At 36.6% G+C, this 72,089-nt stretch overlaps 1 protein-coding gene across 1 annotated transcript; it reads right to left on the reverse strand.

Moving 5' to 3' along the window:
• Positions 1-3,022: 3,022 nt before the first annotated feature.
• LOC111917894 (protein DETOXIFICATION 14) lies at positions 3,023-31,637 on the reverse strand. The gene is made up of 7 exons (XM_023913527.3): positions 31,297-31,637; positions 4,305-4,849; positions 4,136-4,222; positions 3,980-4,036; positions 3,661-3,899; positions 3,380-3,585; positions 3,023-3,286 (listed from the first exon to the last, which is right to left on the reverse strand). The coding sequence occupies exons 1-7, from the start codon at positions 31,528-31,530 to the stop codon at positions 3,233-3,235; spliced, it is 1,422 nt and encodes a 473-aa protein (XP_023769295.1). The 5' UTR covers positions 31,531-31,637; the 3' UTR covers positions 3,023-3,232.
• Between the last annotated feature and the right edge of the window lie 40,452 nt (positions 31,638-72,089).

Below are 72,089 nucleotides of genomic sequence, written 5' to 3' on the forward strand. Positions count from 1 at the left end.
GTGCATGGAAGATGGCCATGCACATTTATAACGCCCGCAAGATGGGTTAGATGATTAAAAAATAATGGGATAATTATTCATCGTGGCAATAAGTCGATGTTTATAACATAAGGTTATTTAGAAAAAATAGTCTAAATGAAAGTCATAGTAGTCGTTAAACCCAGAGCATACATATAGATATCTTCCAAATCTAACTTCATGAGAGGAAGTTATGATTTTTTAAAGTCTCAGCGCAACAGTGCACAACAAACAAACTAAAATAAAATTCGGTCAATTGTTAAGAAAAGCAATCTAAGCGAGAGTTGAAGATCTCTTCAATACCTATTCGTCGATAAGAAGGCAGTCGAGAATATACATAGTATAATAGAGTAATGATTTTTATACAGACTTTAATAGTTTAAGCCCATCAAAAACATAGCTTTAAAAATAAAGTAACAATTAGCCGACTGAGCCTAAATGAATGTCGTAGATCTCATCGATAGCTACACGTGGATATAAAGAACATCAAAAACGGAGTTCATATGAAGAAGATATGAATTTTTTTAGGTTTCCCGAGTGCACCTCGCGCAATAGAGGCGCAACACACATCTTCTGGAAGTTGTGTGGCAGGACCAGCCAAAATTCGCCATGTGTCATGTTTTAAGAGGAAGGAGTGTCGAGAATGGTTGGGCGCGGCACAAGCTTGGTTGGGCACAGCGCGTACTTGTCATATAAATACTTCAGACCTCTCATTTGATTTCCACACCAACCCAAACATCCTCTCTCGAGTTTTTCTCAATCTATAGCCCAGATTCCCTTAGTTTTATGTATTTGGCGAAGCCCTAAGGTCCTTGAGAGCCTGACATCTAGTAAGTAGCAGGCCAGGGTTCTACTAGTATAATTTTCAGACTTTTGTCTAGGAAATCTTTGTAAGTTAAACTACACTCAACTTTATTTTAGTGTAACTTATATTTATATTCATAGTCTTTGCTAAGAATCTATAAATAGGATTTATTAGTGATTCTGAGTCATTATATTAATTGATCTACATACAGGGATGATTTCTAGGCTAGATTTATTGAGGTGTCTAAAGTGGTATGCCCAAATAGTATACTCTATATACCAAACGGATGGTACCTCCGATATGATCTTACCTGGTTGTTCTTACTTGATAGATCCTGATGTAGACATTAGGATTAGTGAGGAATGTAGACTATCATTAGTCGCCAGGAATATAAGACTAAGACTTTGTAATATTCGAACGTAGGTCACGTCAGAGGAAAAACTAAAGTACCAAGGCAAAGTTATGCCCAAATTCAGAGGTATCTACATTGATCAAGTGAATGCATAGTTACTTTAATCGTACACATAGATATGAATTATTTAGATAATTAAATGTTATGTGCACTTATTATCTGCATTATATGTTGGGTGAGTATGATATAATTTTAGTCGATTTTATTATATAAGTATTTTCATATACAGTATATATATATATATATATATATATATATATATATAGAGAGAGAGAGAGAGAGAGAGAGAGAGAGAGAAAGAGAGAGAGAGAGAGAGAGAGAGAGAGAGGTATAAATGTTCCTCACATCTATTGTGTGCTAGAATGCACCAATAGGAATTTAGTATTAATTATATGTCTATTAAATGCTCTCCATACTTATAACTCATTTTTATGGAAACTAATTAAATTTGTCATTAATGCCAACAATAATATTCTTTCAGAATAAATCATATGTCGAAGAATGAGAGTATATTCTAGCAAAACCAAAGTGTATTCTAGTAGAATAAACTCTCGTTCTTCATATTCCATACAACTTTATTTTATTTTAAGTGAGTGAGTCCTGAAACAAAATACGAACTCATATAAAAAAACCTAGATGCGAATTCATTCTGAAATAATGTTATTGCTGACATTAATGATGAATTTAATTAGTTTTCATAAAAGGAGAATTATAATTATGGATATCATTTAATATACATATAATTATGGAAATCATTCAATATCTATATTTATTTAATTAAATAATTATTTAATTTACTAAATTCTTAGTGGTGCATTCTGGCACACAATAAATGTAAGAAACAAAATAACCTAGTCATATATATATATATATATATATATATATATATATATATATATATATATATATATATATATATATATCGGATAGTGATGGGTGATGAGAGATGGGAGATGAAAGATGGGATATGAGAGATGAAAAAAATTATTAGGTGATGCCTAGACCCCCTTACTGGTGATGATTGTGATGATTGTGATGTAGTCATCTACCAGAGTATAGATGTAAACCATAGACTAATCTAAATAGTTCGGTGGAATACCAGCAGGAATGCAACGTGGTAGGTGATTAATTATGAGTTCAAGCGATGTACGAATTGTGTGTTCATGTGATGTACTCTACTGACATATATTGCGGAGGAATCCATTAAGCATTACTGTCAGTGCGATGATAGACAATGAACATTAGGAGAAGCCCTTAGCGATGAAAATATCAAATGCGATGATTAGACGACGAACCTTAGGAAAAGTCCTTAGCGATGAAATCCGATGTAGGTGATGATCCTTAAGAGATGTTCTAAGAAATTAATATAGAAGAAAACGAGGATGGATAATTGGGTTAATTGTTTGTTTGATAATTAGACATATTAACTATATTGTTGTGGGTTGAAATCTCTATGTACTCACCAGGTTTCCCAACCTGATCCACTCAACTTCTTTGTATCATAGGTATCGTTACCAAGGTACATGCACGATGAGAGATTCTAGGAGATTTATAGTGTTAGTCTAAAATATTGTAAAGTCTGTTTATACTTATGTTTTGTATCAGTTACGACATCCTAAATTTTTATAAATCAATGAAAAACATGACAAGCAATGCAAATAAGTTGTTTGTAATGGTAGATTATAAGGCTTTTATGACTAGTGCTACCATGTTAAACGAGATAGAGAGCATGTGCAAATTTCTTTAGCTTTTATTAGCACTACTATGACTTTTAATTGGAACATGACTTAATCATTTAAACTATATATAGTGTTTTCTTTTAACATAATACAAAATAAAGAACAATTTTATACATAACAATTAAGTTCTAACTTTTCAGAAATTTATCCTCATTTTATGTTTCCCTTTTCATTTCTTCAAGAATATTTTTAAACATCATAAACAAATATAGAATTTGATAGGTCAAGTGTATGTTGAGTACCCATTTTCTTGAAGTATCATTCCTCATCATTACTGGCCTCATCCAAAATCCGTTCTCTCGCCTTTGTCGCCTGATATATACACACAAAGATCATTCAAATTTATCACTTCATACCTTAGTAAACTTCTAAAATCGAAAGAACTTTATGGGTTGAATCAATAACCTGTTTTTCCCAACTCGTAAAAGATGTCACAAGAGTAAGTAGAACACATTGCACCATTGATCCAACAATTAATCCACTCCACAATCCTTCCCCTTTTAGATTCAACACAAAACCAAGAACCAAAGCCATTGGGATTCCAGCAAGATAATACGATCCAAGATTAATGTAAGCCCCAATATGTTGCCAACCACTCCCTCTAGCAACTCCTGTTTACAAGAAGCAACTTTCATTATCATTTTGAAGACCAAATCTCAGTAGCTTTTGTTAGGGTTTAAGCTTACCCGAAAGAATTGCTTGTATTGTGTCTGTAAATATGGTGAAACAAAGAAGAAAGGTGATGTCTTTCACATAGTCGACTAGTTGTTTCTCTGTACCAAATGCATAACCCAGAATAGAACGTGAGCATAGGAGAGTGGTTATGGCGATGATTGCTTCCACTGCTCCAAGACCTGATGCAGCCATGAGAGCGGTTTTTGCAGCATCTGGGTTCCCAGCTCCTAGTTCATTGGATACTCGTGTGCTGAAAACGATTAGAATTTTAGTCTGGGAATTGGATGTATGTTCACTTTGGCAAAACGTTCGAACAGGTTAAGTGCAAACCTTACAGCAGCTCCGAATGAGTAAGGTATGAAGTAGTGTATGGTGCTAATCGTTAGGCTGTTACAAAAAAGATGATACGAGAGATGTTAAATTTGTATGAAATGTTCAAAAATCGTAAGTTTTATAAGTTTGTGCAGAAGATTGAAAGAAGATTACCAAATTGAAAGCACTGAAGTCTCTAATTGAGGATTTGGCAACAACCCAGATAACAAAATCACAATCTCATATGACCACCATTCAAGACTACAAAAAAAAAATATCCATGAATTACATCTTTCAAATGGTGTAAATGTTAGAGTTTTTTGAAGGTTCTTCGAGCTTTTACCAAATCATGACAGCAGATGGAATGGCAAAGCGAAAGAACTCCTTGATGCTTGAAAAAACATCTCCTGAGCACGTTACACGAGTCTTTTGGCATGATTTGGAGTAACACAAGTAAAGCCCAAGAAGAATCGCATTCAAAGTATATGAAGTTCCAATGGCTAACGCGGCTCCAGCTGTCCCAAGTCCGAGCTTAAACACTAGAACCCAACATATGGGTACGTGAAGAACAAGTACTACAACTGAGGTCCATAGCATCGGAAAGATGAGACTTTGTGACTGGAGGTAGCGAGTGATAGATTGGAGTATGGCATAGGGGAAAAGCGAAGGGATTAGCCAGACTGAGAATTTACGTGCTTCGATTGAAATTGAAGGGTCTTGGCCCAAAAGGATTAGGAGTTTGTCGATGTAAATCCACAAAATGGAAATGGGGAAACAGATGAAAATGAGTGAAATTATGGCGCCATATGTGTAGGTACCAACCCTCTCGTATTGCTTTGCTCCGTATGCTTGTCCGCATAAAGTTTCAAGGGCACTTGACATTCCAAACTATAAAATTTTGAGGTTTTAAAATTGATATAATATTATATAAAAAAAATATTTTTCTACCTATTTAAAACCGGTAACAAATTATCTTAGAATTATTTTTTAAATTGTTATAAAATATTGAAATTTTCTTGAAAAAACTTATTATTTTATTGATATCGTTGTTGTTGTTGTTATAGTTATAGTAAAAACGTAAATAGACATTATTTTTAATAATTTTATTATATATATATATATATATATATATATATATATATATATATATATATATATATATATATATATATATATATATATATCAAAAGTACATGTAAATATAATAAACACATGTATAAAAACATTTAACTAAAAAAAATTATTTTTAATTTTTTTAAGGTATTTTTTAAATTGTTATAAAATATTGAAATTTTCTTGAAAAAGCTTATTATTTTATTGATATCGTTGTTGTTGTTGTTGTTGTTGTTATAGTTATAGTAAAAACGTAAATAGACATTGCGATTTTGAATGTTTATAAAGTAAAAAAAAAATATATCTCAAAGTATTTTTTATGTATTTCTATTGGTTTTCTAGGATTTCTACGTTTCTAGGGTTTATGTGTTGTAACATCCATTATGCAAGTAACCTTCCATTTATGCCCTTATTATGAAAATTACTCCTTTGGTCCTTAAAGAGAAAACATGTTGGGCAGCCTAGTACATTGGGCATACGTGGTTGATGCCAAAACCCTAATTTGTTTGGACCTTATATAAGCATCATTAATTCCCAAAGATTCATTCCCTCATCACCCTCCAGCTCCATTTCATACCTTGCAAACCCTAATCCACCTTTGTAAGCATTTTAATCCTTAGAGTGTATTGTTGGTGTTCTTGAAAGGAGAAGAAGGAAGTTGATTCCCCTTAGAAGCTCAAGACCATCTAGATCCAGAAGTATCTTGCCCTCAGACATCTTTTGGAGATATAAACTTCAGACTTTGATGTTTATTTGCTTTGGATCATGTTAGCTCTTAAGATTTATGCTTTTCGTCCTTTGTGCTTGGTGTTCATGAGTATGAATTACTCCAACCCATAAAGGTTGTCCTTCCTTGTGTTTTTAGGTGTTTAGAACCACAAAAATATGATCTTGGTTCCTTTCCTTTCTTCATGCATGAGATATGAGTTGATGGTTTATGCAATAACTTAGGGTTTAGTTATTGGACCCTTTCTAGCCTTGGAAAATCATAAAGTTGGAAACTTTATGACTTAGGACATTATTTTGAACTAGATATGGGTTTTGGACGAAGTGTCCTAACGGATTAAGCACTTACTAGAAATGAAAGTTGGCAGATGCGTACATTGGGCCCACCTGACGGTACATTGTGCAAACGTGGTCAAGACCCTACAATCTGGTCAAGAAGCGTAGTACGTCAGGCGTAGTAGCAGAGTAGACCGAGTGTACTTAGTCTGAGTTGATTCAGTTGACTTTTTGACCTTTGACATTGACCATGATTTTAACCAAGTTGGCCTAGGGTATTTTAGGTATTTTCAGCTGTGAATTTAGTCTAGGTCACTGTTTTCTATATAGGTGACACGTAGAGTTGACAATTTGAGGAGCATTCTTTTCTGCTATCTTTTCAGACTGGGGTGAGGTTTCCTCACTATACTTGTGGGTCGATGGTACCAATGTCGGCATAGTAAATTGTGTATTCTAGTTTGAAATACTGCTCTGCTATATTGATATGTTAAGATCTACATGATTATCTAGTTGTTATTATGTGTTTTATCTATTATATATGTCGACATAGTGTGGTGGGGTTGAGATTGTATTGCTTTGTGTGTTAAGTCAACAAACCCGGGCAATCAAACTGACAAATTATGGAACTAGGGTAATCCAACTGGGAGGTTGTGGACCTAATATGTATTAGGCAATCTAACCGAAAGGCTATGGGCTAGGGAAATCCAACCGGAAGGTTCTCGGCCAGGGTTAATCTAACCAGGAGGATGTGGACCCAGTATATGTTTTATATATGTTATGTTGTGTGGTATATCAGGGATACACACTAAACTTTAGCTTACAGTTTAAGTTTTATGTTTCGATTACTTCAGATGATCGGGGACAAGCAAAGGCGAGATCGTGTACATCCTTCTGATTTTATGACATTTGATTTTGGGACACTCTGATATGTGATAATTATCTTCGGAAACAATTTTTTGTAAACAATTAACGTTGCGATTGGCTATTTAAAATGAAATTTTTTCCTTGATATTTAGGATGCTACAATTTGGTATCACAGTCCTGGTATGAAAGAATTAGATGAGCATCCGTGTGAATCCAAACTCAAACTAAGGATCTACAAAAGTTTTCAATTTATTTTCAAAATTGTGTTCAGCTTGTTTTCAAAGTAACCAAGGAAGGATGGTATGTGTACGATCCGTCGGAGCAAGAAAGTACCCCAATTTATCCACATTGTTATTTATTATTAATGATTATGTTAGAACTGCATGCTAGTAGTAGGCTAGGGATCTTCAAGAATTACATGATAGGGTTTCCTGAAAATGTTTCATATTTCTTGTCTGGTTGTGGGCTTGGGGTAGAATCAAATATTCAACTATCTATAGAATGCAACATTATGTATGATTAGCATGCACGAGCGGTTGCAGGGTTGGTGAAAGTTTCATGAGTGAGAATGTGGGTATAGAAGGCCACTTGAGGAATGATTATCCACTCTCGAGAGAGTGGTGATAGGATGTATGTGTATCCTAGTTGTGGGTTGTTTTTGAGCAGTTTGTGATGATCCATTGAGACAAATATGGGTAGTTGTGGAATGTAGTATTGGTCGGTACTATTGGAAGCACAGGACCCATATGTGTAGCAAAGAAGTCACAAACTCTAAGGGTTTAGTCTATCTATGATTGTTTGAATTGTGGAATTTTTGATATATTTTGGTTCATTTTCAGTATGGTATTCACGAGAGGATCTGGAGCGGGTGGCCAGGATAGGACAAGGTTAACTAACGACCAGATACCAAAGATTATTGTCGTTGAGGTGGCTACTGTTGTTCGGGGTTCAATTCAGAGCTGTGTGGATCGATAAAGACCATTATGATCAAACTATTTGATAATCAATATGCTGCCCTCACTAAGGTTGTTGCTGCTGCAGCTACCACGTTTGTTACTGCTACGGGGATTCAGGGGGAGAGATCATTCTAGTATCGGGACTTCAACAACATAAATCCCCCAGAGTTTGATGGGGTCAAATAGCCTATTCTGGCGATTAGTTGGTTGTCTGATGCGGAGGTTTTCTTCTTCATATGTTCATGTCTAGATAACCAAAAGGTCAAGTACGCCATGAACCTTCTTCGGCTAGGGGTGAAGGATTGGTGGAGATCGGTGTCTGGTTCTTATACTCCTGAGTAGAGGGTTATTGTTACTTGGTAGCAGTTCTCGAAGATGTTTCGTATGAGATATGTTCCCCTTATAGAGAGGGAGATATTGTCTCAGGAGTACCTGGATTTGAGAAAGACTATTGAGACGGTGACAGAGATCACCAAAATGTTCACGGAGAGGGCTCTTTTTGTTGGATTAGGTGTCTAATCCAATAAGTAAAATGATATATACTTGAATTGTTAACAAAGTCCTTGTGGGTTTCTCTCAAACCTACTAATTGAATAGGATAATTTTTAGAGAGAGAGACTGATTAATTGATTTATTATATGATTATTAAATATAAATAAATGAATTTATTAGTATGTTATGAGAATAATATATTAATTAGAAATAGTGTTATTTAATTAAGAATTAACTAGAATTAATTTTGGGATTAGTTGGATTAATTAAAAGTGTGAAGACCTAAGTTATATTGTTCAATAGTTGGACACGAGAGGATGCTAGAATAGTCCTATGATGGCCGAAAATTAGAGGCTTCCTTAGGGTTCTAGAATATCCCTTGGAGATAATTAGGAAACTAGATAATTACCTGATTTAAGATAATATTATTTTAATCAATTAAGGGTTATCAAGGGTTCTCCTATCAGCTATAAATAAGGATCATTAGCCTCTAAATTTTGCCCATCGCTCCTATTCCTAAGACCCAACCAAAATTTCCCCTCTCCTCTTCTCTCTTCAAGTTTCCTAGTTACTAGGGTTTGGATGTGAACCATGAGAGGCATGAGGTTTCTGGTGCTAGCATCCAAGAGTTTTTCAAGAAGGATTGCTTGATTCTTTACTACAATAATAAAAAAGGTATGTAATCCCTAACTTGTTTAGGAATTTTGAAATTAGCTAGGGTATAGGGTTTGTGTTGTTCAATAGAATGTTACTTCAATAGTGTTATGACTAGATCTATTAGGTTGCATGTACCCTTAAGTGTATAAGGATTTATCTACGTTATTACATCTAAAATCCATCAGTGGTATCAGAGAGTATGGTTATCTAACAATTGATAGTGCATTGCTTGAACTTGATCAAAACCCAACTAGGAGATTTTGCAGAATCGTCATTACGCAGTGGCCCCACGTCATGGTCCTCTTCTGCCACGAAGTGTGGATCTTCATATCTGCATTTTTCGTCATTCTACCATAACGTGGTAGTTGATTGCCACAATGTGGTGAACCTTATGAATAGCGAAATTGTTCTTTGCTTAATTCAAAATTGATTAGGATAATTACTTTAGATAATATTATTTTAATTGTTTAACACCGAAATATTTATCTTGGTAACCTGATATCCCATATCATGAATTTGTGAATTATCCTTATGGTTTGATTAATTTAATTAATTGTTAATTAAAAGATAAAGACTAAAATCATAATTGGTTTACTTTAAATTATATTAATTTTTATATTAACTTCGAAAATTTAAATTTAAAGCTAGTATTTTAAAAAAGTATTTAAAATACACCTTATATGTATAATTAAAAGTTTAATATATAATATGTATAACACAAGTCAGTAAAATTGCTACTACGCCTCATTTATGAAGGCAGACTATAAGGGGAGTTTAAGGAAACGACCTAAAAAATGACCGTCATTGGGTATCTACTCTTACCTACTGCTCTCTTGCATGGTGGAGAGTCGTTAGCCGAACAGGTTTGATAGGACATAATCTCATTAATAAGTATAATATATAACTATTTTTAAAAAATCTCGCTCTTAGTTACTTTAGGAAAAATGTGAAAAGTACGTTAATCCATAAAATTGCACATTATACTTTATAAGTAGTTAGTGCAGCATTTGTGGTTAACGGGCACACTAATAGTGACTATAAAGAGTAATAATGAGCATCTTGAAAATTATCATTGTTAATTGAGCGCGTGTGGTTAACTGACACATTAATTAGAGATGATAAATTACTTTAAGAGTAGCAAGCATATTTGTATGGTTATTCACATCTTATTTGTGATCCTCGGCATCCCAGTCGCAAATAGACGAGAATAATCAGATATTAAACATGTCATTGATAAGAATCAATGAATCTCAAAAGATCTAAGGATTTCATATTTGAATTTGGTAAATTGCCTTTACCTACTGATAACATCTATTTTATATGTATGTTCATGACGTATTCTGATTATTTTATACTATGTTTTTATGCTATTTATAGCTAAAAGGTACTTAAAATGCTTAAATTTATATTTTACAAGTATAATTGTTGCTAGAACGGAAACGAAGTGAAAAAGACTGGAATTGGGTTGAATTTCAAAAGGAGAATAAGTCACTGAAGAGGCTCATTAGGCCCAGCGTAATGGGGGAACGCCAGCATTCGTGGCTGGGTCGCAAAGTCAGAAAACGTGTTGATTTACAATGTACGCCCGTCGTAATTCATGAATTCCCAAAGTTCGTAAGGCGGTTCCAAAACCTATATATTGTGATTTAGGATGTCTAGAAGGGAGATTACAAAGTTTATACTTCCTTAGTCAATAAAGAACACATATTCTGCTGTTTTGAGGGTGTAGAAGGCGGCCGAAAGGTCATTAAGCTGACAGGATGGAAGATCTAAAGGATTAGGGAGCGGATTCATGCCAAAGATCATGTGGTTTGTTGTTCTAACCATGATTAGCATTCCACTATGATTCCATTTTGTTTTTACTTTCTGATTTAAGTGTTAAAACCTTTTACTTCGTTTTAATGATTTGATGAATCATATGAGTTTTTGGTTTAATTGCAATTTGGATTGTTTATTCTTATTTAATTTATTTTGTCAAGTTTGATTGCAAGATCCATATGTGTTAAAGATTGTTACTTTTTTCCCTATTTCTGAATTAATAGAGTCCATATGGCCATTCTGATTGTGTTAATTTGAATCATAGTTGTCCATGACCATTGGTAATTATGAGTAGTGTTGGACCAAAACCTAAGGTTAGGAAACAAAGTGATGAACTTTAATGTGTGTGCGTAAGTAGATGACCATTATATGTATGATTTAACTTTTATGACTATTAGGTTTAATAAACATAAAATATTGCTTAATACGAATTAAATAAAGATTCGCATGATTGTTTGTTCACTTGATCAATGAATTAACAGTTGTGTTAAAATTAAAGGACTAGTAGTCTGAAAATGATGCTAGTCATATTAGGAATCGGTGAAAATGAATAAATATACATTGTATTAGTAGTTAGCCATTGTTTTGAGATGTAATTTTCCTAAACCAAAATACCTAAAGAGATTTGTCTTCCAGTCAGTTTATCGATATGTGATGTTAGGTTGTTATTTTAGTTTTAATTAAACAAAACCCCTTCTTTATAGTTTCTTTTTGTCTTTTGTGTAACCTATAATCATAAATTCCAAATTAGTTCACCATTGTTCCCCTTGTGTTCGACAACCTTGCTTATCAAAATTATACTATGATCGATCAGGTTCACTGCCTGTAAGGTGTGACTATATGTGATAGACTAGGATTTATAAAAAAATAAAAAATAAAAGAAAAAAACAAACTAGTGCATTAAAATATACACAACAAGTTTTTTGAGCCATTGTCGGGGAAGGGTTTTCAGTTAATTTATTTTATTTGATTATTTGTTATTTGTTTTTGCATTTTTAGTTTTATTTTATTTGATAACATGTCACTTATCGGGAATCTTTTTTTGTTATTTTGTAGGAATTCGTGATCATATGCATTGCTTGGTTTTACTTTTAGCATAGGTTTCGAGATTGCAAGCGATTAGAGAATTCTTGAGTTGATTAGTCTACTAATTTGGTGATTTGTCTAACTCAATCCATGAGGCGTAGTATAGCAAGGCATGTACAGGTGGTTAAGTGGAAGAACGAACTCTTGCCACTATTGACTAGTTGATTCAACTCTTGTTCTACTTATTAGTTAATGGTGCAAGCAAAAGAAAGGAAATAGTATGATAGGTCTCAAAAGATTTTTTTTCACAAACCACAACTTGCATGCAAGAGATTTAATCAACAATTGTAGCTTCATTTCGATGAACACGAGTGATCGTGATATCCGTTTTTTATTTTGGTTTGCTAATTTTTAGTTATTTTAGTGAATTTTTTTTTATTTTGTTTTCCATGTTCATGCTCTTGATGTTTTAGATCTTTGCATAATTTTTGCCCTTTAGATGCCTTCAATAAGTTCAGCCGCTAGGTCCGACTACTATTTTATCACAAGAGAAAAATTCGTGTGAGAGTTTGAAGTTGACAATCGTGAGCCATGACTTTCAATAAGTGTGGGGTGCACGGCGATTCCGTTAGGGATTATTTTTCTAAGAATGGTGTTCCTGACCTAATCGAGTCCTATGGTATAGAAGAGTTGTTCCCATGCCATGGAGTTTTATTCCAACACGACTAGGTCTGACTGCCATGACATGGTTGACACTTTTCTATGTCATGGGGGAGTTTTTCATCGCGATAGGAAGTTGCCATTCTAGAGACCACGACGTGGTCAACACTTACTACGTCCTGGCCAAGCTTTTTTTCGCGATTCTGATTTTTCCTCATTCGAAGACACGATGTGGTTGAAACTTCCCAAATTGTGTTCACTGTACATTGCATTAATTTTCAATTCTTTGCACCACAATCCAGAAATCGGTGTTATTGGTCTTATTTTCCAACACGCTCAGAAGCAGTATTCCAGTTTCTAGTCTTCCAGCCAATTTTGGAGCAACTTTTCGAAGCCCCCATTTGTTTCGATCAAGTCACTACAACCCCAGGGGAGCCTGTTCCTTTTTCTCCCTCTTTATTTTTATGTTCTTTAATTGTTTAACTATATAATAGGGACATTGCATCAAATAAGTGTGGGGTAGGGGGCCGAATATAAGAATACAAGCTTATTGATTAAAAATTTGAAAAATGGATAGAATTTATAAAATTTTAGAAAGACTTGTAAAAATAGTCTAATTTTGAAATTCAAGTACATTTAAAAAAATGTATTTTTATATTGACATCTAGATTGTTAGTGTTGTATGCAACGATCCGATGCAAGTCTTGATATTTAATCGAGCCAAAATATGTTATAGTATATTTGTGGCTTACCTGTCCTAGTGAAATCGCGAGACAAAAACACGACCTTGCCCAGTTTGAGGGATGTAAAAGTTTTGGCTTTGGGAAACCCTATATCTAATAAAAAGCTTACTGGTGACTAATTTATCTCCGGGGTCCTTTCTGTCAAAATAAAGTGAGTCAGTTTATCAAGTTTATCTGTTTACTTTTCTATATTGTTGAGTCTAGTTATTATATAAATAAAGTAATAGTTCATGAGTGGAGCCAATTTGTGACCTTTGGGACTTGGCCAGTATTCCCCACGAGATATTTTTATATATTTGTCTACCTGCAGTACGTTAACGCAGATCGAAACAGGAAGAGTATCGTTACACCGGTTGCATTGAAAGTCATGGGCTCCATTAATGACCTAAGGTATTCCGAGTACTCCAATGAATCTTTTAGAAACTCACGAACTATAGTATTAGTAAAAGTTGCAACTAAGTTTAAGTTTAAGTTACTTGTTTGCTAATATGTTATTACAGGAAGCTGAAATATTGAGAAAATATAAAAAAAAATGAAAAATGAAAAAAAGAAAGTGAGAAAAAAGTGAAAAAAGAGAAAAAGTTCCAAAAGAAAATGTTGCAACAAATAAAAGTATAGTTATATTTTTAGGATAATTATATTATATATTATTTTCCTTTTTGTTGAGTCACTTGGCATTTGACAATAACTTTTGAGATGAAAAGGGGGTAAATAAAAGGGCATAGGAGGTAAGAATGCCAAAAATGAATGTTGTTCAAATTGACATGGAAGTGTTTATGAGGATCGTTAGTATTTAGGATTGGGGAAGTTCTCACAAAAATTAGATAAAAATATATGGGGTCTTGATGCAATGGATGGGCTCAAAATGGATTGTTATGTGCGATGTTGGTGACTAGGATTTTGATGTAATAATATAATAAAATTAGTTTTGCTTGAGGGCAAGCAAAAGACTAGTGTGAGGTAATTTGATAATGGTCTATTTTATACATATATTCATGATGTTTTCATATTATTTTATATTATGTTATTATGCTATTTAGAACCAAAAGGTACTTATAATGCTTAAATTTATATTTTACAGGTTTAATTGTTGCTAGAGGGGAAATGAAGCAAAAAGGACTAGAATTGGAGCTGAATTGAAAGAAGAGAAGAAGTGGTTGAAGAGGCCCATTAAACCCAACGTAATGGGGGAATACCCAACATTCACGGTCGAGTCGCAAATTTAGAAAATGTGATGATTTACAACGTATGCCCAGCGTAATTCATGAACGACCAACATTCATAAGTCAGTTTCAAAACCTATATATTGCGATCTAGGGTGGACCAGAAAGGAGATTACGAATTTTATACTTCCTTGGTCGATAAGAAACACACCATATGCTGTTTTGAGGGTCTAGAAGGCGTCCAGAAAGCCGTTAAGCAGATAGGAGTGAAGATCTGAAGGATTTGGGAGCGAATCCATGCCAAAGATGATGTGTTTGTTGTTCTGACCATGATTAGCATTCCACTGTGATTCCTTTATGTGTTTACTTTCTGATTTAGGTGTTAAAACCTTTTACTTTGTGCTTATGATTTGATAAATCTTTGAGTTTATGGTTTAATTGCTATTTGGATTGCTTATTCTTATTTACTTTATTTTTTCAAGTTTGATTGCAAGATCCATATGTGTTAACGATTGTTACTTTGTTCCCTATTGCTTAATTAATAGAGTCTAGATGACCATTATGACTGTGTTAATTTGAATCGTAGTTGTCCATGACCATTGGTAATTTTGACTAGTGTTGGACCAAAACCTAGGACTAGGAAATAAAGTTATAAACTTTAATGTATATGCATGAGTAGATAACCATTCTATGCATGATTTTACTTTTATGATCATTACTATTAATAAAGATCAAATCTTGCTTAATACAAATTAAATACAAATTTGCATGATGGTTTGTTCACTTGATCAATGAATTAATACTTGTGTTAAAACCAAAGGATTAATAGTCTGACCATGATGCTAGTCATATTAGGAATCGGTGAAAAATGAATAAATATCCATTGTATTAGTAGTTAGCCATTAAATTGAGATGTAATTTGTCAAAACCAAAATACTTAAATAGATTTGTTTTCCAATCAGTTTATCAATATTTGATGTTAAGTTTTTATTTGAGTTTTAATTTAATAACACCCTTTCTTTATTGTTTTTGTGTGTTTTGTGTAATCTATAATCAAGAATTCCAAATTAATTGACCACCATCCCCTTGTGTTCGACACCCTTGTTTATAAAAACTTTACTATGCTAGATCAGGTTCACTACCTGTACAGTGTGTTTAGATGTGATAGACTAGGATTTATAAATAAAAAACTAGCACATTAAAATATACACATCACATACCTTCATAAATTCGTGATAAGAATACGAAATCCCTGTTCTTAGTTGTGAATTGTTATTTTGGATCCTAGCCTTAAATATTAATTATTGGTTAAAATATTAAGGATTATTATCATCAAACTAAAACTACTTTCTTTTCTCTATAGATTTCTACTTCAAGTCATGCTTATGTTCCTTAAAATTCTTACCACAACTTTCCGCTTATTTGGATCATGTCCAAGGTGACATTGGATGGAACCAACTACAATGATTGGATATGCAACGTCAAGATGGCTCTTCAATACGAAGGCAAAGAGTAGGTCCTTGAGAAACAACTCATTGGCATCAATGAGGCCAATGCTACTCCTAAAGAAATAGCCTCCTACAATAAACATGATGACGACGCGACTAAGGTTGCTTGCATCATGGTTGCCACCATGATTCCTGAGTTTCAAAAGTTTTATGACTATTGGCCATACGAGACGAACTTGGATCTTGTGGAAAAGTTTCACAAGAGATATCATCAAGAAAAGTATGAGATCATCAAAGCATTAATGGCTTGCAAATTGAACGAGGGAGAGTCTGTCTACAACCATGTGCAAGGAATACAAAGATATGTGGAGCACCTTGACATGCTAAATTTGAATTTCGATGAGGAGAAAGCCATAGACATGGTCCTTAACTCTTTACCACCTTTTTATGATCAGTTCATTTTGGCTTATCATTTGAGCAACACAGAAACCATAATGGCTCAACTCCATGACTTATTGCAAACAGCTGAGTAAGGATTAAAGAAGAATCAAACTCCTACCTCTAAAAATGCTTATGTCCTTGCCATTGGGAAAAACAAAGGAAAGAAAAGGAAAGGTGCTTCTAAGTAGAACTGGAAGGGCAAGACCCATGTTGGTTCATCTAGCAATGACCCTAAAGCGAAGCCCAATTATGATATTCCTTCTGTTAGTGATCCCAAAGAGGCTATTTGCTTCTATTGTAATGATAAGGGCCATTGGAAACGAAGCTGCCCCAAGTACTTGCAGGACATTAAGGATGGAAAAGTAAAGCCATCGTTGGCAGTTATTTACACTATTCACACTAATAACTCACAACCTAATCAGTATTGGCTCCTTACAGGATGTGGTTTTCACATTTGTGGTGATTTACAAGGACTAAGAGAAAGTGAAGAGGTGGAGCATGGAAGGATGAATCTGATCATGGGTAATAGGAAATCTCCTATTACCAAGATTGTAATTTATAGTCTTATTTTTAGTAGTGATGTTAGATTGAATTTAGTTAATTGTTGCTATTCATTAGAGATTTCACGAAACATTATTTCTTTTCCTGCACTTTTTAGACAAGGTTTTCAATATTTGTTTAGTGATATGAATGGATCGATGTTGTTTTATAAGAATGGCATTTTTACGTTTTAAGCTTTACCTTGTGATAATGTGTATTAAACTATGATTTGTGTTGATAGCTTAGGTAATAGTGTATTTCATATTTATTCGTCTAACGGTTTAGACAAGGCATGCTTGTGGCATTCTCGTCTTGGCACATTAACACGAAACGCATTGCCAACTCCAAAAGGATGGAGTGTTGGAATCATTTGACTTAAGGCCAAATGATGAATTTGAATCTTGTCTTTTAGGGAAGATGCCAAAATTGCGTTTCACTAGATCTTTTGAAATGGTTGAGGGTTTGTTGGATCTCATACACACAGATGTATGTGGACCCTTCAGATCCACCACAAGGGATGCTAATCAATTTTTTTTTACATTTACAAATGACTATAGTAGATATGGTTATATCTACTTAATCAAGCATAAATTAGAAACCTTTGAAAAGTTCAAAGAGTTCAAACATGAAGTCGAGAATCAATTAGGCAGGAAGATAAAGATGCTCCGATCTGATAGGGGCGGATAGTATCTTAGTAACGAATTCTACGACTATCTCAAGGAATGTGGAATAGTTTCACAATTGACTCCTCTTAGGATACCACAACTTAATGATGTGGCTGAGAGGCGTAATCGGAACTTGTTATACATGGTTCGTTCCATGATGAGTCAAGCTTTTCTTCCTATTTCTTTCTAGGGGTATGCTTAGAGACAGTCGCACATATCCTCAATCTTGTCCCTACCAAGAAGATTGCCAAAAATCCTCACGAGATGTGGACAAGGAAAGTTACATCATTAGCACATATCAAGGTGTGGGGTTGTGAAACTTTTGTTACACATGAGAATCATGAAAAACTAGAACCTAGAGGTGAGAGATGTATTTTCATTGGTTACCCACAAAAGTCTTTTGGATATTTGTTCTACAGAGCTAGTGAGAACGTGATCTTTGTAGCATGAAGAGGAGTCTTTCGCGAGAGAGGGATCATATGAAAAGAGGATAGTGGAAGTACAATCAACCTTGAAGAGATTCAAGAGCTAAAAAATGAAGGAACCTTAAAAGATACTAGCACTCAACCAGAGGATGAGACTCCAGTTGAACCCATTGACCAATCATTACTTCTTCACTGATCTAGTAGAGTTAGTGTGCCACCTGAGTTCTACGGTTTCCATATAACTGCAGACAGTGACATGTTTGCCAGTGATTGTACACTAGCAAATTTGGATGAGCCAGCTAACTACAAGGAAGCAATGGCAGAACCTGAAGCTGCCAAGTGGAAAGAAGCAAGAGAAAGGAAGATTAAATCCATGTATGATAACTGTGTTTGGAATTTGGTTGATCAAGAACCTGGTCGAAATAAAGTTGGTTGCAAATGGATTTTCCAGAAGAAGACCGACCTTGATGGAAAGGTACACACTTTCAAGGCACGACTGCTTGCAAAGGGCTTTACTCAAAACCCAAGGAGTGACTATGATGAGACTTTCACACCAGTGGCCTAGATAAAGTGTATTAGGATAATGCTCACCATTTTTGCCTTTCATGATTATGAAATATGGCAGATAGATGTCAAACCTGCTTTTACTTAACAGGAAGTTGGTTGAAGATGTTTACATGAGTCAGCCAGAGGGTTTTGTAGATGCAAATTTTCCTAATAGTGTGTGTAAGCTTCATAAATCCATTTATGGATTGAAACAAGTGTCTAATAGATGGAATCTTTGCTTCCACGATAATTTCAAATAATTTGGTTTCTATATGAGTGAATATGAGTCATGTGTGTATGTCAAGGCTAGTAGGAGTATAGTAACCTTTCTAGTATTGTATGTTGATGACATACTCCTTATAGGAAAGGACATTCCAACTTTGCAAGAAGTAAAGTCTTGGCATGGAAAGTGTTTTCCTATGAAGGATCTAAGAGACAAAGCCTATATTCTTGGGATAAGAATCTTAAGGGATAGAAAGAAAAGACTGGTTGGTCCTAGTGAATGTACATACTTGGATAAGGTACTAAAACGGTTCAGTATGGAATATTCCAAGAAAGGAGAGTTACCTATTTAGAGTAATGTCAAGTTGAATAAGAATCAAATCCCTAGTACAGATGAAGAGATAGCAGAAATGAGTTGACTCCCATATGCTTTGGTTGTAGGTTCGATCATGAACATCATTACATGTACTCGCTCTAATGTGTTATTTTCTTTAAGCATTGTCAATCGCTTTTAGGGAAATCTTGGCAGATCTTATTGGACAACATTGAAGAATATTATCAAGTATCTGTGAATGAAAAAGGATCTGATTCTAGTCGTTGGTGGCAGTGATACATTGAGAGTAAGTGGGTATAGTGACGTCAGCTTTCAAACAGATAGAGACAATCTTGGTTCTCAATATGTGTAGATGTTTCTGTTAAATGGAGGAGTAGTTACTTGGAAAAGTTCCAAGAAGGCCATCATGGCTAATTCTACTTGTGAATCAGAGTACATATCAGTGAGTGAAGCATCAAAAGAAGTGGCTTGGATGAAGAACTTTATCAGTGATCTCAAAGTAATTCAGACCATTCAGGAGCTAATGAAACTTAAGGAGAGTTACCTATTCAGAGTAATGTCAAGTTGAGTAAGACTCAAATCCCTAGTACAGATGAAGAGATAGCAGAAAGGATTTGATTTGAGTCCCATATGCTTTGGTTGTAGGATCGATCATGAACGTCATGACATATACTAGCTCTGATGTGTCATTTTCTTTAAGCATTGTCAGTCACTTTCAGGGAGATCATGGCAGAGGTTATTGGATAGTATTGAAGAATATTCTCAAGTATCTGCAAATGACAAAGGATATGATTCTAGTCGTTGGTGGCAGTGATACATTGAGAGTAAGTGGGTATAGTGACGTCAACTTTCAAATAGATAGAGACAATCTTGGTTCTCAACCTGTCTAGGTGTTTCTGTTAAATGTACAAGCAGTCACTTGGAAAAGTTCCAAGAAGGACATGGTGGCTGATTCTACTTGTGAATCATTGTACATATCAGTGAGTGAGGCATCAAAAGAAGTGGCTTGGCTAAATAACTTTATTAGTGATCTCAGAGTAGTTCAGACCATTCAAGAGCCAAGAGAACTTTTATGTGATAATGAAGGGGCAGTTGCTTTGACCAAAGAACTGATAGATCATGGTAAATCAAGATATACTGACAGAAAGTGTCATTATATCATACATAGAGTTGAAGAAGTTCATCTCATATTAAAGAGAGTGTCTTTAGAAGACAATCCTGCAGATCCTCTCACAAAGGCTCTCAATAGGGTTAAACATAGTCAACATGCTAGGAGCATTGGTTTGAGATATGATATTAGTTTTAGTAGTTAGATGATCAGTTTGAAACTTGTAATAAAATAAATGTTATTGATTTTGGTGATTGAGTAATAAAGACTATTTATGATTTTGTTAACTGCCTTTGTCAATTATTTACTCTTCTGTTTCATTTTGCATGTTTTACTTCCTGAACAATTTGATTATTCTAAACTCCATAGTCGCTCATACTTTAGGAAGTAAGTAGTGATTGAAGATTGTCCTGAATTGGAATGTAAATTATATAAGGACTTTAGACATAGCAATTGTGTTGTTACAACATTCATGAGTACTTAGAAAATGGAGATTTGAGTATTGGATAAGCCCATGCTCAGAGAATTACTTCATGGATTCTATCACGAGTAATTTTGAGGCGATAATATCTTATATTGTTAAAATGGAGATATATGAGTTGTAATTTACAAGTCGTTTGTACATTCGTATTGCGAAAACGCATCAGTAACTTGGTGTTATAAAACATAGTGTCATGTACGATTTGGTGAGTAAAGGATGCAAGCATATGAGTCAAAGTTTATTTGTTCCGTTTCCCCTAATAGGAAAAGCGATATCTTTGGGCCCCTCGGTGTTTTGGTGTTGACTCATAGTGTTGGGCCCAACTAGTACTAAATTGATGAGTTCAATTAGAAGTCTTATGAGGTTATTACAAATCAGAAAATCGGGTAACAAAATTTTGGAAAATGAGATTGATTCTAATATATGTCTCGTGTCCATATGATATCTTGTAGAATGAAGAAATATTTGATCACTTATCTTAGGACTAATGATTAATCAGATCAAAGGTTGGAGTTACTTTTGAAAGCACCGTTTGCTAATCATTTAGAAGTTATATACTACAAAATTGTAGTTATAGAGATATCCAAGTGGGAGACTGTTGGATTAGGTGTCTAAGCCAATAACTAAATTGGTATGTAATTGAATTATTAAATCAAATTCTTCTGGGTTGCCCTAAAACTTGGTAGTTAAATAGGATAATTTTTAGAGAGAGAGAGAATGCTTCATTTATTTATTATATGATTAAGAAATAGAAATTAATGAATTTATTAATATGTTATGAGAATAATATATTAATTACAAATAGTATTATAATTAAGAATTAATAACAAATTAATTGGATTAATTAAAAGTGCAAGGACCTAAGATGTAATTATTCAATAGTTACACAAGAGGGGGATTGTAGAATAGTCCTAAGATGGCCAAAAATTAGAGGCTTCCTTAGGTTCCTAGAATATCCCTTGGAGATAACCAGATAATTACTTGATTTAAGATATTATTATTTTAATCAGGTAAGGGTTATCTAAGGTTTTCCTATCAGCTATACAGAGGAACCATTAGCCTCTAAATTTCTATCAAAACTCTTATTGCTAAGAGCCAGCCAAAATTTCCCATATCCTCTTCTCTCTTCAAGTTACCTAGTTGCTAGGATTTGGGTGTGAACCATCAGAGGCACGGGATTTCTAGTGCTAGCTTTGAAGAGGTTTTCAAGAAGGATTTTTTGATTGTTTACTACAACAATAAAAAAAGGTATGCAATCCCTAACTTGTTTATGAATTTCGAAATTAGCTAGGGTTATAGGGTTTGTGTTTTTCAATAGAATGTTACTTCAATAGTGTTATGACTAGATCTAATAGGTTTCATGTACCCGAAAGTGTATTAGGATTTATCCGTGTTATTGCCTGTAAAGCCCATCACTTTTCTGCCCTAAGTTTGCTGCTACGGAGCAGGCCCAGATGACTAGGTACTTGAGCATGCTCAAGATAGCTATCCGACAGTTTGTGTCCACCTAACAATACGGTATCGTCGATGAGCTTCAGGACGTCGTGAAGAGACGAGAGATTGAGATAGAGACCCAGACGAGGAAGTAGCATCATGCTCCAGTTCAGTCCCAACCGACAACGAAACAATTCAAGCCCACTATTTATGTTCTGGAGGACAGAGGGGTTGTACTTATGGAAAGTATTGCAAGGTTCATGAGGGTGTTTTCTGATCTTCTTCTAGGTGCCACAAATATGGCAAGGAGAGACATTATGCAAAGGACTATCGCCAACAGGCTCGGCCACTGATTTCCAAGATTTGTTACCATTATGAGCAGGTAGGCCATGTCAAGGCCCAGTTTCCATTTCTTGCTGCCATACCCGTACGGGCATCAGCTACTTCTACCTTGAGGATGAAGGATGGATGCCAGGGTAAGGCGGAGCCCCCGAGGGCTCGAGGTCGGGCGTTCCAGCTCACAACAGAGGAGGCCATGGCAGCACTGGATATCGTTACTAGTATCTTTTCATTTATTATTATGTCAGATTTTTTTATGGGATGCTTATATTTATGATTCTGATAGGTAGCTTCTTAGTGAACTTCTTGCATGCTCTTGTGCTTTTTGACTCGGGTGCTAGTCGGTCTTTTATATCTCAATCTCTCAGTAGGAGTTTTGATATGACTCTTGGAGAGTTGGAGTGTCCATTACAGGGTTCTATCGTCATCAAACATGGGGTTTCTGCATAGAGCTCAAGGTTGTGTTTTGGAGATTTTTGGGGTGTCTTACCCGATTGACCTGATCCCTATCCCCATGAGCGATGTGTGCATGATAGTAGGGATGGACTGGTTGAGCAGGTTTGGAGTTCAGGATCGATTTGTCCACTCGGCTTCAGGTGGAGTTCAGGATCGATTTGGTCCCCGAGGCAGCCCTGGTTGCTAAGGCGTCGTATCGATTGGCAGCACCAGAGATGTAGGAGTTGTCCACTCGGCTTCAGGAACTTTTGGGCAAGCAGTTTATCAGGCCGAGCAGTTATCCATGGGGAGCACCAATCATGTTTGTGACTAAGAATGATGGGTCTCACCGCATGTGTATTAACTATCAGGAGTTAAACAAGTTGACAGTGAATAACCTTCCCACTTCCATGGATTGATGATCACTTCGATCAGCTGCAGGGTGCATCTTGGTTCTCCGAGATCGATTTCAGGTCAGGGTATCACCAGATGAGGGTCAGAGAGGAGGAATTAAAAAAGACGACGTTTTGGACTCCTTATGGTCATTACGAGGTTGTGGTGATGCTGTTTGGGCTCACCAATGCTCCTGCGACATTTATTGATTTGATGAATCGAGTGTGCAGGCTAATGCTTGATGGATTAGTTATTGTTTTCATCGATAATATCTTGGTTTATTCCAAGATCAGTGAACAGCAGGAGGAGCACCTTCGAGATTTTTTGGGGAGTTTTTAGGCAGAAACGGTTGTATGTCAAGTTCTCGAAGTGTATGTGTTGGTTACGGGAGGTCTAGTTTTAGGACACCTTGTTAACCAGAAAACAATTTTGGTTGAGCCAGCCAAGATTCAGGTTGTTATGCAGTGGGAGGTTCCGAAGCCTCCCTCGGAGATTAGAAATTTTTTGGAATTAGTAGGGTATTATCGGAGATTCATTCAGGATTTCTCCAAGGTTGTTGTACCCCTCACTCGTCTCACGAGGAAGGACGTGGATTTTCGCTAGGGGCGTGAGTAGCAGGGTACATTCGAGACATTGAGATAGAAGTTATGTGACGCCCTTGTATTGACTCTCCCTAAGGGTGTTGAGGATTTTTTTCGTGTATTGTGATGCTTCCATCACTAGTCTGGGGGTAGTTCTTATGTAGTGATGGAGTATTATTGCTTATGCTTCTTGACAGCTGATGTTGCATGAGGTTTGGTATCCGACGAATGATTTGGAGTTTAGAGAAGTGGTGTTTGCTCTCAAGATATGGTGGCATTATCTGTATGGGGTCCGATGTACCATCTACACGAACCACAAGCGTTTGAGATAGCTCATGAATCAGCCGAATATGAATATGAGATAGTGTAGGTGGCTTGAAATGGCCAAGGATTATGCTTGTGAGATTTTGTACCACCCGTGGAAAAAAAATGTGATTGTGGATGCTTTAAGCCACAAGTCGGCTAATTCTAAGCTTGCGTATGAAGATTTTGACTGATTCGCCACTTCTGGATTTTATTATGGAGGCTCAGGCCGAGGGAGTGAAGAAGGAAAATTGGAAACCGGAGAGAATTACGGGCGAGATTGACATGTTTTCTATGAATAGTCATGTATTGTTGACCTGGTGCGGACAGGTTTTGGTGCTAGATTTCGGTGGGATTAGACAGACTATATTGGAGGAGGCACATAATTCTAGATTTCCGATACACCCTTGAGCCACAAAGATGTATCGGGATTTGAGACTTAGTTATTGGTGGCCATGCATGAAGAGAGAGATAGTCTGGTATGCTGAGAGGTACTTGACATGTCGGATGGTGAAGAACGAGCACTAGAGGCCACATGGCAAGCTTCAGCCTTTGGAGGTTTCCATGTGGAAATAGGAACAGATCACCATGGATTTCATCACCAAGTTAACTCGGACGACTAAGGGGTTTGATGCGATTTGGGTTATAGTGGACCATCTGACTGAGCGTGCCCACTTCTTAGCTATTCAAGAGAGCTCCTCGACAAAGAAATTAGACGATGTGTATGTGCGCATGATGATCGCCAAACATGGTGTTTCGGTTTTTATTCTATTAGTTCGGAATGTTCGATTCACTTCACAATTTTGGCATTGGTTCCATGAGGAACTGGGCACGAGGTTACATTTTAGCACTGATTATCATCCGCAGACTGATGGCCAAAGCAAGAGGAACATTAAAAAATTAAGGATATGTTGAGATCTTGTCTCATAGATTTCGGTATGAGTTGGGACTTCTACCTTCCCCTAGCTAAGTTTTCTTACAACAACAATTATCACTCCAGTATCGGTGCGCCACCATTTGTGCTTCTTTATGGGAGGAAATGTCGTACCCGTGTCTGTTGGGGAGAGGTCGATCACAGGGTCACGGGGAAGACCGAGGTAATTCTTCAGACAACAGATCTTATTCAGCAGATCAGGTAGAGACTACAAACAACACAGAGTCGGCAGAAGAGTTATGCCAACAGGCATCGATCCGAGTTGGATTTCAGGTTGGTGACATGGTTTTACTGAAGGTATCACCCTAGAAGGATGTAATACTCAATGGGAAGAGGGGAAAGTTAGGACCCCCAATATATTGGGTTGTTTCGAGTGATTACCATGGTAACCTATCGATTGGATCTGCCCGAGGAGCTCAGACAAATTCACAACACCTTCGATGTTTGCAGCTTCAGAAGTGTGTGGCTGATGATTAAAAGATTATTCTTCTGGATGATATTCAGGTTGATGATACCCTGAATTATGTTGAGAGACCAGTGGTTATTCGGGATAGGAAGACAAAGCCTTGCGCAACAAAGACGTATCATTGGCCAACGTTTGGTGGCAGCATCAGAAGTGTTCCGAATGGACTTGGGAACCAAATGCGAAGATGTGGGAGCACTACCCTGAGTTGTTCATAGCACTGGACTTCGAGGACAAAGTCTTATTCAAGTGGGGGAGAATCGTAACATCCATTATGCAGGTAACTTTCCATTTATGCCCTTATTATGAAAATGGTTTGCAAAAGTAGTCCCTTGGTCCTTAAAGAGAAAATGCGTTGGGCAACCTAGTACGCTAGGTGTACTCAATGTACGTTGGGCATATGTGGCTGATGCCTAAACCTTAATATTTAGGGTTTGGACCTTATATAAGCATCATTAGCTCCCCAAGACTCCTTCCCTCATCAGCCTTCAGCCCTATTTCATACCTTGCAAACCCTAATCCACCTTTGTGAGCATTTTAAGGCTTAGAGTGCGTTGATGGTGTTCTTGAAGGAGGAAGAAGGAAGTGGATTCACCTTATATATTCAGCCTTTGGAGGTATAAAGTTCAAACCTTTATGTTTATTTGCCTTGGATCTTGTTAGCTCTTAAGCTTTATGCTTTTTGGTACCCTTTTCTTGGTGTTCATGCGTATAGATTACTCCAAGCATAAGGGGTGTCCTTCCTTGCGTTTTTAGGTGTCTAGAATCATAAAAATATGATCTTGGTTCCTTTCCTTTCTTCATGCATGAGATATGAGGTGATTGTGTTTGCAATAAGTTAGGGTTTAGTTATTAGACACTTTATAGCCTTGGAAAGTAATAAAATTGGAAACTTTATGACTTAGGAAATTATAAGGAACTAGATATGGGTTTTGGACGAAGTCTCTTAATGGATGAAGCACTTATTAGAAAGGAAAGTTGCCAGACGCGTACGTTGGACATACATGATGGTACGTTGTGCCTACGAGGTTAAGACCCCACAATGTAACACTTGTTTCCTAGTATGTATTTAATTCAATTAATGCTTATATTTTCTCTGGGACTCGACGAGTTGGGGGCCCAACTCGTCGAGTAGACTCGTGATCTGCAGGAAGTTTAAGTGACTTACTCGACGAGTTGGGAGACCGACTTGGCGAGTAGATGCTCTTCGAGTGAAACCCTAAATTTGAGGGTTTGCACCCTATTTAAACAACTTATCTCAGCCTCCATCGTCCCTTATACTTCCAGAAGACATTAGCCTGAAACTGTAGCCTTGTTTGAGTGTTCTAAGGCCATTCTTGTGCATTTTTGGTGGATTGTGAAGCTTGAGAAGAGGCAAGGAGCTTGGAGGTTCAAGTTAAAACTAGAAGATCCAAAGATTGTTGCCTATTTCCAACCCATTTAAGGTAAAAAGCTTTTATCTTGACTTTCCAGGTGTTTAATCATCTTTAGGGCTTGGTTTTTGGTATATTTAGGGCATTCTAAGCTATTTTTGGGTTGTGGGGTGTAATATGGAGTTCTCATGGCATAAAGGTGCCAACTTTATGCCCATGAGAGCCCTATGCATCTTGTAGACCACTTTTTAAGGCTTTTTGAGCCAAAGGCCCCATGCATGTACACCAAGTTTGAAGCTTTACGTATAAAATGGACCCTAGGAGACTAGATCTATGGTTTTGACGCGTTAAGAGCCTTTATAATCGATTGTATAGTTTTGTACATAGAGGGACTCGGCGTGTCGTTCTTGGGACTCGGCGATTCGGGGTGTATTTTCCACAAAATCCTTTCTGTTTTGAACCAGTTGTTAAGATCGAAGGTTCCCCCAGTTGTTTAGGTTCACTAGGGACCTGGAAATCATAGGACTCGACAAGTGGATGAACAGGCTCGACGAGTTCAAGGCAATGTCCTAGCCACATGAAGACGGAGTTGGCGAGTTCAAAGGTAACTCGGCGAGTCATAGCCTGAACGTCTTCTTATGGATGAAGATGAACTCGGCGAGTTCAAGGACGAACTCGGCGAGTCAGTTGAAGATTGTCCGATGTGTTGCTGAAGGCGAACTCGTCGAGCTCTTACTAGAATCGACGAGTAGGGACGAGATTATGACATTTTGTGGATATTGGGACTCGACGAGTTGACGGGCTCACTCGGCGAGTCGAGTCAACCAGGTGTTGAATTTGACCATAGATTTGACTTTAACTTTGACTTGGACTGAGTGAACCTTGTAAGGGTTACGAGTCTGAGTTGATAACTTAGAAGAGTTGTCGTGTAGGGATTGAGAAGTCGGGGAGGGTCGATTTCCACACTGAGATCAGTGCAGACACCACATGACTTCAGGGTGAGTTTTCTTCTAGTAGGGGTGGGTCTATGGCCACAATGCCGGCCCACAAGTGAGAGTGTTGGATAGATGATTGTCATTGTGATAATTATCTAGGACTCATATGTGATATGCTTATTGTGCTTGATATGATTAATGTGCTTGATATGATTATTGTGTTTAATGTGTCTTAGCAGTAGTAGGGATGAGATAGTCCCTGGTTACCGGTTGAAGGATGTCGAAGGGGAGGTTAGCTCCCTGTTACTGGTTGAATGATACCGAAGGGTAGGTTAGTTCCCAGTTACCGGTTGCAAGATACCGAGGGGGAGTCCAGCTCCTGGCTATGCCTGACGGTTACCGGTTGAAAGATACCGAGGATTATGCACTATTTGGTATGGGTATGATGGGGGAACTCACTAAGCTTTGTGCTTACAGTTTTTAATTTTGGTTTCAGGTATCTCTTCATCTAAGGGGAAGGAGCTGGCGGTGTAGCAACGCATCACACATTTGCACATGATTTCCGCATTTGAGAAGCATGGGGTTTGTACTCTGATATTATACTATTCGTCAGAATGTTTTTGAAACTTATGACTTATGATTTTGTGGTAAAAGGAATTGTAATGTTGTTTTTGATGAATATTTTTATAAGTAATATATTTTCAAACAAAAAATTTTGGGTCTCGATTTTGGAATGTTACACACAATCTAGTCAAGAAGCGTAATACGCCGGATGTAGTAGCTGTGTACGCTGAGCATACTAAACGTGAGTTGACTCGGTTGACTTATTAACCTTTAACTTTGGCCAAGTTGACCTTGGGGTATTTTAGATATTTTGAGTTGTGAATTGATTCTAGGTCACTATTTCTATGTAGGTGACACTTAGAGTTGACAGTTAGAGCAGCGTTCTTTTCTGCTATCGTTTTAGATTGGTTAGTTTTCCTCACTAAACTTGTGGGTTGAAGGCACCAATGTCGGCCCAGTAGATTGTGTATTCCAGTTTGGAATACTGCTATGCTATAGTGATCTGCTAAGATCTACATGATTATCTGGTTGCTGCTATGTGTTTTATATGTTATATATTTCAACATAGTGTGGTGGGGTTGAGATTGTACTACTTTGTGTTGTCAGTAAATAAACCCGGACAATTCCAGCCGAGAGGTTATGAGATATGGGCAACCTAACCGGGAGGTTGTAGACACAGTATGTGTTAGGCAATGCAACCGAAATGTTGTGGACTAGGGCAATCCAACCGCAAGGTTATGGGCCAGGGGTAATCCAAGCAGGAGGTTGTAGAACCAGTATATGTTTTGTTATGTGGTATTTGGGGGAAACTCACGAAGCTTTGGCTTACGGTTTAAGTTTTTTATGTTTCAAGTACTTCAGATGACCGGGGAAAAGCAAAGGTGTGATCGTGCACATCCTTCTGATTTTATGACATTTAATTTTGGGACACTCTGATATGTGATTATTATCTTTGGAAACAATGTTTTGTAAACAGTTATGGTTGTGATTAGAGGTTTAAGATGAAAATTTTTTCCATGACTTTTGGGATCTTACATGTGTTTTCTATTGAACCCACCCCTATGTATCAGTTTTATCCCTGACTTTTGTCTTAATCCTTATATGTCATTGTATTTTGGAAAACTGTTTATGTTTGGTCCCTTGGTCCGTCACTAATAGTTCATAATGACGTGTCAGTTTGGATGACATGAAATATCTTTTCATCATTTACCCTAACATTTATGTATAAGTTTACATTTAGACCAAACATTTTCCCATTTTCTACTATTTTTAGAAAAAAAAATCATTTTATCCCCTAGACAATCATGAATTGGTATTACTGGTGTTTGAAGACAAAAGTCAAAACTGTCGTTTCTCCTTGAAGGACATGGCATGTTAGCTTGTAAGTCAATGACTCTCTAATTTGTATTACTGGTGTTTGAAAAAAAAAATCTAACTCATCTAATAAACAATGTGACATGCTACACCTTGAGTCAATCAAAACAATCAAAATTGTTAAAATTTATAATTCATCTAAGAAACAATTGGTTATCTCTAATGATATATTTGTTGGGAAACCAAGTAAATGAGATGCCAGTAGAGTTTTAAGGGTTAAATGCTAGAAATAACATTGAATGTTCTTTTTTTGTTATTATAGTTTTGTATTTTCATAGTTTCTTATTAAAACACATACCTTCAAATTAATTTCTATTAGGATATTGTACTTTGATAAAATATACTTATTATAGGAATAAGTAGCTTGTTGATTCGAATTACGTTGGTTTGGCACAATTTAATAGGTTTTTATGCAATAACAAAGAGATCTCTTTGCTCACCAGCTAACACGCCCCGCCCCTAAGAAGTCACCACTTCGACTCTTTCCTTTTTCATCTTTTCCATTTTAAGCTATTTCGTTTTAAAGTAGTTATTGGTGACAGACCAAAGGATAAAACTAAAAATAATCATAATAATAATAATAACAAATGGGGATAAAAATGTTGGGGGCTAACAAATGTATAATATAGATTTGGAAATGGAGATGGGGAGTGATGCGATTCTAAAGTAGTGGAATATGGAATACGGAGTATAAGTATAACAAGTAACCTTATAGATCAACAAACATACCAACAAATGTATCAAATATGGCTTATTGCCGTAACCAAACCCGTTTTGGACCGATCAAAACTATTTCAGTGTGATTCTTTTTTCTACAGTTTTCCAATAGTTATTTATTTGTTCGGTGAAAACGAACTAAAGTTTTACGTTCTTAAAAAATAGCTGTCGTTTTATGATTCAATACCATTAGTAGTTGAGAACTTGAGATATAAATTTTATATTGAATGAATATGATTCAAAATCTTACATCTTACATGTTTAATATATTGTTCGCACGTTCAAGATTTATTATCAAAGAGGCGATCCTAAGCAAGTTCAAAACATTTATAGTATGTCGTCAATAATATACATGTTAATATTGTTTTTTTTTTCTAATTTTTTCTTTTATATATTTTGGTATAGTGAAGTCAGCTCTAATAAATGCTAGTAATAATTAATTAATGATTATATATCAATACCATCAATTATTTGTAGGATATTTATTAGTTTTCCACATCTACTAAATGCATTTGGACCCGGAAAGATTCAACCTATCTTTTTTTAGTTTCCTTACTTTATTTTAATAAAAGATTGTGGATTTGAACATTAAACTGAAGAGTTGTCTAAATTGCTGAAACTTAATCTTAATTCTTAGCAACTTAAAGCTTATAAATTAAGATCGCATTTCATATATTTTTCAAACGCGCCAACGAACAAGAGTAGGAAAGAAAAAAAAAAAAAAAAATCATCGTTTTGAGTATAGTTTTTTAGATTCTTTTAAGGAAGTGAGACATTAGGACTTACAAGGAGGCTGAAGCCAGTGACGTTTGTGAGGGAAGTAGCAACGGCGGTGCCGGCGAGTTCAAGTTCACCAAGATGACCAACCATTGACATGGAGGCCACCCGCAGAAGGTTTTGCGACACAGTCACCACCACCATTGGCAAGGCGATGTAAGACGTTTTCTTCACCTCCTCGGCCAATATAACCTTCCATCTCCGACGTGGTTGCTTTGCAGTCGGCAACAGCCCTTCCTCCATGATCACTCTCTTTCCTTTTTGTGTCAGAAAGATATGAAGGGTCGAGATTTATGCTGTTTATATTTGTAATTAAGTCAACTGAGTTCAAGCCCAAATCACACGTAGTCAGACTATAAGTAGAGTTCGAGGCCAGGTCAAATGGATTTTGGATTCATGCCAAATAAAATGCTTATAAATACAGTATTTGAGTAAATTAGAAGCGATGGTTTTTAGTCTATAATTTTTTTTATTAATTCCGACAATTTTAATAGTATATTTTTTACGTTAGTCCCTACCAAATATAAAACGATTATTTTGTGTTAGTTATTTTTTTATGTTATTTATTTATTATTTTTAATGTAATTAGAAAATAAAATAATATAAAACCCATTGGCCCACCCTCCCACCCTTTTACCTTCTAAAGAGATTTCCAATCATCTTCTCCCTTTTACCCTAAACAATCGAACATCTGTCGTTCTTCTCCTCTCAACCGGTAACCATCTTACTCGAAATCGACGACCTTTGCCCAACCATAGTCTCCGGCGATAACCACAACCCACCTCAAGTTCATTGCAACAAAGCGAACAAACAACTAGGGATGAGCATATGGACCGGGGAACCGGTACCGGAACCGGAACCGGCACCGGAACTGGAACCCGATGGAACCGGTCGGGCCGGGACCAGGACGTTATTTTTGTGGATTTTTGGAATCGGAAATCGGCAGGAACCGGAACCAATATAACCGGAACCGGTAGAACCGGCAAAAACCGGAACCGTATGATGCTATTTTTCAAGGACCGGTTCCAACATTTGAAGACACGACAAGAACCGGTAGGAACCGGGAACCGGTAGAACTGCCGGGCCGGTTCGGTTCTTGATTTTGGCTGAAGCCGGTTCCTGGTTCCGGTCCGGTTCGGGCCGGTTCGGTCCTTTTGCTCATCCCTACAAACAACCTTGTGTAGGACCCGACGTCCGACAACCACGTCAACCAACAATTTCTAAATTGTGATTTCTTCCCCACATGTTTAATCTAAGATTTAAAATGTCAGACCATGGTAGACTGTAACAGCCCGTTTTCACTTTTAAAGATAATAGAGTATAAATGTTTGTTTATAAAATTGAAAGTGAAAGTATATTACCTTTTAGCAAAGGTAATCTAAAAGAAAGTTGTAATTCACCCAAAAACGATTCTATGGATATAAAAAAAGTTAAAAGCAAAGTTTGTATGCGAAAGTTATGACCAAATGAAGTTAAGGTTGAAATTTGTCATATGTACGCACGCATCAGGTTCTAGGCGTACGTGGTGTGTCGACGTGTCATGCTCATGGGAGATGAGTTAGCAGATGAGGGACACGTGAAAGGCTTAGGGAGTGTCACATGGACGCGACGTGTCCAGCTCTGCGTATGGTAAATTAGCCTATAGATAGGGCACAAAATCTCACTTTTCAACTCACACTTCTCTTTCTCTCTCTCTATGTGTGTGTGACAACCGTCAAATTATGGTCAATTCAAAGTCAAACAAAGTCAACCAGTCAAACCGGTCAACTCAGTTAACCCTTGTATACTAGGGTTTACGCTATGTAATTACTATACAACTCGCAATTCTAATGAGAAATCATCAATTGAAAAGTTCGTATATCTAGATTTCCTTAACCTAAAATTGCGGTAAGTAATGAACCAAACAGATAAAACAATGTTGCATACTCATTGGGAGTGTCTAGGACCCTTAAACATGGTTTAACGGGGTTTATGGACCTTGCGTTGCGAAGATGGACACTCAAAGATGTCACAAATGAAACCTCTCTCAATCGTTTTCACTCTATATCTCTCTATTTGAAATCTCTCTCAAACGTTCTCGTGACTTTTTGTAAACATTTGGGTTATCCCGACCCTTAACCGGGTCGAAAACCGCTTAAAACGGGGTAAAAATGAGTAAAATAGCGTTAAAGAACCGAAACCTTCCTTTAAGGGTTGAAGCCTCTCGGACCGAAACTAGGAAGAGCCGAAACCTCCTAAGACCGAAACCTTCTTAGAACCGAGCCTCGCCTGAACCGAAACTCGCATGAACCGAGCCTCGCCTTCGACTCCTTTCCTTCCCTTCGCACCTTCGGTTCTCCTTCCCCTTCTCTCGGTTCCTCTTCCAAGACCGAACCGTACTCTCGGTTCCCCCATCTACTTTCGGTTCTAAGGGCTGGGACCGAACCTCCGGCCCAGAATTTCGGAAATTGACCACTTTTGTCAGGTTTTCAATATTTTTAGCATTTTAGGCCCGTTTTTCATCATTTTAACGTGAAATTTTCACCCAAAACTTTATTTTAACATATAAGACCCCATATTTATTAATTAATCACGTTTTTGGGGATAAATCTTATCCAAGAAGAGTGGGTGAAGTACAAAGGGTGGAGTGTTGACTTTTCTTTAGTTTACGACACAAGCAACCACCAATACCCACTCTATGACCAACCCACACCCCTCCCCACCATACCTAGTCACTTCCTTGTACTTTCTCATCATTTTCCAGCCATTGCCACGTTCTAAGAGCTGGAACACCCACCATTATTTCTCACACTTCACTCATTCCACCAAAAGATCAAACCCCTTTTTCTCTCAACTCTCCTCTCTCAAGTCCAAGAATTTCAAGAACATTCCAAGGTTTTTATTCTTCATTTGGTAAGTATCATAATCTTCCTTGTGATTATTACACTTCCTTCTAATCCAATCATAGATTGCTTACACAAATTCCATCCATTGGTGTTAGATTCTCGAATCTTCAAAGCAATCCTCCAAGTGTTCTTGAGTTGAACCCTTCTCTTCTTCAACAATCATCCACTAAAATCATATAAGGTGAGTTCATACCCCTATCTTTTCATGTTTTCTTAAGTTTTAGGGGGGGGGGGATACAAGTTAAAACACCAAGAACATAACTAAACTTATCCAACATCTTTCATCAGAAAAGTTTAACTCCATTCACGGACTGTTTTGGTCAACTTAAACATTTTAGTTTTCAAAACTATATTAGATGCAAATATTTCAGGTTTATACCTTTAAAATGACTACTTTCACATGTTCATAATATTTTTCCACAATTTATGGCGATTTTTACAAAACTGCCTATCATTGTAGCTACAAATCTGGATCAGTCTGTGAATATGGACATTTTCTCACAAGTTAGAGACATCTAAAAATCATGATAAAATTTATGAACAAACTAGACACATTTTCTAAGCTCCCAGAGTTTTAGGATTTAGTTTTCGACGTCATATGATTTTTCTGTGATTTTTCCAAAACAGTACAAAAATGTTAAAAACAAGTTGACAGCTTGCAACTTTCATCACACTTTGTAACATGTTGAGCAAAGTGTTAATCTTTTATGGTTTCATATTTTACCTATGTTTTCTTTTGTGGAATGTTTATATAAAAGAAAATACTCACGGATTTGTAAGAGTCCTGTTTCATTACAAATAACACAAGATAAGGCATGATAGACATAGTTATGTAAATGTATTCTCAGGAAATCACTAAATAGGTAACCAAGTGCTATTGAGGATGGGACGTTAAGGCGTCAAACATTTCTTTTGTAAACATAATGTAATTGATTTGGAAACATGTAAAACTCATACAATGATGTAACTCTTTCAATTATAACTATGTTGGTTGTGTTTACTATAATCACTATTGCAAATGTTGTTATGATACTATACATGAAGTCCTACACCCCCGGACGTTTCCGCCATCCTTGGTTTGGGGGTGTGACACACACACACACACATACTCTCTCTCTCTCTATCTCTCTCTCTCCATTGTGATTTGATTTCTCGTTCTTGAGCTCGTTGTTGAAGTGCTAAAGCACTAGATTAGTTTGACAAGAAAAGGATTAAGTGTGGAGGTTATGTTTGTTGGTTTCCGATTCATTCGTCAGTCGAATAAATTATACTTTCGTATAAGGATAATTCGATATAAAATATACTCATGCTTGTTGTTAAGAAAATATAAATGGGATTACCGAAGGATCTAGTTATTAGTTACTAGATTCCATTGTTATTAATTAGAAATAATACTATATGTTAATACGTGCTTGGTGTGCCTGCTCGCCAGTTGAATTGTAGTTACCTATTCAAGTATTTTTCAGGTGAGTTACACTAACTTATTTATTATGTTAGTTTTGCCTATTTATGTTAATTATTTTCCATGGATACCCTCTTCAGTAAAGTAAAAATAGATTTAAGGAATGGACTAATTGAGGATATCTTTCGCGGAATTAGTTAGAGGGAGAAACGGTCATGATTCTAGTGTGATCAGTATTCATATATAGGTATAAGTTAGAGGGATTGACTAACTGAGGATATCCTTCATGAAATCCATTGGGGGGAAGACGGTCGTGACGCTAGTGTGACCAGTCTTTATATATAGGTATAGGAGAAAGGGATTGACTAACTGGGGATATACTTTGCAGAATCAGATAGAGGTAAGACAAGCACGACAATGGTGTGATTAGTCTTCCCTTGTCATGATATGGATGTGTAATCAATCCTCTTTAGTGTGTGTAGTATATATAAGGATTCGTATGTTGTGTGAACCTATGTATTATTTGGAGTTGTGTGAACATATGTATTATTTGGAGGTATATGATTAATATAATGGGTGGGTTCTATGTAGGCTCACTAAGTGTTTTCCTTTACTCATTTTTATTAATGTTTTCCAAGATTATCAGAAAAGAACCCAACTTAATTGCAGCAACATCAACATTACAATTTTTAAACTACTTTGAAAATATAAAGTCTTCCGATATTTAATCTTAATGACAATGTTTTATGTAACACTATAAGGAATATTTTTTATGAATGATATCTTATTATCTTCTTTTAATTGGGAGCAAAAACAGATCATTTATCCCTTTGTAAACATGGTGCTACATGAATCTATAACCTAGGCAGAAAGAGCTAAACTACATGACCATTCCATCCAACCCTACTTTTGTAAACGTGGAAATATATGTGGAGATCGGGAACGGGAAAGTTCATATGACAGTGAGAAAATAAAACATGTCAATGGAATATATTGTTCTTGGTTCACTTTTGATAATGACTCCCGGAACTTCGAATTGTGTCGGGGTGGATAGGGAATGACTGGAAAGCTTCAAGTTAGACCCCTCCGATCCACTAAAACGACAAAATCAAAGGGAGAATATTAGATGCAGTTACGTTGAATCCCAAGCCACCTTCGTTACATTGTTAAATCTCAAATCTTTTTGTTACAATTTTTCTAATTATCGGTCAAACTATCGAGTTTGAATGGCATAGTCTTGTCTCTTTAGTTAATTCACATAGGATTGTATTTGGGATTTTTGCAATTATGATTTTTGTATCAACGATTTTGGTTTTTGATTTGAGGTACATGTTTAATTTTAGATTTATTTCAGAATTATTGTTGAACGTTAGGTAGATTTATGGTTAGATTTGTGTTGAGTTTGGGGTGTGTGATTTATATGGTACTAGATCTATGGCCAAAGCTGGTGCCAAAGAACTGGATTTGTGGTCAAAGATGGTGACATGATGTGGTGTTGGGAATGAGAACAGGATTAAGGTGGGGTGGACCGGTAGGTCCCATTTTCAACAGTTTACTTTAGTTAAAAATAATTGAAATAATAATAATAAAGAATTAACAAAATAAAAATATACATTTTAAGTCGTTTTAAGTCTGATAAGTCTTAAAATGACTCAAAATAGTTATTTTAAGTTTGATAAGGACTAATGGCGCAAATAAAACATATTACAGGGTTTGTCTAAGTTAGAGACCAAATATGAAAATTACCCCAAATCACACAGACCATCAATATAATTTAATCTAAATATTTTAGTGTGGCTCTCACTACCGGATGAAAATAAATATCTTAAATCATATCCAAAACCAAAAGTACTCGCTTTAAGTTTTATGGTTTGGGTTTATTTTTCTTAGGTCATGGGGTATAAGTACTATTTGACCACTAAAGATATGTTGTCACATTGCCAAATCATGTTAGTACCACATCATTTTGCACTTGGTATATCCAACATATCATATCTGCAAAATAATTTAATTTTTATTTTTTAATTAAATAAAAATATATTTTTTTAACTAACTAAAGGAAATAAAAACACTAAATTTTCATTAAACTAAAACATTATATAGATTAACATAAATAAATAAAAATCAAACATAGAAAAAAAAAGGTTATATTTATTTAAATAAAAGGAAAATTACTTAGTATGAAATATAATTTTTCATCTTCAAAACCATCTCAGAAAATTACATATCTCATACCAAGCATTGATATAAGGAAAATGTAACATTTGTATTCTAGGTGAAACTCTTTTATTTTGTATGTTGAGAATTTTAGGATTTCCTAATACCACAACGCGGTAAGGCATGGGCCACTTCGCAGGACACATCACTAAGTGGTGACGCGCTCAAGTCCTTACCACTAAATGGTAGCGACTAAGGATCAAAACCCTAGGCCTCTGGCCTTGAGCCCTATTTAAGGGCTCTAATTTCTATGATTATGTCATTTGGTAGCCCCATCCTCTATGAATGATCCCATCTCAAACCTTAGCCCCCATATGTGTATTTTGAGTGGTTGAGCTTCTTTTGTGAAGGATTGAAAGAATAAGGAGTCTAACTTGTTGCTTGAGAGCTTTGTTCCAACTTAGATCTATCATCTTCCTTTTATTTATGGTCATTAGAATGTATAAAGCTTCTAACTTGACCATCGGCTCATTAAATCTAGTTTATACCACTTTATGAGCTTTTTTGTCCCATATTTGTGTGTTATTGGAGTTTTGGGAACTATAAAACCTTGTGGTTGCATTATGTTGCTTCTAGACTTGGTTAATGTTAGAAAGATGAGTCCACAAGCTTCCTTTTTAAATCATGCACTGGGATTAACCCTCTTGGGTAAACCTTGAGCTTAGGGTTATATATCTTGGCTCATTGTGATGTTCAAATGGATAAAGTTTCCAACTTTATCAATTAACCCCTTAGAGGAATCAGATCCAAGATTTGGAGCACTTGAGATTAAATATTAATGGCTTAATCAATTAAGTTGTTTTAGACGCTTACCACAGTGTGATGAGCGATCCGACGCGATGTGGTGGTGGGTCTTGGCCATGTCTGTTCCGTCGTCTAGTCGCCATGACGTGGCCATGTGGATGACCATAGTGTGGTTGTCTGACCATTGAGTCTTTGACCAATTTGACTTTTGGTCAAACTTAGGGATTTCAAGTAATAGACTGAGGTTTGACCTCTAACAAGTTAGGAGTTTCTTATAGTTGTTTGGCGAGTCGCTGAGTGTTGATCGTTCATCTTGTGTTTCAGGTGAGTTTTCCCACTATACTTTACACTACACTATGTATCCTTGTATGTTAAGACGATGTTATGTTGTAGTGAGTTGTTTGATAAGTAGAAAAGTCTAGACAATTACATGTGGTGATGGATTGTGTTATTATATATATGACGACAAATCTTGTGGCGAGTTGAGGACGATCCGACTTTATGTTGAAGGTCAAGATACTTGGGGCAGACCAAGTTTATGCTGAAGGATGAAAAAGGAGGGCAGAACGTCCTTGGGTCGAAGGCCAATGTATGTCCGTTTACATGTATTGTGTAATTTATAGTATTTTGGGGAACTCACTAAGCTTTGGCTTAGATTTGTGGATAAATGTTTCCAATACTTCTGAGGATCATGGGAAGGTGAAGGCATGACTGTACAGATTCATCAGCAGCTTTCATATTTGAGATTCTGTATTGTTATGATACTTTGATTTTTGGGTTTATGTTTTTATAACAATGGTTTTATGGATAATTGGTGTTAGGAAGTAAAGTGGATAACTAGCAAAACCAAAAGCATACAAGACACATTATTTACGTGGGTCGATCAAGGTGACCTACGTCCACAGGCATGAAGGGGGTATTATTTATTTCCTAGGGGGTATTATTTATTTCCTAGTTCTCAAGTAGGGGTTACAAGTACAATTTCATAGAGATTCGTCATTCACTCTATAATTACAGACCCTTCAAATGAATTAACATGCATCCATATTTCTACTTGAGGGATCAGACCTAAAACACTAATGGGTAAGCCTATTGGCCTGTAGGCCCATGAAAGGTGTCAACTAATCACAATTTGCCATGAAGCATCTTTTCAAACATTAATTCATGCCATACAACCCATTAGCATCAGCAACACACATGATGGAGCATCATGAGCCATAGTGGCACATCATGAACACTAGTGGCGCTTCATCCATCATGGTGGCGCATCAAGGTGTATTCCTTTAACATCTTTAACTTCATGCATCCTTAGACAATCTTAAGCATCATAGAGGACTTCATTGCATATCCCTCATCAAGGGATACCTTTTCATATCACGGAACCAATTGGCATATCCTCTCCTAGGTTGGCACATTAGGCATGTGGATGGTGCATCTTGATCAAGGGATGGCACATCCTCACCTAGGTTAGCACATCCTCTTCCAAGTTGGCACCCCTCCTTCTTAAATCCTGCATCTAGACTCCAAGTTGGCGCATCATATCTATAATGGCACATCCTCTTCATGAGTGGCATATTTTGTCACTTGGTGGCATATCCTGTGACTTGGTGGTATATCATGTCACTTAGTGGCATATCAAGTCACTTAGTGGCATATCATGTCACTTGGTGGCATATCAAGTCACTTCATGGCTTCTCCTATCGCTTTGGCATATCATATCCTTTGTTAGGAGATCCATTCCTTTGTCAGGAGATCCATTCCCTTCTCATATGATTCATTCCTTTATTACATGCCCCATGAATCCCAAGTGCTCCATTTAGTTCTAATGCTCCATTGAACTTAAATGCTCCTTGCGAATGCTCTAAATGATCAAGTCACATTTAACAATCTCCACCTTGACTTGATCATCCCTCTAAAATCCACCTTAAACAAGAACTTCCTCTCTATTTATGCCATTCATCCCTAAAGGAACCCAATTCCTGTGAACATCAACTAATTCCAAGAAAAGCTTGAACTTCTTCCTGGACAATGACTTTGTCAACATATCTGTTGGATTTACCTTGGTAGCAATCTTTAGTATTGAGATCCTGTGTATTTCTAGCATGTCATGAATGAAATTTAATCAATGTGCTTTATCTTCTCATGATACATAGGATTCTTTGTAAGATTCAACACACTCTGACGGTCATGGCACAATATACGCTTCTCTGCCTTCAGACCAAGACTCTGAATAAGCCCATGCAACCATATCTCCTCCTTTATTCCTTTCGTAATAGACATGTACTCGGATTCATTTGTAAAAAAAAAGCAATGATATCTTGTGACATTGACTTCCAATTGATGGCACATCCAAACAAAGTGAAAATATAACACGTACGTGACGTGTGCTTTAACAAATCACCAACGCGATCAGAGTCTACATATCCAACCAAGTCACTTTTCATATTAGCTCCATACACCAAGAAAACATTTTTCGTTCCCTTCAAGTATCACATGATCCACTTGATAGCTTACCAATAATTCTTCCCTAGATTGCTCATAAACCTGCTTACCACACTAGCTGAATTAGCCAAATCAGGTCTGGTATAGATCATTACATACATGAGACTTCCAACAACACTAGAGTAAAGAATCCTGCTCATGCACTTCCTTTATTCATTAGTTGTAGGTATAGTATTTGGACCAAGTTTAAAGTGAGTCGCCAAAGGAGGTCCAACTGGTTTGGACTGATAACGACTGAAAGACTGCAGAACTTTCTCAATGTACTTTTATTGAGATATACACAACCTGTAACATCTTGATGTTGAGGTAATTCCAAAATTTGAGATTAAGATTTAAGAGTATTGCATTTTAGCCCTTTTGTATGAAAAATGTTGCAAAATGGCCCATCGTGGCTTTTTTGTAATATTGTGGTTGAGCTCACGTACGTTGAGCGTACGTGCTTGAACTACAAACCCTAATTTTTAGGGGTTATACCCTTTATAAGCATCATTATCCGACCATGCCTCTTCCCTTCATTCACCTCCAGACCCATTAAGGCCATTCTTGAGATTTATGTATGTGTGTGTGTTTTGGTAATCTTGAAGGGGGAAGAAAGAAGAGGAGATTGCCCTAGAAGTGTCGAGTACCTTGGATCCAAGACCACATCAACTTTGGACACTCTTTGAAGGTAAAAAGCTATTAACCTGATGAAGTTATGCTTACATCTAGTTTAGCCATGAAGTTTGTACTCTTTTGGTCCCATTAGTTTGGTATTTTTAGTATGAGCTACTCTAATCCATCTAGGCTGTCTTTTTAGATGGTTTGAGAGGTCTAGATGCATAAAAATATGATCTTGACTCTCATCTATTCCCTATGCATGAGTTTGGTGGTCTTAATGGCTTAAGATGTTGGGGTTTTTAGTATTTAGCTCATAATGGCCATGCAAGACCATAAAGCTGGAAACTTTATGGCTAAGGACAACATTTGGTTCACGGATATGTAAGTATTAAGCACTTAATATGTTAGGAAGGAGTCCAGCTGCATACGTTGGGCGTGCCAAGTGGTATGTTGTACGTACGCAGTCAAACCCTCGCACCTGGTCAATGATCGAGTACACCCCACATTCAGCTGGAACACCTATCGTACTTAGTTGGGTTGACTTGGATGGTTTCTTGACTTCGACCAGGATTTCACAAATTTTCACCAAAGGATATTTTGGGTATTCTTAAATTAATTTCAATTGGATAATGATTTGAACAATTGATGTTAGGTAGAACCGATATTCAAAATAAAGATTTATTCATCATTTGTTTGGACTGTGAGGTGAGTTTTCCTCACTTCACTTGTAGGTCGAAGTCACCATAGTCAGACCATTGGTTTGATAACCTTTTATATATTTCTTGTTGATATGTGCGGTAGATCTATATGACTATATGACAGCTCCTGGTAGGGGTTAGACTAGTAGATCTGTTGGACTACATGTCATTATTGGATGTATGATTATCTGTATTTTGAGTATGTTTGTTGTCTATTATATGAAGACATGTTATGTTGGGTTGAGACTACCGCTTTATATTGTTAGTCAACAGACTGGGTCAATTCAACTGGGAGGTTATGGGCTAGGGAATTCCTACCGTGAGGTTGTGGGCCAAGGTAATCCAACCAGGAGGTTGTGGACCTAGTATGCGGTATACAGGGCAATCCAACCGGGAGGTTGTAGACCCAACATGTTAAACTTTATATATATATATATATATATATATATATATATGTATATATATATATATATATATATGTATATGTATATATATATATATGTATGTGTGTATATATATATATATATATATATATATAATGTTGTGTTGTGGTACTTTAGGGGAACTTACTAAGCTTTGGCTTATAGTATCAATTTATTGTTACAGGTACTTCTGATGATTGTGGGAAAGCGAAGGTCTGACCATACACATCCTCCTATTTTCATGATATTAATTGTTGGGACACTCTGAAATGACTTTATTTTTGAAAAAAAATGGTTCCTTTTTTCAAACAATTGTGGATAATGGTTGTCATTGAAAATTTTAATTTTTTATGATTTTTGGAATGTTACACAGCCACCCTTCTCTTTTATCCCTTTCAATCTCCATCACAAGTATCTTCTTTGCTGCTCCTAAATCTTTCATTTCAAACTCATTCTTCAGTGTCACCTTTAGGTCATTGATTCCGACCATGTCCTTGGTTGTGATGAGCATGTTATCAACATATAGCAACAGATATATGTAGGAATCTGGTGAGAATTCCTTTGAGTAAACACAATTGTCAAATTGGTTTTGAGTGTAGCTATGCGAGATCACGAATGAAGAAAATCTCTTGTACCATTGTCTTGGAGACTACTTCAAACCATACAATGATTTTTTCAGCAAACATACATGATCCTTTTTAGAATCAAGAAACCCTTCTGGCTGGGACATACAAATCTTCTCTTCTAAGTTCCCATGAAGAAATGCAGTTTTCACGTCATGTTGTTCAAGATCTAGATCACATGCGCTCAACATGGCCAAAATACATTGAATTGTCTTGTGCTTCACGACCGGCGAGAACACCTCGTGATAATCACTTCCTTCTTTCTGATAAAACCCTTTCGCCACCAAACTTTCCTTGAACCTAGCTGGTTCAACTCCTGGTATCCTTTTCTTCTTCTTAAAGATCCATTTGCATCAGACTAGTTTTTCTCCTTTTATTAAGGAATTAGATCCCTTGTTTCATTCTTCTCCACTGATTGCATTTCTTTATTCATGGCTATCAACCATTTTTTTGCTTCTTTACTCGCCACTTCATCTTTATACGATTGAGGCTCCTCAGTGTCAATGTCTTCTCTAGTTGCTAAAGAAAAAACAATGGAGTCAAGATCACCATAATTGACATATCCCACATATCTATTATGTTTTCATATAACCCTCTTCGATCTCATCCTTGCTATAGATTCATACCCATCATCCTTCCCGACATCAACACCACTGGACGAAGATTTCATGGGTTGCTCTTGGGTTTCATCTTGTCCAAGTTGTTCACTACCACCTTGTTGTTCATCATTTATCACAACTCTGTTTGGAGTTTCAGATGCAAACTCCACCTTCTAGTTAGCGCCCTGATCTTTTTTCCATACTTAACTTGTATCACCTCCTCCCTGGTTACCCATGGAGGATTCATTAAAGTTTACATCTCTGCTCATGATAAATTTAGGAATTATTCCTTCTTCTATACACCACAGTCGATAACCTTTTATCCCTATTACATATCCTAGAAGTATGCACTTGATTGCCCTTGGCTCAAGCATACCATCATTCAGAAGAGCGTACACGAGGCATCCAAATATACGTAAGCCAGAATAGTCATAAGGTTTCCCAAACCATAATTCTTGAGGAGTCTTCAAATCAATTGCAGTTGATGGTGATCTATTCACCAGATAGCAAGCAGTGCTAACTGCTTCTGCCCAAAATTGCTTAGATAAGTTAGCAAATGTCCTCATGCACCTAGAACACTGCATGAGTGCTTGGTTCATCCGTTCTACCACTCCATTTTGTTATGATGTGTGTCGTATAGTGCGGTGCGTTACTATCACTTTTACCTTGCAGAAATTATCAAATGGAGCATTGCAAAACTCCAACCCATTTTCAATCCTCAGATTCTTGACATGTAACATCCTATTTCGAGAAAGTTTCTTATTTTTGGGATTATGGAAAATGAATGGATTAAGTAAATGTCTTGGGATACAAGGGAATGGGGTTTAGACCTTATTAGATGATGACAATGTTGCATAAGTGATTAAAAGCCTTGGTTTGTGTCTTCGAGTCTGTTAGAACAATGTTCTATCAGGATCGTATGATTCTAAGCAAAATATAAATAAGAACGTAATGAAGAACACAAGAATTGCACTGAATATGTCGAATGATTAATGCAAAGATACCCCAGAAGAGCTCGATAAAGAACTTCAATCTATAGAGGTATTATAGGGTTACAAGAAACAACGTAATCGACTATCTTCTTATATGCATACATGCATGCATATATTTATAATAAAACCCTAACAACTTATCTAGATAAAAGGAAACAATTTTAGATAACTACGGATGGACAAGCCCAATACGATTACAAAACCAAGAGGCCCAAGACGCAACAGTAAAATACTTAACAATCTCCCCCTTTGCGTCCTTGGAGCAGAAACTTCATCCCCTTTTCACTACAGAGGACTTTTTCACGGTTTCAAATATCCTCGGTATAATGGCCAGAATATGATGTCTAAACATTATGTACCACCGAAGCATATCTGTGAAGTTCTTTTTATCCGATGATGAGTTCTCCTTGCATCGATGAATGATATTGATTATATGCTCCAGACAGTCTGTTGAAAACAGATGCTTGTCAACCAATGCAAATAGAAACTTGAGTCTCTCACCCTTTGTGAACATGACAGTCAAATTTGTTGAATCAATCTGCCCTAACTTCATCTAATTCACATCACCGGGCTTAGACGTCGGGTTGACAGACGGTTTCTTGTTCATCACCTTTGCTATCTCCTGATCCATAGTGGCAAGCTCATGGACATAGGAGGCCAACATTCTTTTTAGATGTTTTAGAATCAGCTCATACTCCCTTTGATTTGAGAGCAGAATGTTGTATAGCAGAATCCAATCATGTGGATTAAGGTTGGGAAGATCTGCCAGAGAAATAAAGTATTCCGTATTTGTTGTACCACGGTTGATCTTGAAGTTTACATTCACAAACCTCCTAGCAGCTGACGGTTTTAGTACCTTGACTTTTGTAATTTTCTGCACACTCCAAGTCAAGTACTGTGGTTGACCATTCTTCAAATAAAAATCTACTAACTCTCTGTCAACCTTCGGATTCGGATGAGGAACCTCAGCAGTTACATCGAAACAATGAAAGGTAGATGCTTTTCTTGTGATTGACATGTCGAACTGCGAGTCCTTTGAATTATCACAATCAAACAAAGCAATCGGTTCCAACCAGTACATAGCAGGAAACTCAATCGCCTGATTGATGAGTGTATCTCTGTCCCATTCTGGAAACAGAGACTTCTTGCATTGCAAGACATCCTCCTCTTCCTTATTCTTTGCCTCTTGTGCTACCTTCACCGTTTCATCAAGCTCTTTGTCCCTCTTCTTTCTTTTAAGGGCTTCAACGATAGTCTCTTCAATATCACTATCACTATCAACTTGAACTTGCTTTCCAAAAACCGAAGCTAAATTATCTTTCAGTTCTGTTTTATCTTTCAGATATGCACTCTCTTCTCCCCCTTGTTTCGGAAGAAAGACCTTCTCCGAGACACCCTTCATCTCACTGAGAATTGTAATTGCAGGAAGGAGTTTGGACTGAAGATGCTTCCGGATGGTTAAGGTCAATAAGGGATCATGAGCTTCAAGAAGAGTAGTCAAGATATTCTTCACATCACCAGCACAACTTTGATAAACTGCCCTTTGAGTCTTTGACAGAGAGTTCTCTTTTTCTTCCTGGTCCAGTTGAACTTTTTGGAGATCAATTGTGGCTTGGTGTTTGATCAGGTCCTCCTTCAACGTACTTTCTGGAGAAAGAGAAGCAAAACGAGAATCCAGAGATTGGAGAGAAGATGTGGATTCTATTTTGAGATCAGTACGAAGGGCTTCAAATTTTGTGGTTTCATCTTGAAGAGTTTTAGAGAAGGAGTCCACCGAAGCTTGATATTTTGCCGCATTTGTGTCAGTATGAGCTTTCAGAGAATCAAGGAAAAGCTGAGTTGTGTGAACAACCTCAGTAACCTCCTTTGTGGCCTTGGAACAAGAAGTGGTTGACTTATCAATTGTTGCTGTGGATTTCTCAATAGCATCGGTGTATTGCTAAATGGCAGTCTCCAAGAAGGCTTTTAAAACAACACTGCCATAAGCTTTGCTATCTGCAAGCAGTCGATCCAACTTTTCATTGATGTCCTGTATATGTTGACTGGTGACAGGAGCATCAGGATCATTATCTGTTGGAATTCTATAAGGACTATAATACAGCGAGTCATAGTCCTCATCATCTCCACCAAGAGTAGCACCAGAGGTAGAGGATGGGGTTGGGGATGGTGGTATGTTGATAACAGGAGTATCAATCACAGTAGTAGCCCCTGTATCAGATACGTTGACTTCCACTGGGATTTTGGGAATGGTGATAGTGATGGATTCGGTTGTGAGAGGAGTTGAGAGAGGTATAGAGGAACAAAGGTAATGATCGTTGAAGGGGGTAGTGAAGTTGGTTCGGTGAGAATGGGTGGTATATCGGTGGGAGCAGAAAGTGGAGCTTTTTGTTTTGGTGATGTAGGTGGAGTGGGAATTTTAGTAGTTTTGGGAGAGGCTGGTGGAGTTGGGATTTTGGTACCTTTAGGAGATGTAGGTGGGGTTAGAGATCTTCGAGGTGTTTGCGCTCTGGTTAAAACCTGAGGATTCTCGGCTTCTGCGTCTTGATCTTCAACCGTATCAAATCCAGGAGAAAAGTTCCCCTTGGGTCTGTTAGCCATCTTCTTTATCTTCTTCGGTTTTGATTGAGAAGAATCCCCTTTAGCTGACTTTCGCTTTGAAGATTTTGGCTTACCCTCCTTAGTTTCTTCTTTCTCTTTCTTTATAACCCGTTTGCTTCTGTTAGCAGGCTGATCCAAGGCATCCAGTGCGGCTTGTTGTTCTTCAGACAGAACCCTTGGACCAAGAGGAGAGCGTTTACGGTATTCGGCCATCACATTGCTTTGTGCCGAAACACACCTGTACATGGATTCCGGAATCAATCCATAGTGATGAAACTTACTTGGATCAGATATGATGATCTTTTTTGTATGGAATGAGGCAATAGAGGCAAGAAGAACATCCTTCATGACAGGTATCTCCAAAGAATCCATGGCATTCTTTGTAATCAGGGTCCAGAAACGACCACAAGAGATCTCTGAATGACGGGTCGTTGTGTTTAAACTCTGCACTACTTGGGACCAGATTATAGTGCCATAATCTAGGTTGATCCCGTTGTATAAACCATAAAGAATGGTAAGAAAGCCTTTGCTTGTTGTGTCTGAACCACCACATCTTTCCGCCAAACCCTTGATTAGTAATGTCAGCAACCCATTCCATTGCGATGGTAAACACGATTTCTTGACCTTTGCAATCGATGTAAGCACATCTGTGTATCCCATCTCATACATCATCGTGAATAGTTGTGTTGTCGTGACGAAGTCACGCGAGATGATCGAAGAATCAACTGCAAGCCCCAGAATGGAACAAAACTTCGCCTTAGAGATTGAGGATTTCTTGTTATGAATGGTGAAGTAGATGCGATCTTTATTCTTATCATAAGTCGCCGATGAGTAGACTTGAGATAGCAGCGACATTGGAACCGCTTCAACCTGGGTTAGGGCCAACAATAGGGGGGAATACTTTAGACATTCCACAACATGTAGCATATATGAGTCATATAGGAATGGTGTCATTTCGATAATCATGTTTTGGTTGGGTTTGATTGCAAGCAAGGAGGATGTTGTAGTTTGATCATGTGCAGAAGGTGAAGTCGCCATTGATAAACGAAGAAGAAGATGAACATTGTGAACGTGGAGGAGGAGGTAATTCGTGATTGGTAAATGACAAATGAAACGATCTCCCCTATTTATACCGTTGCCTGGAGAGAGAAAAACGTGATGATGAGGTTGCTAAAGCGTCGCCTTAAAAAGCACGATTTGACAGTTTGGTAATCCCAGGAAAACGTCAGCACGCGTGGGTTTTGAAATGGAGCAAATGTACGCGCTGAAAATATTAATGTTGGAAAATATATCCCCTTGTTTGGTCGCAACCGATAACCAAAACTTATACCAAACAGCAATAAGAATGTTGGAAAATATTAATTTTCGTGCATAAGAGTGTGAAAGATAAAGAAATAAAGCAAGTGTGTATTGGACGTGAGTGATGTCTTTTTAGAAGACAGAAAGCAGAGGATTCCGAGCAAGAATCACTTCCTTCAAAGTCAAGAGAGACTTGAAGTGCTTGTGTGGTTTCCCGAAAAATACGATCAACTGTTTGTTAATAAACATTGAAAGACTTCTTTTGATCATAGGTATTGGGTGGCTGTCCTCCAACCGAACATCGAGTTTTAACATAAAACCGAGTGTTGGTAGAGATACCTGTGAGACCGATGTGATCTATTGAACAGGTAGGTGGGACTTATTATTATGTTAATGACTTATAGGAAGCAGAAATCTCAAAAAAAAAAATTAACTGGACCTCTTTGGGAAGAAATGTCTTGGCTGTAGACAATTTCATAAAAGATCACGCAAAATAAAAAGAGATTTCCTTAGGTAACCAGTAAATGCTTGAGTATATCACTCACCGTCAATTCGTTTTTGGTGTCGGATTTTGGGTTTCACTTAGAACATGGTAATCGTATCCAAGATTATAAACACAGATGTTGTGTAACCATAAACCTCAGTGGTAATGACCGAGAGTCTCAAGGGTTTCGTTAGTGAACCGAAGGTATATGGAGAATATGAGAAGGTGGTTTAGGAACCGAATGTACCTTCTGCTAGATAAGCGTGACAGAGCAGATAAACTCTTATCTCATATGAGAAGAGTAAGGTAGCTCTAGACCGAGTGAGGTAAAATAGCCTGATTTGGAAGAAACGATGGGTATCGATCGAATCATTAAGGCTTACTCAAGATCATAGAGACTTAAGACAACATACAACAGCATGCTTCTAGGGACACTTAACTAGGTTGTGTGAAAGTGGAAACATACATGCTTTAGAGCTATCGATGATTATACTTGTGTTTACCTATTAATGACAGACACCAAACAAAACAAACAAGCAGTTGAAACAAATAAAAAAGATAAAATATGTTTGAATTTTTGAAATTTTTCTGAAAAAGAATAAAAACAAAAAGATAAAATATTTTTGGATTTTTGAAATTTTTCTGAAAAGAAATAAAAACAGAAAGATAAAATATTTTTGAATTTTTGAAATTTTTCTGAAAAAGAATAAAAACAGAAAGATAAAATATTTTTGGATTTTTGAAATTTTTCTGAAAAAGAATAAAAACAGAAAGACTTACAAAATATACAACCGAAACCTTATCTTATTAATGAGAGAAGCAAAAGAGACCGATCACGTAATTTCCTCTGTTCCAAAGAATTACGGAGCCGAAATAGATAGAGCGGTCTGTCCATGTCGGTTCCCAAAAAAATCTAGAGCAGAGATAGACCGAGCGGTCTGTCTATTTCGGTTGTCTTAATTTTAAAGAGAGATTTGGGGATTCGGTACCAACTCTCCTTCCATCATACCCAAACCTTGTAAGATTTTATTGAAGGTTGTTTCTGGTAAGGCTTTAGTAAAGATGTCTGCCAGTTGATCAGCAGAACGAACAAAATGTACTTCTACGTTCATGTCTTCTACATGATCCTTGATGAAATGATACCTGAGTGCAATGTGCTTGGTTTTCGAATGTTGCACTGGATTATGACAAATCCGGATTGCACTTTCAGAGTCACAATAGAGAGGGATCTTTTTCATACTCACCCCATAATCTCTTAACTGACTTTGAATCCAAACAACCTGAGAGGTACATGATGCGGCAGCAATGTATTCTGCTTCTGCTGTGGATAAAGAAACACAGGTTTGTTTCTTTGATTGCCAACTGACAAGTTTTCCGTCAAGGAATTGACATCCTCCGGTATTGCTTTTCCTGTCCAGTCCACATCCTCTAAGATCAGCATCTGAAAAGGCTTGTATGAAGAATCCAGATGTTGCAGGATACCAAAGACCGAGAGATGAAGTCTTCTTCAGATATCGAAAAATATTCTTCACAGCAAGCATGTGAGGTTCTCTTGGATTAGCTTGAAACCTGGCACAATAACAAACAGAAAACATGATATCTGGTCTACTAGCTGTTAGATACATAAGCGATCCTATCATTTGTCGATAAAGAGTTATGTCCACAGCTGGTTTCTCCAGGGATGAAGTTAGCTTGGTGCCGAATGCCATAGGAACCTTTACTTTTGAATCTCCCATCATTCCAAATTTAGTCAGCAGATTTTTGGTGTATGCTTCCTGGTTTATAAAGATACCTTCTGGTCCCTGTCTAATATTCAAACCGAGGAAAAAGTTAATTGGACCCATTGTGCTCATTTCAAATTTAGTCTCCATCAACGTTCTAAATTCAGCGGTTAAGCTAGGATTCGTGGAACCGAAGATGATATCCTCGACATAAATCTGAACAATCATCAAATGTTTGCCTTCCTTCTTTCGAAAGAAGGTTGGGTCAACCGAACCTTGTTTAAACTTTGACATTTTTAGAAAGCGAGTAAGCGTTTCATACCAGGCTCTTAGTGCTTGCTTTAGCCCATAGACAGCTTTATCCAGCACATAGCAATGATCCGGGTACTTTTCATTCACAAAACCAGGTGGTTGCTCAACATAGACAGTTTCTTCTAATTCTCCATTCAAGAATGCACATTTGACATCCATTTGGAAAACTTCAAAGTTCTTGTGAGCGGCATATGCTAGAAAAATTCGAACAGACCCTAACCTTGCTACAGGAGCAAAAGTTTCTTCATAATCAATCCCTTCTTCTTGACAATAGCCTTTTACAACCAACCGAGCCTTGTTACGAATGACATTCCCTTCTTTGTCCAGCTTATTCCTAAACACCCATTTAAAGCCGACAACAGAGGCATCTTTCGGTGTAGGAATCAATCTCCAAACTCTGTTTCGTTCGAATTCATTGAGCTCATCCTGCATTGCTTGAACCCAATCAGAATGATCAAGTGCAGCATTTACGGTTTTCGGCTCTATTTTGGAGATAAACGAATTAAACATACAAAATTCCACTTTAGAGAATAATGTTGTTTCTTTCGCCTTCAGCTGAGATCTAGTAAGAACACTTTCTGAGGATTCACCAATAATTTGCTCTTTGGGATGGTCTTTTGTCCATTTTGTTAGCGGAGGATAGAGTGGATCATATTCTGGATTTAGTTCTGCTTCAACTTCAACTTCAACATCTGACTGATCCCTTTCACCTTCGTCCGTAGAACTGTCACTTGTTTTCTCCTTCTCCCCCTCAACTGGCGAAGTGAAGTCTTTGTTTTCAGCAGAATCGGCAGTGGGTATCTCCCCCTCGATTGGAGTATCACCTGTTGATTTTGGTTCAATTGTTTGAGTATTAGTTGAACTAGTAGATATTGGGCGGAATTGGGATTCTCCCCCTCAACAGGAACTTCAGATGGTTTGAAAGTGGTAGAGTTCTCCCCCTGGAACGTTGAATCAGTGTGTACGGTATTGGGTGATGGTTTAGGAGTAGGTGTTTCGTTTTCCATTGATTTGGCAGCTTCGTCTATGACTTTCTTCAGATTATCTACTATGTTGTCTGCTGCGGTTGCCTCCGAATGTATTGCCTTTTCTGGTTCATCAAATAACTGAATGTATTCATCAAACAGGTTGGATATCGGAACCGAGACCTGTCCAGATTCCGGAAAGATGTCTCTTGAAGCGTCTTCTGTTCTTTGAACTTTCTTCATGTAATTGTCATCAAAGGTGACATAATAAGTTTCTTCTATTCTTTTAGAACGCTTGTTCAACACCCGGTATGCTTTTGATGACAGAGAGTAACCCAGAAAGATCCCTTCATCGGCTTTAACATCAAACTTATTTCAGTTTTCTTTAGAATTAAAGATAAAGCGTCTGGAACCGAAAATGTGGAAAAACTTGACGTTTGGTTTTCGATTGTTTAAGATCTCATAAGGAGTTATTGAGAATCTCTCGTTGAGCAGGGACCGATTCTGAGTATAACAGGCAGCAGCAATGGCATCAGCCCAAAAGTATAGAGGTAGAGAGGCATAACTGAGCATGGTTCTTGCTGCTTCACACAATGATCGGTTTCGTCTTTCAACAATCCCGTTTTGTTGTGGTGTATAAGGGGCCGAAAAATTGTGTGTTATCCCCTTATCTGCCAGAAAGTCTTCGAAATTCTTGTTTTTGAATTCCAACCCATTGTCACTTCTGATGTTTCTCACTGTCTTCTTTAATTGAACTTCCACTTGCTTGATGAACATCTTCAACTTGGGAGTTGCATCTGATTTCTGTTTAAGAAAGAAAACCCACGTGAAGCGTGAAAAATCATTTATAATAACCAGAATATACTTACTTCCACCGATACTCTCTATAGCAGAAGGTCCACACAAGTCGATATGTAACAGCTCAAGTGCTTCAATTATCTTAGTATTAATGCGTGTAGGGTGACTTTTTTTGCTCTGCTTGCCCATCTCACATGCTGCACACAAATGCTCCTTTTCAAACTTGAGAAGAGGAAGACCTCGAACGTGATCACCAATCACTAATTTGTTGATATCTTTGAAGTTCATGTGAGATAGACGTCGATGCCAAAGCCAACTTTCATCAGTGTTTGCCTTTGATAGCAGACAGATAGTTGGTGTTCCCCGGATAGGATTAAGATTCAGAGGATACATTTCTCCTTTTCGTGCGGATTTCAGCAGAACTTTCTTGGTTTGTTTTTCTATTATCTCAGATCCTTCATCATCAAATGATACCTTCAGGCCTGTGCCTACAACTAATTGTGATACACTGATGAGGTTGTGCTGCAATCCTTCTACATAAGCCACCTTTCTGATGGAGAATTCTCCATTAGTTATCATCCCATATCCTTTGATTGTTCCATAGGAATTGTTTCCAAATTTCACCGATCCACCATCCTTTAGAGACCTAAATTCCCTTAATTCCTCCTTTCTCCCTGTTATGTGACGCGAGCAGCCACTGTCTATATACCATTCGTCGTCAAATTGCTCGTCACTGATTACCTGCAAATTTAAGCAGATTTAGGAACCCAAAGTTTCTTGGGACCTGGTGAGTTTTTCACAGAGAAGGGAATAACAATAGAAGCATCAACTAAATAAGTTCGTTTAACAAGAGTCGTTTGATCCTTTCTTTTGATGGTAAACACCTTGATTTTTGTTTTATCTTCTTTAAATCTTAATGTATCTTTTGGTGTTTCTTTAGATGGTTTAGTGTTTTTCGTTCGATTCCTAGGTTTAGGGGAGGATCTTTTATTCTCATTCTCAGAGTCTGATAACAGCTTTCCTTTTCCTTTGATGTCCTTTAAGGAATTTGTGTGACAACCCGAGATTTCCATTCTGTACAAACTATATCACTTCAATAGAAGTTATAGCAGTCACAGTTAATTTTCAGACTTTTTCGCGTAAGTTTGAGTAATTCAGGGTTTACACTTTAGGAAATATCAGGAGAGTAGGTGCACTGGGGTTTTGTGCAACACTATTATTCCAACACTCTATTATATTAGAGATCATTTTAGGAATAAAAATATTTTCTGCCAAAAATATCTCAGGACTATAAATAGATTTCTGAACCAAATTCATTCATTATTCACATTTCCAACTAGAGAAAAGCCATTTTCTCTCTCACAGATCTTCGGGTTTTTATACCAAAACGATCGTAGTGCGTGTACAAGTCCTCGCTTGACACCTAGCCATCCTATACCATTCAGTTCATCCCAATCACCAACTACAAGTGAGTTCATACCCCTAGTCAATGTTTTAAATGACTTTAAATGCTTTAAAGGGGGGGGGGGGGGAATACAAGTAGAAACAAACATGTTATTAAATCATTGATATGTATTTTATAACTGTGTTTGTCATTTAACAGATTTCACATACTACAAAATGTGATGCATGAAATGGTTTTAAATCTTAAAAACACATTGTTATCAAATGTTTTACCTTTGAAATGTATATTAAAATGACATCAAGTCATTGTTAATTATTGTTCAAAACCCATAAGATGTCCTACAAAACCATTTTTCATTCTTGAACTAATGCATGTACATTTATATTCTTATATATGTATTGATGTTATAGTTTACAACTTTCATTTAATTTCTCACACTCTTGAGTAGTAAGAGTGTATAAACCTACTTGAACAACCAATTACCTTCCAGTAAATTATCATAGGGATAATTTGGAGATATCAAACATAATTCCTATTACAAGGAATCACACAAGAGTCAGTTCATTCATGAGTCTATACCAGTACATTACCTGATACATGAGTACCTTTACATTTGATTACATGATACATGAGTACCTTTACATTTGATTACATGATACATGAGTACGTTTACATATACTTACATGATACATGAACACGCGTACATGAACACATTACATGAATACCTTTACATAGATACACTTAACTGTGTACATTAACATGAATACTTGTATCTTGAATTGCGAGGATGATTTATTGTGCCTTCTGTGTAAATCTTCCTGCATATCCCTAGTACCTCGGGATATCTAGATAGGACCCTATCCTTAGTACCTCGGGATACCTAGATGGGCCTCTATCCCCAGTACCTCGGGATATACGTACGGGACTAACCATTCCGGAACTCATCTGTTAGCAACAGTGGGTGATGAACATCTACGGACGTCTTCGGTTATTACTTATACTAGGAGTACCTTTACAGGGACTAACCATTCCTCCGCCCTGCTACTGCTACAGAGGCCAAGTGGACAATCCTCGGATGTTCATTAGGTTATATGTATTATGTTAGCCCTAGTACCTCGGGATAAAAGTTACATTCGTCGTGTTAGCCCTAGTTCCTCGGGATAACACTTACATTAGTGATTTTTCCTGTTTACTTTATTTTGTGATACCTTCACATAAACGATGAGTTAGACTAAGTACTTTAGTACTAAACAACCAAAGGAAAACTATCATTTTACTAACAAAACATTCAGGTCTTGGTAGAAGACTACATTGTTATAACAAAACATTCGGGTCTTGGTAGAAGACTACATTGTCATAACAAAACATTCGGGTCTTGGTAGAAGACTACATTTCATACTTATAGAAAATAAGGGTTTTTCTAGGGATTTCATACTTACCTCAACATTTTCATTTAAAGGTTTACATGGCCTTCATAACAGATTTTCATAAGCAAGACAACGACACTTAATTTCTTATGAATTCACCAGCTTTAAAGCTGATACTCGCTTTCAAAATAACTTGTATTCTCAGGTTAGCAATAGACAGGTACGATGGCCAGGTTTTGAGAAGACGGAGCAGACAAGTCTCGTCTTTTATTTTGATTGTATATTTTTGGTGTCTTACTACAATGAAAGAACACACATGTATTAAAACTTTACTTATAATGCAATGGATGATGTTGTTGCTTGTTTATTATATTACACTGTTGTGATACTGTACATGACGTCCTCCACCCCTGAACGTTTCCGCCGTTCGTGGTTTTGGGGTGTGACAATTTGTTTCATCTTGGGATCTGGAGGATCCATGTCTAGAATTGGGACCGAAACTGGTTTTAGGACCGAATCTAGATCGAGAGTTGAATTTGGGTTTAGGACCAAACCTGGGTCGTGGACCGAAACTGGGTTGATGACCGAAACTGGGTTGAGAACCGAACTTGGGTTGAGAACCGAGACTTGACTTTCGGTTTTTGGATTTGGAATAATAGGAATTTGGACTGAAATTTTCCTTTGACTTTTCCTTTCCTTTATCCATGGATTCTTTCCTAGAAGGCTCATAGTTAGGATTTTGAGAATTCCAATGCCTTTTCTGTTCATTCAGATTCGAGGCATATCTTTGATTTCTGAGTCTTTTCTGTTCAGCTACCTCCTTCTGTGATTTGTGAACATTGAAGTTGGCCTGTGGTTTCTCCTTCTGAATTGCGGCTGTTTTATCCTCCATTTTGGTTTCGGTACTTTCCTTAGTTTGAACTTCTGGTGCTTCCTGTCTCTTGAGTGGACCTTTCGGTTCTTTCCTCTCGATTGGAACATCAGGTTCAACTAATGATTCTTCAGGAACATCTTTAGTTCCGCTTGTGCTGGGAATATCGAAACTGGAAGGTTTATTGATGGGTTTTGGTATGTATCGTCCTTTGACTCTCCATGTGGTTTGCTCTGATACCAATTGTTAGAACAATGTTCTATCAGGATCGTATGATTCTAAGCAAAATATAAATAAGAACGTAATAAAGAACACAAGAATTGCACTGAATATGTCGAATGATTAATGCAAAGATACCCCAGAAGAGCTCGATAAAGAACTTCAATCTGTAGAGGTATTATAGGGTTACAAGAAACAACGTAATCGACTATCTTCTTATACGCATACATGCATGCATATATTTATAATAAAACCCTAACAACTTATCTAGATAAAAGGAAACTATTCTAGATAACTACGGATGGACAAGCCCAATCCGATTACAAAACCAAGAGGCCCAAGACGCAACACTAAAATACTTAACAATCTCCCCCTTTGCGTCCTTGGAGCAGAAACTTCATCCCCTTTTCACTACAGAGGACTTTTTCACGGTTTCAAATATCCTCGTCAACTATTATCTTTAACTATGCTGTTTGTTGTTGAGTGACTCCGGTCACAGCATAAACTTGATTTGGCACGGTTTGTACCTTTTGATAGACCAAGGCTTTTTCTTTGAGTTTCGGTTTCTGTTCCTTTGACAGACGAGCAAACTCAACCGAATTTTCTGAAATAAGAGGTTTTTCGCTTTGGGTTTCATTTTTCACAAACTTAGAACAATCAACAACGTCCTCTAGTGAGATTTCACTCATTTCACTCTCCGCATCAAATTCGGATGAATTATCTAAGTTTATTTTATTATCTTTAACAATTTTGGCATTTGACTCGTCGAATGTTCGTATAGTTTCGGTTTTAATCTTTAACCTGTCATTTTCATCTAAGATATCTTTTAACATACTTTTATGTTCCTTAGAATCGATGAAAGTTTCTATCTTATCTAAACCTAGCCTATATGACATGGATGTTTCTTCAGAGGATACTTCTGATTCACACTCTGCTATAACCTCATATTCCATAAATTCAAGGAAGGGCAAAATCATTTTATGTATTTTCTTTCCAATTTCACAATTTAGATGTAATTGAGCAATATTAGTATAAGACGCTTAGCAATTAAACAGAAAGCATTTCTTTGTTTTAACAATTTTAAATTGTCTCTTTGCAAATAAATACTCTCATCCTTAGCCCTAACTAACTCTGCTTCCTTTTGCTCAATCCAGATCCTCCTCTCCTCACTTTTTGAAGACACCCTGCCGAGTTGGTCAGTTAGGTTAGAGTTTGCTAAGCGGGTTTGCATGAGGCTACTACTTAGGTTGGAAAATTTAGAGTTTAGTTCATTTAATTCTTCAAGATATTCAGTTTTGGGAATTTTAAGAGATTCAAGGATAGAATGTACCTTTTTGATCAATCGATCGCAGTCGTTGATCTTCTCACTTACCGGCTTGGCTACAAAACACTTGTTTTCTGTCAGGTTCGGTTTTGTGTCTGCACCTTTGGTTGATGGACCATTAGTGACGATAAAGCATTTTCCACCTGAACCTTCATTCTTTGCCACAAGCGCCTTTCCATGAGTAGGTCTTCTAACCTCTTCGTCTTCAGAGTCTGTTGACCAGACTTCTATTCCACCAAACTCATCTTCCCCTGCATTTTCTTGTACAATTAGTGCATTCATATAGCTGTTGGAAGCCTTTTTCTTCTTGACTTCTTCTAATTTACGCATGTAATACGCTTCATCATCTTCACCCTCTCTCTTTTCAGCCATCTTTCTTAGCATGCAATCTTTGGCAAAGTGGTTCTTGCCGTGACAATAGTTGCAGTTGTATCCAGAGTCTCCGACAAGCTTGTTTTCCTTTTTCTCTTCCACCTTTTGAGAAGAGACTTTCGATTCATCTTTTGTTTTCTCAGAACTATAACTTCCCTGCCAATTTCGGTTCTTATTGGTGGGAAATTTTCTTTTTGCGAATTTCTTCGGATTTGTTATCATTAAAGCATACTCCTCACTTGTAAGATCACATTCTGACATGTCTGACTCTTCTTCTTCCTCAACAACGCTTTTTCCTTTAGAGACAAGAGCCAGTGATCCCATGCCAGAGACCACTTTCACCTCCTTAGTTACAACACTTTCATGTGACTTTAGTATCCCAACTAGTTTCGCAAGTGAGTAGGATTTGAACTGTTCATGCGCCTTCACAGTGGAAACCACAGCTATCCATTTTGGTTTGAGCCCGTTCATGAATGTAACTTTCTGCTCGATCAGCTTCCTCTCAATTCCATGCTTGATCATCTTACTTAAAAGATGATTGAACCGATCAAAGGTCTGAATGAGCTTCTCTTCAGGTTTCTGTTCAAAAACTCCAAATTCTGACAGCAACAAAGTTTGAATGGAGTGTTCCAGATCTTCATCAGTTGAGTAAAGTTCCTTCAACCTATCCCAGATCTCTTTAGCAGTTGTGCATTAGCCTACAAGCTGAAAAGTGTCAGATTGTAAGGCGAATCTTATCATTCGCATGGCTTTAACATTACATAGGATCTTGTCCTTCTCATCTTGTGGCATCTTCTGAACATCTGTCACCAACTTGTTGTAATCCTTCTGTGTCTTAATGATCGTGTTTGTTTCTGAATGCACAAACGGTCTAAGAATGATAGCTTCCCAGATGAGATAGCCATTATCTTCAGATCCAACCACGTAATCTTCAAAGTGATGAGCCCACACTTCGTAGTCTTGAGTGTAGAGTATGGGAACTCTAGTTGTAGATCTGATGCTGTTTGAGATGTTAATTGGGTTTGTATGCGTATCGTTGTGAGACATGGTGAGCTGCTAGAATCTTACCTGTAAACTTGAGATTAGGGTTTTATCAAAAACTGAGTAGTCGTCCTTAAGAAGACGACGACTTCGATAAAAGCGGAAACCCTAAAAATTTGAGAATATAGAAGTAAAGTGTATTGAACACACAATCTCCTGCTCTGATACCAATTGTTAGAACAATGTTCTATCAGGATCGTATGATTCTAAGCAAAATATAAATAAGAACGTAATGAAGAACACAAGAATTGCACTGAATATGTCGAATGATTAATGCAAAGATACCCCAGAAGAGCTCGATAAAGAACTTCAATCTGTAGCGGTATTATAGGGTTACAAGAAACAACGTAATCGACTATCTTCTTATACACATACATGCATGCATATATTTATAATAAAACGATAACAACTTATCTAGATAAAAGGAAACTATTCTAGATAACTACGGATGGACAAGCCCAATCCGATTACAAAACCAAGAGGCCCAAGACGCAACACTAAAATACTTAACAGAGTTAAAGGGTAAAATAGGAAAAGTGATGTTTTAGACATCTTTCATGAATTATGGTTTTTAGTTCAACATGTGTTTAGCCAGAATCACCATATAGAAGTATGGGGCTCGTTAATACATTTTCGTGGATATAAAAATCACCGAAAATGGATTTGAAACTGATAAGTTATGATTGTTTGAAGTTGGAGTGAAATTGGGTGAAACCCCGTTCTCATGAGGTAAGAAGTAATTCTCAAGACGTGAGAAGTTCTCACATGGTGAAAATTTATTCTCATGACATGAGAACTGTGCAGCCCAAACTCCATAACATTTTTAGGATTTTCAAGATATTTAATGGTAAGGACTCAAGTTTTAGAGTATTTTCTTAGCCTCGATAATATCTAGAACCTTTTAGGAGAAACCCAAGCCTCTATTTTCAAGATTTGAGCCTCCCCTTTCTTCTCTGATCTAATTTTTTGGGTTTTTTTTGTGGTTTTAGAGCAATGCTTCATGCAATATTGATCCTTGAAGCTTTGCAAATGAAGATCCCAACTTTCATCTACCTTCTTAACCTTTGTATGTTATAAAATTGCAAGCTTTATTGCATTTCGTCTTTGGATTTAATTGTATTTGGTGTTTTGGTCCATTTTAATGAGTTTTGAGTGAGAGTTGGGAATAAAGTTCGCAACTTTATTTCTGACATCACCAATTTCACGTCCAGAAAAGAACAATTTGTTTAGGGTTGATATAAAATCAGAGAATCCTTTTGAACAATAATATTGTGAACTTTTTTCCCAGAAATATAATAAAGATATTATCAAATCATTTTTGAATAAATTTATTTTAATTATATTAAAAACGTTGGGATGGCATTGGCAATACAATACATAAGAATAAATGGAAATAACATAGGACTTACAAACATCTATCATTCTAATGGCATGTAATCGATAAATCTCTTATCTGATCATCATACATGTGCTCTTGTGCCACTACCTGTAATACAAGAAACTTAGTGGGTCAAGCTTGGGATCCTGGAGACAACATAGGGTTTTCAACCCACAATAGTTAAATTCTCTATTTTAATCAAATCATTCAACCCGATTCTCATTCACGTTAGCCTCACTTTCTTTCCCTTACGAATCTAACTAATGGGACCTATCCTAAGGATTATCTTCAGGATAGACAATAATGCTTAGTGGAATCCTTAGCAATATAGGTCATTAAGGAAACCATGAGGGAGATGGAGTACACCTGGTAAACACTTAGTTTAAAAATATCTACAGGTTACGAGTCTACTAGCGCTCCACTTGATTGTCTGGAATAGTTTGTGGTCATCATTTATACTCCACAAGATGACTGGATCATCTTTAAAGTCAAGGCCTCTTATAATTTATCTGATCTTTCATCCTACATTGTCTATATCATCTTTCATCTACCCATCTTTACCCAACATAATTATACGTAAAAAATACAAATACTGTTTAAATAAAGTAAAACATGAATATATTGTTCATCCAACATAGATATCAGGAACACAAATAATAGGCACATATAGCATGTAATTTATATTTAATACTTCACATATGTATGTAAGATCAAAGTAACTATAAACTCACTTCGTGAAGTTACGATTCGAAATTCGGACAACGCTTCACTTCTAGCAACTGTCTTTTCTTTGACGTAACCAAGTATTATTATCACTAAGCCTTAGTCTAATATTTATTGATGTTGGAATAGGTGTCTAAGCACATAACTATAATTGGTATATACTTTAAGTGATAGTAGCACAGTCCTTTTGGGTTGCCCTCAAACCTAGCAATTGAATAGAATAGCTTTTATAGAGAGAGAGAGAGATTAATTTATCAATTTATTATATGCTTAATAAATTAATTGAAATTGAAATAAATAGTTTGTTAATATATTATGAGAATAATATACTAAATGGAAATAGTGTTATTTAATTAATCATTAATCATAAATTAATTGGAATTAATTTTGGGATTAATTAGATTAATTAAAAGTGCATGGGCTATTTGGTTATTTATGATAGTTGAGGGAAGAAGGCTCTAGAACCTCTTTAAAAGAAGTGGATGAAAACTTCTAGGGAACGACCTAGAATTTTCGTCCAAGGCTCTTAGATGGGAGGGTCTTGGGCTGCTTGGTCACCAAGCAAAGGGATTAGGGTTTCCTCCTTAAACCCTAGCTTTGGCACCAAGCTACATTAGCTATATACCCTTTTGCATTATAATTTTGGACATGACATTCCTTAGAAGCTTAGGGATAAAATTTCTACTCTCCTCTCTGTCTCTCTCCCTCTCCTTATGCTCCTTGGTTACTAGGGCTTGGGTATGAACCATCAGAGGCACGACACTTGTGGTGCTTGCTACCAAAGGTTTTGAAGAAGGAATTCAAGATTGTTTACTATAACAATCTTAAAGGTAAGTTTCTTATTCTTATGAATTAGTTTTTCATAGGAAAGTTTTGTATGCTAGTATTCATAGTATGTTTCCAATATATGAACGACATAGATCCTTATTGTGTTGCATGTGCCCTAATCAGTGGAATTGTTTGATTGTTTTTCTACATAGAGCATTGTAATTGTAAACCTAATGGCACATCAGTGGTATCAGAGCCTAGGGATTTCTTTCATGTATTTACACATTGGTGAACTGATAAAAAGAAACTTGTTTTTCAGTTTGTTGTAGCTCGCAACGCGAGCTCAGTCTAGATCCGAAAACTGGATGTTCTTAGCCTAATTTGCTTTTTTTTTTTTTTTATGATTACTTGCTATACTTATCCTCCAAATCTGATTTTAGTGTATCTATGATGACAAAATAAAAGCCTAGCAATTAGAAGATAATTATTTGACTTAATTACATTTTTTTGTTGATTAATATGATGATTTTTAAGTGTATAAATAATAAATATTAATTGAACTTAATAATTAATGTCAAATAATACTTGGTATTTTGAAAAGTTTAAAATATATCCTTATAGATCTTATTATTAATTTAATTAAGTAATTAATTAAAAGATAATTAATAAATCCATAAAAGGTTTAAATTTAATTAAATTAGAAATTTAATTTATGAAAAGATTAAACCCTAGCAATTTTTAAAATGTTTTAATATACACCTTATACTATGTACATATGATTAAAAGTTATATATATATATATATATATATATATATATATATATATATGTGTGTGTGTGTGTGTGTCTATTTATATATATATATATATATATATATATATATATATATATATATATATATATATATATATATATATATATATATATATATATATATATATATATATACACACACACACTATATGTATAAAAATAGTCAGTGAAACCGTAAGTACGCCTCATTCACAAATCTAGTCTATAAGGTGGGTATAAGGAAACTGTCTAAAAAATTGTAGTTGAATGGGTGTCCCCTCTCACCCACCGCTTCCTTGAATAGTGGAGGTTCGTTAGCCGAACAAGTTTGATAGGACAATTAATTCTGATTAATAATTATAATGTGTTTAAAAAGTAACTAAACTATTTTACAAATCTCACTCTTAGTTACTTTAGGAAAATGTGCATTTGTATGCTAATCTATGAAATTGCACATTACACTTTATAAGTCATTAGTGGAGCGTGTGTGGTTAACTGACAAACTAATGAGGGAATAATAAAGGGTGGTAGTGGGTGTCTTGAAAATTATCATTGATTAATGGAGCACATGTGGTTATCTTTCACATTAAAATGAGATGATAAATGACATCGAAAGTGCCAAGCTAATTTCCATGGTTATTCACATCTCGTTTGTGATCCCCGACATCCCAGTCACAAAAGTGAGAACATAATTTGAGATTTAACATTCCATTGATTAGATTCAATGTATCTCAAATGATCTAGTAGTTTCATATGATTGAAATTGGTAAAAGCCTTACCTACCTAAAATATATTTGAATTTGATAACTACATCCCTCTTCAAAGTGTGAATCGAAAATATGGATCCTAGCTTTAATTTAAATTTATGGGTTAATAATTAAGGATTCAAATCAATTAACTTGATTTCTCTTTTCTGTTATTATACATGTCAAGTCAAGACAATAATGGTCTTCCTAATTCTTTTGGAAATGGTTTTCATCTACCATCTGAAGATGATCTTCCACATTCTGATCAAGGTGAAAGTCTGCTCCCTTCTTCGAGCAATGGTGGAAATGGACGTCATGATTCTCCCACTCTTCCTCCTCCTCCTCATCCTCCAGTAACTCTCCCCACATCACAAGTTGAAAGATACGTAACTACTCAAGCCCTATTTCCATGTAGACATCAAGTTGGAAAATATGTGTGTGCGTATGTTCTGGAAATGAAATCGCACATTGACATATAGATAGAAAGGGTATTGTTTTCCGAAGGTTGCAAGCCATTGATTTGTTTCTTCTTTCGCTTTCTAAGTAATATAGTCAGTTCATTGAGAACTTTTATATGTGGAACCTCGACGTGAACCTAATTGATCTGACACATAAGTTTGTTGTTGTTGAAGCATAAATGTTTAAGAGCACAAGTGAAGCAAAAGTGTTTAAAGGATCTAATTCTAAAGTTTCCATGGATAATGACAATGGTGACAATGGTGGTCCAAAAAAAGATTTCTCTACACAATGGAAGGGAATCGGCCAAGGTCAAACTATTTGATCGTATGGTACAGAGAAATGATAGTTCTGAGATACATCCATGTGTTAATCCTAAAGAGTCCATGTGTTTCTATTCCAATTGAAGGACATTGGTTGTGAAGCTACTCCGATTACCTGGAAAATATTACAGATGGTAAATTCAAGTCATGTGACTCTAATACAGGTACATCCATTATCTTAACAAGTTCCTATTCATAGACTCTTAATACATTATGTGATAATCACATTTTGATGGTATTGCAGGATCTAAGAGAAAGAAGGAAGCTTAAGAAGAGTGAGGTAATTCTGATTGTGAGATATGGATTTCGGTCACATGGTTCGTTGAACAGAATTTGGAGCTGCTAATAAGGAGTTAGGACAATTTAATAGATTTCTTAGGAGATATCTAGAAACATAGTTTTCATTTTATGCATTGTAAGGACAAGTTCTAAATTTTTCGTTTATTATCCATTAGAGTGAAATTTTGTTTTATTTACTTGGTTTACTTCATATTTCCTTACAATTGCATTTATAAAAATATAGGTTACATTTCTATTATTAGCAATGTTAATTGGGATTTGATTCTTTTAATATCGCTTGTGGTAATGTCATAATTAACTAAGTGATACAACATTCTCATAACCCAAGTTTCAATTGGATAGAAACTTGGAGTGATACAATTTGAATTGTATAATGTATAAGAATCTTGATCGTTGGAAATTTATGGAAAATTCATTGATCACATGTTTATGTGAGTCAAAGTAAAGGACTAATGAATCTTGTACATGTTGATATGGACTATTCAGATCCACCACAAAGGACAATAAGTCTATTCATCATAATATACTGATGTTCCAGTAAGTGTGGTTGTGTTTATTAGATTAAGCATAATTTTGATGCTTTGACAAGTTTCAAAGAGTAGCAGAACGAATAAGAAGAATCTATTAGGCAGAAAGATAAAAGTTTCTCTTATCTGAAAGGAAATGAGAGTACTTTAGTAGCATGTTTTGTGATCATTTTAATGATTGTGTAAATATATCACAATTGATCTTCAAATAACATCTTAGTACAATTGTTTGACAAAGAAGATGTAACATCTTGTTTCGAATTGTCTGTGATTCAAGGTTCATGGGTTGCAAACTAGGCATGAGGAAGCCTTGAGGCTGCAACGAGTTACTAGAAGCTTAGGGCTTCTCGCCACCTTTCCATGGATATGAGGTTCATCGGAAATGGACTTATAGCGAATAAGCTATGATAGTTTGAAGTTTTGGCAAGTTTAGTCCCTTATTTGAGAAAAGGTGATAGCTGAGTACGCGGGGCATATGAATTTGTACGCTCAGCATACTCATGTGCGTGATTTGGAAGCGGGGCCACCTAATATGCTGGGCGTACTAGGCTCAGGGTGAAAACCCTAAATAAGGGGTGTGTCCTTATTTAAAGAACATGATGGCCTTAATTCTGGTCACCATTTCCAGACCTCAATTCTATCAAAAATCTAATTTCCGTCCCTTGAGCTTGAGTGGCCATTTGTGAGCTTATACGTGTTCTTGTGGGGTTCTTTGATTGAAGAAGGAGAATTGAAGAGAATGGAGTTGGAGTCCAAGCTTTGGATATGAGCGTTTATCTGGTTGGAGCATCATTTGAAGGTATAAAGCTAATAGCATTCTCCTCATTTTTGATTTGTTCATATTATGGACCATTTTAGGGTTTTTAGTCCCAAAGCTTGAAGCTTTATGAGTTGTTGAACTCAAGAGCCTAATATATGTCCCTTTAAGTGTTTTTAATGGGGTGGATTCATAAAAATGAGGTCTTGGATGTTAAAACCACCCCATGCATGAGATATGAGAATTTTTGGCATTAAAGAGTGAGATTTTTTGTGTTTGGGACTTCCTTAGCCACGCAAAGGCTTAAACTCACAAACTTTTTGGAGTATGAGCCTTTAGGGAGTTCAGATATAAGAGTATAGATATGGTCTTAACAGGTTAAGACCAAGAGAGTGGAGAAAAGCAAGTCTGGACGTACGCCAAGCATAATTCTAGTATGCCCCACGTACTGATCAAGTGTCCCCGATCAAGATTCGTGTGTACATTGAGCGTACCAAGGAAAGTACACCTCGCGTAATCTTGTTGTGGGATTTTTGGGCTAAATCTCACATTGGGCCTTAAGTGTAGAGCCAGAGCCTGAACGGTGATTTCCCAAAATACCCTTACTTAATTGTGTAATGAGTTATTCATGAGATATTACGGATGGATGCTAGAGGATAGGCTAAGTATTTCATATCTTAAGGCTAGGTTGCCTAATTTGTGATGCCTTAGCCTAAGGAATACTATTGATTGATATTATCTGCTATTTGCTTTGTGTATGTGTTCAGTTAGAGTACCTTGCAAGAATATTTTAGAGAGTGCTTTGAGTAGAGATGTAATCTAGGAGAGATACCTAGATGTGCATTTGAGGAATCTACTGAGAGAGTCGTGAGATACCCACGAGGGGTAGGCTTGCCTGAGTTTGGTAATACCTTTTAGAGTTGCGGATAGAGCGACTGGAGTTGTATGCTAGGGTGGTTTTATATGTTTGCGGAGGTGATTCAATGCTCGAATGCTGCTTGCTTTGTGCTTTGTGGAACTCTTGATGATGGGAGACAACTACTAAGTGAATATAATAATATTCAGGAAGTAGATGGCTGGCATCATGAGGAGTTCTTCAGCAGCTGATGGTAGAGAAGTGTGAGAACCTATGTAGAGCCTAGGGAGTGACTTTAGTCAGATGAGTATGCTGATACAAGATTGGTGATCGAGAAGTTTGAGCAGCTGCCTAGGAAATATGGGACGATCCATGTGGAAAGTATGGGTAGATTTGGCATGTAGTATGGGCCCGTACTACACAAAGCATAGGACCCATACTTGAAACATGGAGAATTCCAGAGGTTCAAAATAGTAGGTTAAGGGGAGATAATATGGTTCGGGTACCATGATTCATAGCAGAGTGTGTTTCCATCTTACCAGTTATCCAGCAACAGGTATTTAGACTGAGAACGGATATGGTAAACTTTGGGCCAAAGGGCCATGTCGGTTGAGCTTCGACAAAGTGTACCATGCAAGGAAAATTACATTTAGCTCTCAATGAGTTTGACTGATGAGCTGCCAGTTGGAGTCGCGGGACTTGAGGAAAAGTGGAGATGATACACTGTGGAGGATTGCGGTCTGGGTTGAGTGATCGACCAATGATTGAATTGTCACTTTTGTGACGATAATTTCACTAGTTTCGCTTCTCGTGTGGAGCGAAAAGAGGTAACGAGCTTCCGATTACAAAGTTTGGAGGTGACCCCGAGGGGTAGCACATAATTGCGATATTTTCACTAGAATATATTTTTGTGAGGTATTTCTTATACCGTTAGAGAGTCATCAGTGGGGACTAAGACGGATGAGGATAAGGAGATGCCTTAGTTGAGCAAGGCATACTTTTAGTAGCAGTTCTAGGTGATCAAGATGAGCATACCAGGGAGGTGTCCCTCATTGAAAATGTTGTGTATCAACTGTGAGAGTGAGGTCTCTTGCTCCTATGATAATTTCCAAGATGGAATGTTGGTTAAGGGATCATATACGAAGTGTGTGATAGTGTTGGATTAGTGTCTAAGTCCATAACTATTTTGGTATGTACTTGACCCGATGGTGCATGGTCCTTTTGGGTTGCCTTCACCAAACCAACTTGATAGGATGAATTATGGAGATAAAGGATTAAATATGATTTATTAATATATTATGGGAATAATATATTAAAGGAGAAATCATATTGTTTAATTAATATTAGTCAATAATTAATTAGTATTTAGTTTTGTGACTAAAAGAGATTAATTAAACTTAAGGGACTGGAATTGTAATTATAGGATAAATGCAATTTGGGCCATGGATTGTCTTATATTAAGGAGTGGACAAATTCTATGGGGAAACCCATAAGGAAATCGTCCAAGGCCCTAATTAAAGGAGTCCATGGGTTGCTTAGGGCTTAAGCATCTAAATTAGGGTTTCCTTATTAGATAACCCTAATAGCCTCACTATATATAAGACCCTTATGACCCAAAAACGTGGGGGAAGCATTCTTCTAGGGTTAGAACACGTTTTGGGCAGCCTCTAACCTCTCTCCTCTTCATCCTCTTGCTTATGGTCTTTGTGAACCATTAGAGGAGTGACAATTGTGACTCTAAGCTTTCCAAAGTCAATACAAGGAGATTTGGGATTGTTATTGCTACATAACAATCAAGGTAACACCTTAAACCTATTCTCATGTTAATATGATTACTTGAATGCTAGAATTAGGGTTTATAGTCTTGGATAATTTGCATGTACAATAGAGAAACCTAGATCCAAGCATTAGGGTTTGTATGAGCACATAGGATGTTCTTAGGACCAAAACGCATAAGTGGTATCAGAGCCTAGCCTGGTTTCTATTGTATTGATGCTTGATATGTTTAAAAAATTCGATTTTTTAGTTTCTGGAGGCTGGACTCGCCGAGTCCAAAGCTGAACTCGCCGAGTCCATGCAGACTCGACGCGTCCAAGCTTGACTCGACGAGTCAACTCGTCAGATGGAGCATATCTCGGGATTTCTTGTTGTTCATGCTTTAGGATAGTTACCTTATCATATTAGATCAATATAAATCCGATTTTATGATATATTTGAATATATTCTTGATCTAATTGAAGATTTTTATCAATTAATAAGATAATTGTTTCCTTATGTGATAATTGATTAATTATTTTAATTAAATTGCTAAATTGTTTTGCAAGAAATCATTAAATAAATAAAATATGGATAATTATGTGATTAAATGTTAATTTAGATTATTTGCTATTTGATCCTTGTGCTTTGAAAAGTTTCATATTTTCCCTTTTAGGTTTTATAGTTTAAATTTGAACCCAAAGGTTTTGCTGTTTTGGAATTTAAATAGTTAAAACCCTAATGTTTTGAAAAGGTTTCAAAACTTGCCCTCAAGTTTTGGAATTTAAATTTTGATTAATTGTTTAATTTTGATGTATATTTAAATTCTAAACCCTAATGTTTTGAAATGTTTCAAAACTTGCCCTCAAGTTTTGGAATTTAAAAGTTGATTAAAAGTTTAATTAGGAATGTTAAATTCTAAAACCCTAGTATTGTTTTGAAAAAGTTCAAATCACACCCTTATGGTTTTATTAATTAATTAAGGTGTATAATTAAAAGAGGTTTAATAAATCCATCAAAGTTTAGGTTAACAATTTAATTGAATTAAAAGTATAATTGTTAAATTAAACCACCTAGTATTTTAAAAGTGTAAAATACACCCTATACTATATATATAACATTAAAAGTCTAACATTATATATATATATATATATATATATATATATATATATATATATATATATATATATGTATGAGTAAAAGTTAGTCTTACTGTTAGTAGGCCTCATTCACGAAGCTGGTCTATAAGGGGTGTTTAAGGAAATTGCCTATAAAATGGCGATTGAATGGGTATCCACTCTTACCCACCACACTCTTGACTAGTGGAGGGTCGTTAGCCGAACGGGTAGGATAGGACGAAACCTTCCATTATAAGTATAATGAATTATTAAAGTAACTAAATGTTTTCATAAAATTCTCAATCTTAGTTACTTAGGCAAAGGTGAATTGATGCAATTCCATGGTGAATCGTCATTCACTTACCTTCAAATGTTCTGCAATTTGGGTTACGACATCCCTCTCCCGAGTTGTAGAATATTGTGTTGGGTCCTACCCTTAGTATCTCATTTGGGTGATTTGCTAAGGACTCATTCAATCAACTAATTTGAATTTGTTTTCTCCCGTATTGTAGATGTCAAAGTTCGACAACTATAGTTTTCCCAAATCCCGTGGAACAAGCATTCCACATGAAGATGATATTCCATGATTCGATCGAGGAACAAGAGATCATGCTTCTCTTCCTCCACCTCCTCTAATTATTCTCCCTAACCCACAAGTTTGAAGGCTTGAAAAGTTCAAGCTCACTCAAGCCCTTTTGGCAAGTAAACATAAAGAAGAAAAGTCGATGTGTGCACACGTCCTAGGGATGAAGTCGCACATTGATAGGTTAAGAATGTTGGGATCCGTTGTCTGTGAGGAAATGGCTGTTGATTGGGTTCTTCAGTCACTTCCTAACTCATATAGTGAGTTCGTAAGAGAGTACTATATGATGAACCGCGACGTGACTCTTATAGATCTCACCTATATGCTTATTGCTGCTGAATCAGCAATGGTTTGGCGCAATAGAAAAAGCAAAGTTGATTGGTGAATCTGCCTTCAAGACCTCTATGGATATAGACAATGGCAACGAAAGACTTGCTATGATCAAAAAGTTTGATCATAAGAGAAAAGCAATGTCTGAAGTAGTTCCATGTCCTGTTCCAAGAGAGTCAATCTGCTTTTATTGCCATGAGAAAGGGCATTGGAGACGAAGCTACCCCATTTACCTAAGAGATCTAAGAGATGGGAGAGTCGAAGTACAATTGTATGTCTAAGAAGAGGAATCAAGAATTGAAGAAATGGTTAAATCAAAAAGTCAATCATACTTCGTTCCAACACAAGTCTCAGAGTTAAGATTGTGAAAATGAGTGATAAGTATAAAGAAGGTTTATAACATTCATTAAATGTGGAAAGTTGTGATGTCTTGGATAAGACAAAGACCAACTAGGACCAATTTATGAAGTGTTTTGATAAAAGCTACACTAACTCTTGAATATTTGTTTGTCAAGAAAGGGTTATTGACAAGAGAATCTTACATTTCAAGGAGTCAGTGGGAGTCTTAATGGTCTTGAAAGGTTTCAAGAACAAATCAAATAAACCTTATCGATCATCACTAGCACACGAGTTGAGGTTTACAACCTATCGTGATGACATTATTTTGTTTCTATGCCAATCCAATCGAGTTAATTATGCATGTGAGTTCTATGAGTTCTCATTTTGAACGCATAAAAGGCAAAGCACCTTAATCAACGAAAGGTACATTGATAGGAAAAGGTGAGCTGCTTAACTACTTGGAAGACATGATGGGAAGCTGTGTTACCATAAGGCAAGAAATCAAGATTAAGAAAGTTCGATCCATATAAGTTTGAATTTGTCGTAAACCTTGGTTTTAACAAATTCACATGGATAGGAACACATACACCGTTTA

The sequence above is a fragment of the Lactuca sativa genome, chromosome 4 (genome assembly GCF_002870075.4).
Source record: "Lactuca sativa cultivar Salinas chromosome 4, Lsat_Salinas_v11, whole genome shotgun sequence".
In the NCBI taxonomy this organism is placed as follows: domain Eukaryota; kingdom Viridiplantae; phylum Streptophyta; class Magnoliopsida; order Asterales; family Asteraceae; genus Lactuca; species Lactuca sativa.

What these genes read in the sequence shown, in the direction of transcription:
- LOC111917894 (XM_023913527.3), bottom strand. Translation starts at nt 31,530, where the DNA reads ATGGAGGAAGGGCTGTTGCCGACTGCAAAGCAACCACGTCGGAGATGG. An exon ending in TCACTGGCTTCAGCCTCCTT is followed by an intron (nt 4,850 to 31,296) that starts GTAAGTCCTAAT and finishes AAAATTTTATAG; the next exon opens with TTTGGAATGTCAAGTGCCCT. An exon ending in ACTTCAGTGCTTTCAATTTG is followed by an intron (nt 4,037 to 4,135) that starts GTAATCTTCTTT and finishes TTTTTGTAACAG; the next exon opens with CCTAACGATTAGCACCATAC.